Source organism: Carassius auratus, chromosome 30 (genome assembly GCF_003368295.1).
Source record: "Carassius auratus strain Wakin chromosome 30, ASM336829v1, whole genome shotgun sequence".
In the NCBI taxonomy this organism is placed as follows: Eukaryota; Metazoa; Chordata; class Actinopteri; order Cypriniformes; family Cyprinidae; genus Carassius; species Carassius auratus.
This window is the reverse complement of record NC_039272.1, coordinates 12,019,752-12,091,840: the sequence shown is the minus strand read 5'-3', so window position 1 is coordinate 12,091,840 and position 72,089 is coordinate 12,019,752. Positions and strand designations below refer to the sequence as shown.

At 36.9% G+C, this 72,089-nt stretch overlaps 2 protein-coding genes across 3 annotated transcripts; one reads left to right on the top strand and one right to left on the bottom strand.

Moving 5' to 3' along the window:
• Positions 1-28,280: 28,280 nt before the first annotated feature.
• On the top strand, positions 28,281-36,292 carry LOC113049230 (hyaluronan and proteoglycan link protein 1-like). Its single transcript, XM_026211391.1, has 4 exons — positions 28,281-28,544; positions 33,448-33,777; positions 34,530-34,832; positions 34,921-36,292. Exons 1-4 carry the CDS (start codon positions 28,481-28,483, stop codon positions 35,208-35,210), a joined length of 987 nt encoding a protein of 328 aa, XP_026067176.1. The 5' UTR covers positions 28,281-28,480; the 3' UTR covers positions 35,211-36,292.
• A 1,209-nt stretch (positions 36,293-37,501) lies between these two features.
• On the bottom strand, positions 37,502-69,039 carry LOC113049228 (versican core protein-like). 2 transcript variants are annotated; one of them, XM_026211389.1, is made up of 15 exons: positions 68,840-69,039; positions 67,433-67,504; positions 66,378-66,749; positions 65,422-65,596; positions 65,041-65,168; positions 63,055-63,348; positions 59,327-60,583; positions 46,164-56,498; positions 45,927-46,040; positions 45,356-45,469; positions 43,396-43,554; positions 42,981-43,063; positions 40,562-40,706; positions 40,080-40,262; positions 37,502-39,066 (listed from the first exon to the last, which is right to left on the bottom strand). In XM_026211389.1, the coding sequence occupies exons 2-15, from the start codon at positions 67,494-67,496 to the stop codon at positions 38,924-38,926; spliced, it is 13,566 nt and encodes a 4,521-aa protein (XP_026067174.1). In that variant the 5' UTR covers positions 67,497-67,504; positions 68,840-69,039; the 3' UTR covers positions 37,502-38,923. The 2 variants fall into 2 exon arrangements, with proteins under 2 accessions (XP_026067174.1, XP_026067175.1); XM_026211390.1 differs by lacking the exon at positions 68,840-69,039 and adding an exon at positions 68,190-68,376.
• Between the last annotated feature and the right edge of the window lie 3,050 nt (positions 69,040-72,089).

The window sequence follows — 72,089 nt, the reverse complement described above, 5'->3', positions numbered from 1 at the left end:
ACCAGAAGAGCCCTGATGCTCAGCCTGCAAAGCCAGTGCAGCCTCAGAAGAAGACAGAACCTTGGCTGAAACAGCATCCCCGGCGAAACACTTCCCCTTTCCGAACCGCCAGGGTCCCTGCCCATGAGTTGTGCTGGACCTGGGGAGCCATACCAGGAATATCGAGATGGGTTTTAGAAATAATGTGACGAGACTACTCACTGCAGTTTGCTCACAGACCGCCCCGCTTAAGAGGCGTTAATCAAACTTTTGTACCGGACAACGAAGCTATTGTTCTCCACCAAGAGGTGCAAACACTGTTTGCAAAAGATGCTGTGGAAATAGTGCATCCAGTGAACAGTGAGTCAGGCTTTTTCAGCCGCTATTTCCTCGTCCCAAAGAGATGGTGGGCTCAGACCCATTCTAGAGCTCAGACATCTGAACAGCTCGCTTATGCACTGGTCATTCAAGATGATGACGGTCAAGAGGATTATCGTGCATATTTGCAAAGAGGATTGGTTTTTGACCATGGATTTGCTTACTTTCACATCCACATAGCCCCCTGTCACAGACCATTTTTAAGATTTGTGTTTGAAGGAGTGGCCTATCATCATGCAGTCCTTCCATTTGGACTGTCCCTGGCCCCACACATTTTTACGAAATACATAGACGCAGCTCTTTCCCCTTTCTAACCAGATTATAACAGGAACGGACTGCTTACAAAAAATATTTAGTCATTTAGAGTGCCTCGGGTTGGTCATCAACCCATGCAAGAGCCATCTTGCTGGATCGATCCCTGACGATTCATCGATTGATGGCTTCCCTCAAACCGGGGACAACACACTCTCTGAGGATTTTTCAGAGGTTTCTTGGCCTTACCTAGTTTTCACTGAGGAGCCATGCCAGTGACCTGGCTGTTGAGTGGTGGTAGCAGCAATGGCACGTAATGTATCCTTTACCTCCTTCAGTGAATAAAGGTTACATACGTAAGCAAGACTTTCCCTTTCAGTTGGTCACTCTCAATGTCTCGTTGGTGACCAATGAATTGGGATTCCCTACCAAAGTGCCATGGATGCTGCTCCTTCGTGTGCCCTGTTCAAGCCACCTGCGCCCCTTTTTGGTGTAGGCTGGGGCTTGCAACAAGAAGACCATTCAGCTTTGTCATAGCACTACCCACGCAGTGAGACTTGATAACAATGGGAAATTGTACACATTCCACTTGAAATGGGAACACTGCGGAAGCCTGGAAGTGAAACTGGAAGTGATTGTAACCCTCTTGGAAATGGCAGAAATCTGAAGTCTGACTGAGGCTATTCCGTGGACTTTACAAATATGGGGTCGACTTAGTTCTCACATATAGAGCCCAGCCTTCTACCAGTTCTGGAGGATTCATAGAGTGAAGGGGATGGAGGAGTTCGACAGGGTCTACAGTACAGACACTCTGGAGTAGTTTTAGCAAGCCGACACTAACTGGGGTCTCACAGTGCCACTACCCATCTGAGGTGAGAACTCAGAAGGATACCTGCTGTCAGGTTAGTTTGCACCAATCCTGGGTTTTAGGCAACACATACTGTAAGTGGTTTGGCTTTTGCGGCATTCATTGCCATAGTAACTTACACTTCATGGCTAACCTGCTCCGGGGCAGGTTATGTTCTGGGTTAGAGATCTCAAACTGAAGTTGGACCAATCAGATGTGAGAGAAGTGACACATGTCTGTCACAAAGTCACTCCAGTTTATCTTCCTCCAAATAAAAGGTCACTAATGCTAAAACCAAAAACAGAAGTCTGGCTTTAATGATAATTACTAGTCATTTTGTGATTTATACAATTATTGTCATTCATATTATTATTTATATTATTATTTATCTTTTACACACAAGCAGTTTTGGTTTAACAGTTATTTTAAATTGTTTATTTTAAATAAATATGAATATGCATATATACATATAATGTAATATAAATAAGCTTTAAAAAAAAAAATCTGACCTTTGCATGTTCGAGTCACTATCTCTATATATTTTCAAATTTATAATCTAACTTAACAGGTTTCACTTGTGACTGCACTGATAGAGCAAGATAATTTATTTTATTTGTCCTCCTTCATTTTTCATATGACGTTTAAATTAGTCATATTCTTCAATCTCTTAACCTTTAGTAAAACCTTTAGTTTTGAATCTCACTGGGTCTCTCTCGAGAAGTAAATCAAACATGCTGTGTGTTGCAAGGCTTGTAATTGGCTGTTCGCTAGTGATGTCACACATTCATGTGCACGCGCTCCACAAACTCAGGATCAAAGCCTGAGTTGACAAAGAAAGTTGATGATCAGCATCATGGTACCAACAAAGCCAGATTGGAGAGGTTTGGTTTTGTCAACTCAAAACTAATCCTGTAACTCTGAATTTGTTCAGCTACCATCATGGTACAGGCCCCAGGTTTTTACAACATGGATTTATTTGTACATGCAAACTGCTTATTACAAGTCCAAAGCACACACCAACAGTCAGAGCAACTTATCAGTTGCTTAGCTTACAGTAAACTGTCCTTTTGAAGAGCTGGTGTAGCATGAACAGAACAGCTTCAACCGCTTGTGTTCATAGCAGTGGGTGTTTTAGAGTGGATGTGTTTAAAACTTTTTAACACACTTCCACTCAAACGCTAGTTGCTGAACCAGGCCAAAAAAAAAAAAATTAAACACCACAGAGCTAAAGGAAACATTGTTTTTAGTTTAAGAAACACTGATAAGCATGGTCATATTTCAAGTACCAACAATACATACACAAAAATCTACTTTATTTGGGATTGACTGATAAACAGTTTTCTAATTAAGAAACTAAAGGCTCTTGATTTGAGGGTTCAATCATCAGTTGAACCGCAGAGCTGATCTGCAAAGCTGTAGTTTCCATGAGGCCAGTTTATTTATTATATATATAATAATGGCTTTATCAACCATGTTCTCATTGACAAGAAAGTCCAAACTAAACATGCTTCAAGGAGATTGAATTAAAACTTGTTTACTCATATTCTTTGAAATTTATGATTACATTTTCTCCTTTAATGATAGATATATACAAAGTATTAGTGGTGCTCTCGGGAGGAAGATGACTACTACATTACACAACAATAATAATTCTTTCAGTAGAGCTTTGGCGCTTTAGTTGGTGTTTAATGGTTGTGGATCAAGTGATCATGGAAAACTGCGAGTATCATTGGTGGAGTCTGGAAAAGTCATACCATCTTCAATACACAGTGAATGTGACATGTGACATACCTAATCATACAAGCACTGTTTTGCACCACCCAGCATGCATCTCTGAGAAGGAGAGAGCAATTCCAGTGGCTGTTCTGCGAGATTTGCACACTATGATCAAAAAGGAATGGTTGAATGTGTTTCACTTAAAATTCTTTCCCACTCTTTCCCCAGTCCATCTAGAGGTATAGTCAATTGTCCTCTTCAAAGAATGGGCCTTCAAACTGTAATGGGTACATCGTAGGCCAATAAACTGACCGCTCTGTGAATGCTAGATGTCTTGGTGGCTGTTCATGACTCATCCCTTTAAACATTTAGATGAAGTTCTGGTATTATTAGAGCCAGTGATCAATCAGTTTCCTTTCTGAGAACAAACCCTCATGCTCCAATGGACCCCAACCCCCACTTTACATAGTTATCAGAAAACACAAATGTGGGCTTTCAGAGTGAAGCTATTCTTAGATGCACTCTTGTCTTTTCAGCTTCTAATGTTGATTGAGACGTCCCAATGGAGAAGAGCTCTAGCACATCTGCAGAGTATGTTTCAAGTATCACATATTTTTACTTTCATCTTCCCTTTTTCAAACACCAAGTCAATGAGAGCAATTAGGGTAATATTCTTAAGCATTAAACACATTTGAATTAAATAATCTAATTAATGAAGCAATTACTCGTGGACTAATTTTGAGTGTCGGTTCATGGAAGTATTTATGGACAGAAAAGACAGCACTTTTTCATTGCTAACCTAAATGTGACCCTAAACCTTGCTTTATTACCCAGGGAGGAACAGAATTAGAGATGTGTATCCTAAATTATGACTCAAAAGGGCACATGAACAATCTTCCCAAGGGAGAACTTCACACTAGGTCAATAGCCATAGATTAGCTGCTGACAACTATAGTTTTTTTGGGGAAAGAAAAACAAGTAAGATTTTGAAAAGATAGAAAGACAATAATAAATTTGAATACTCAGTCCTGTGCAAATTCTAGTAAAGTGACAGCTATTTAAAATTGTATGTGAATGTACTGGCATTTTCATAATTTATACATGTATAATGCCCACTACCCATATATTAATCTTGCACAAACTGGATAGAGTTTATTTTATTATTATTATTATTATTATTATTATTATTATTATTATTATTATTATTATTATTATTATTATTATCATCATTCAAATGAATTGGGTCATTCCATTTCAAGTGATCCAAACATAATAAATTGCTCGACCATTTTTCTTAAGGGGACAGCTGAAATTAAACCATGTAAATAAAAACTGGTGATTAAAAAAAAAAAAAAAGAAAAGAAAAAAAACATACAGGTAATCACAAAATTAATATCTTAATATGAAACTTCTTGTAGAGACCAGTATTGTTAACTCTGGAAAGGTTTATTTTATTTATTTATTAACTTTCTGATCACTGATTGGGGAGATTTAAATGGAACACGTTTTAATGTTAGATTAGTTTGTTGTTGGTTTTGTACTTGATTACATTGCATTTATAGCATTGACAAACATAACATGACAAAGTTAAGAACAAGGTCATTGGGAAAGCCTGTTAAAACCATTTTTGATTAATTTATTGACTTTGCATTAATTGGCACTCAAGATTAATTGCATGTTGGTCTGTGTATTACAATTCTATGTATATTTTGTTGTTTATATTACTTTGGGTATAATACTTTGTTTATGACCTAGTGCTTCATATTTCTGAAATTAATTACTTTATTTATTTTACTGGTGTTAGGTGATCTTTGTGTCTTCCCCTGTGTATGTGTAGTGGACTAGTACTTTTTGTATATAAGTTCCCCAGGTGTGTCGTTTGGGGAGGTTTTGTTTGATAAGTTTGGTTCTGTTCAGTTGACCTTATCTGTTTTAGGCATAGACCTGACTTTATTTTCATTCAGTTTTAAGTTATTTACTTTGTAACTTTGTTTGGCATTTAATAAATTATTTTCTTCTTTTGAAGAACCTGCATTATTTGCCCTTGACTGCTTGGTCCCTAACAGACTGAATACAACTTTATTAGTCCATTTTACTTAATCTGTAGGCTATAACATTTATTTTCTCTCGACATATATACCTGTGTGAGTGTCTTTCTATTTTTAAACACAAAAGAAGCTATTTTGCAAGAATGTGGAAAACCAAATGCAATGAAAGTTAATAACTACGGTCCATTACGTGGCTACCCACATACTTCAAAATAGCTTTTTTTTTTGTTGTTATTTGCAGATGGATGGAACTTATACAGGGCTGAAACAACATGAGGGCGAGTAAATGATGACATTTTCATTTTAGTTTAGTGTTTATACATTAGATGGTCAATGGATGGACAGAGTTTGTGATGAATGAATTTATGCAAGAATATTATTGCTACTTACAGGGTTGTGCTGTGATAAAACAAAGAGCAGCACCATGATGAGACAAGTGCTCCCCATGTGTCTATGTTTATGACTAGATAATTCTGCTGGGAGATGATGACATCTTCACCAACTGTTGGTGTTGCACTAAAGGATCATCTTTTCTGCAATGGGGAAAATAACTAAAGGGTGAGAGGGCTTAGTGACACTAAGACTGGATGGTGTGGCCAACTGATAAATGATTCATGGCGTAAAGTACAGCTGGATGGGATTCACTAACAATAAGTGGAGGGATGTGAGCATACTGGATGTGTCTCAAAACCTAGTTAACTCCCTAAAAAGATGTGCTGTACATGGACAAAAAACTGTGCATATGGAACAATTCCATTGAGAGTGTAGTACAGCATGACTGTTTCCAAGCCTCTGCTGTTTGTTGGATTCGGATGCACGGGGCTTACTGTTTAATTGAGTAAATCCATGTCAATTTTCCAAAGCTCAAACGGATACATTTGGAAAATGTGAGAATGCAGTGGGGGTTTAATACTTTTGAGAGAAAAGTTTTATGGAAATATGGTGCTTATAAATTGTGCTGACAATAGTGTGACATCTTGTTTAAAGACACAAACATATGATGCAGTATGTGATAATAAAAAAAAAAAAAAAAAATAAGTATGTAAAAGAGTTCTAGACTATTAGAGAGTGGTTAATTTGGTCAAGGAATTAATTTACTACATGTTTATAGGCCGATTCAAAAGCCCATCTATTACTGTATACTTGTTATTCTGTAAGAAAGAATGTCTGAATAGTTTGGGATTTATGAAATTTTTGTTCAGACATTTTGATTTTGTTTTTGTTTGTGAATTTAAAACAAACATACTTAGTGCACCAATGCTTATGTAATTGTTACTGAAAATGTTGACTCTGACTGTCCACAGTGTATCTAAACGCACACAAACACACACACACACACACACACACACACACACACATACTCTCTCTCTCTCTCTCTCTCTCTCTCTCTCTCGCTTAAGTGATTCCAAATGTCTCTCTGACAAACAATGAGGCACTTTTTTTTATTTATTTATTTTTTATTTTTCTGTGCTTGTATCCCAAAACCAGAATTTGCTGAATTTGGTTCAGTCTCATGTAGAAAAATCTGATGTCTGGCATACATTTAGCTAGTTTCCTCCACTGAGTTTCTTAACTTGTTTTATTCTGTATCAAAAGCTGAAAGTGTAAAGTAATTGCCATTGTGAAGACACAAAAATGCTGTAAAAACATTTCAGTTCTGAGACAGACTTTCAGACTTTCAATTTATAGTTGTGGGCATAGTTTAGAATCAAATGTCATAATTGTCAAAATGGCAGATTCTCAGTTAGGGCTAGGTAATAAAGGTTAGGTAATAAATTCTTATGATTAAGTTACATGTGTCTATCTGTTACGTTTCTCTTATAGACTGTATAATTTATACACAAACTCTTTATTGGTTGATTTGTTCTTTATAAAAATAAATAAATAAACCAATGCAATACGTTTTTTTTTTATTGCACAGTTACATGATGTGTGGGTTTTAATTCTGATTTTATATTCAGTTTAATCATGCTGGTGTGCTCAAAATTGTGAATATGAATGGGAATATATTTCAGATATATTATACTCTTAATTTCTAGGGGTACCAGCTTGGACATCTTCGGCTTGGACAAGCAGCGTGGTCTTCTGAGTAAGTCTCCTACCATTAGGTCTCAGTGTAACACTGCAACTTCAGGACCTGTGGGTCCTTCTCTTGGGTTTGTACTCTTCTGAGTACATGCTTCGCTACATGCTCCCTATCCAAATCTGGCCATGTGAAAACTATTAATCTCTCACCTTGTGATGTCTTCTAAGATTTTAATCGTTCCTTGACCTTCATGCATGTTCTCTGAGCAGATCTCTATAAAATCCATACTATGGTAAGTGCACACGCAAAGCTTCTTTCTAAAATCCACTTGGTAGTAATTGTCCTATATGTGTCCAGTATAGTAAGGGTTACATGTTATTAGCTTTGTTCCTTTCCTTTGAGTTTATTCAAGTGTGCTATTAGTATACTTCTTTTAAACTGTTAAAATGTGAAAGTATGCTTTTAGTTTACTTTTTATGTAGTTCTCAGAAATGGGTTTTATGCACTCTTCAGAAATATGCTTAAAATTATGTTTAAGTATACTTGACTTACACTTACAAAAATTCCAAAATATATCTGAGCTAAATATAGTTCAAATAAAAGAAAACTTATGAGTATACTTGCAGTATAAAACTACTAAACTAGTAGTTTACTGAGACTATACTTTAAAGCGTACAAAGTATTTAATTAGTAAACTATCGGTATACATATAAGTTCCTTTTTAGTATAATTGCAGTAAAAACTACAAACACAGAGGTAAACTAGTTCTGTACTCAAAGTTTGCTACTGTTAAACTTAAAAGTATACTTTTATATACTAGAAAGTGGGCCAATTTAGTCCTAAGGAGTATTGAAACCGTACATTTTCTACTAGAGTATACTACTAGAACATTGATATTGGTATACTTGCTACATAAAGTATACTTAGAAATATACTTGAAGTATACTACTTTTTGTTAAGGGAGGTGTGCAGGCTGAACATTTTGTGCACTTTCTAAAATCCAAATAGTGGTAAGTGTGCATGCTGAGCACTTTGCACACTTTCTGAAATCCTGTATGGTAAGGATTACGTGTTATTAGCATTGTTCCCCTTCACTGAGTTTGCTTAGACCCCTGTACTCGCCTTGGGATCCACTTAACTACTGTGTCTCTGTTGACACACTTTTGAAGCATCGCTCCCCTCACCATTGAGGGTTATTGTGAGTATGGTGCTTTCTTCAAGTGTTTGAATTGTCTCCCCGTTTGAAGAGTTGGATTCCTCACTCCATGTGCTGTTCTTGTGGTAGTGTTTAGCAGTCACCTATGAGCACACTACTCCTTTTCTGAATTCTGAGTTCTCCTTTCACATGAGAGTTGAGTTCTCGGTTTTCCCAGAGCACGTGGAACTGGCAACATCAGGCGAACGAGGCCCTTCCTCTGCCTCCCTGAGTTTTTGGTTAAGCTTGCAGTACGCTTACCCTTCTGATTTATAATGAATATGTGCAAGGTCGAGCCCCCTCTTGAATGAGAGCTGGGTGTGTTGCTCCCTCAGCTAGGTAACTTACTGCTAGCCATTCCAGCATTTTACCATAGATCAAGCTGATTACTTCTCAAACATTTTGTTCTGTTGAGGTACCATATCCTTCTATGGGATGCTATTTCAGAGTTAGAGACTTAGCATGATTCTAGGCTCTGGGTCATATCCCCTTAAAAGAATCTACTCCTGACTATGGCTATGGTAGAGTTGGTACTTAGTGCTTGCAGTGTTTTTTTTTTTTTTTTTCTGGAATGCACTCCCCTCAGCATGGTGGCGTGGGTATACAATTCCCCATAGCGACCCCTATAGGACGCAGTTCGAAGTTCACCTAAAAGGGATTGTCATATAAGACACTGTGTCCCCGGAAACTTCAGACGTAGAAGTGGATGGCGTGTTCTCAAGGCACCTATTTACACTGTTAGTTGTGCCAGTAGTGACATCATAGGTTGTTTCTGGCCAATGTTATTGTCATTTTTAAATATATGCTTTGGACACCGGTCACACAGAAGGTGTTCACCACAGAGACACCTAGAGGCCACAGTGTCTCATTCCCTACTCAGGGAACCATGATTACATAAGTAACCTGAGACAATCCCTTTCAAGGGAACTTTGAACTGTGTCCTATATGTATCACCATGGGGAACAGTATACCCAAGATTTTTTTTAATACTCTTATGCCATTTATCTGTTTTGCAAACAGGGTTTGAGGTGTATCATCTAGAGAAAAAAATCACAAAGCTTTATACACTTGGACACCAGGGACCTCATTTATAAAGCGTGCGCACACTGATATTTGATCTTAGAGTGTGCGTACGCAAAAATCCTTGGCAACACTCATATTTGTAAAAACTGTATTTGACGTGGAAAAGTGCTTAGCGTCATTTCAGGGTCTGAGCAGATGTATTCACTTTAACTTTACGCACTGATTACTGCAGGTTTTTGGAAATGTTCTTGCAGCTCGCTGTTCTAAATTAAATAATTTGGATTGTGATTGGTGATCTTTTACATGTTAATTGCATTAATTAGGAGTCCATTCATTTTCCTGCAAGTTCATGATCATTTGCGATTCATAGATTTCACTTCTGAAAGAGACGCGTACGTGCGTTTTCTGTACATAAATTAATTTAATTAATCATCCATATGCATTTGAAAGATGATCGTAAGATCAATTTTAAGATGGTTTCCTCACAACATTTTATAAATGAGGTCCCTGGACCATTGTCAGTGCTGAAATTTAAATTGTGCTGAAATTATGGTGGTGGGGAGTAAGAAAATCCACAGGGCTGTGCCACTGAGATCAAAGATGTTGACATTTACCACCAACACAACATCCACTCATTTTGCAATTGTGGTATTTTTCTACTTTTCCAGTCTGCTTTGTTTGCAATGATATTGAAATGAATCACATAATATATGCCTTGACTGGAGGTCTCGCACTCTGACAAGTGCTCTTTTCAGCTTGGTGTTTATAAAATCAGAAAATCATTACTTTATGTCTTTTACCTTTTTGAATGAAAACTATCGTCTGCAAGTCATCTTAAGTTTCACTGAAGAAATTGCTTCTTTTGCAACAGAAGGTTTAGATGTGGGGGACTTGATTGCCCAGGAGGCTTTGAACCCATTTTAAGAATAATCATAAATATAGTGGCTGATATCCAACCATTATGGAAATCTGAGATAATGGTATGGTTTTCTGGCCAACCTCTCTGAGGTCTCTTTGTTTGGATCAGAGCAGCAGTAGAGGGATGTCTAGACACTACTGCAATGATGTTGAGGTGCATGTATTTGCATTGTGTTTCCATAATAGGATTGGGCAAAGATCACTGTCTCCAATTCATATTTTAAATTTTGAATTAAAAAGTCAGAATGATCTGTATTCTGTCAGTATGACTGACTTTTTTTATGTGGAACATGTGAAGATATTAAGATTGTTGGTAATTAAACCATTTTGGCTTGCATTGTATAAACAAAAAAAGGACATTTCTCAAAAAAAATGCATTTGTCATCTTTAATGAAAAAGTATCATCTTATTGATAACAAAATGTTTACCTTTAAACTGGGCACATCCACCAGGATGTTGAATTGGAATGACAGGAAGAAGAAAAACCTGAATTGCAACTGCAGTGGAATTACATAACAGTAGAACGGCATAAGCTCAATAGATTTGTGAGACAAATAAAATTTTAACATTTAATGTTTACCTCCCTTAAATGAATCTTATAAGTGTGACTTGCAATTTCTATCTCAATCAAAATTTCATTCTCATTCAGTTAGTCATTCTTTTTTTTAATATACAGCAACTGAGCTGGAATACAAAATTCAGAGATTAATCCTTTTGATCTATTTAAAAATTATATATATTATCTTTTGCTGGAAATCAGAAATATACTATTTGGTTTTTATCATTGTGATGGGTGATTAATTTGGAATTTGGCCTTTGTTTTGTTTTCTCTTCTATTTATATTTCAGTGAAACAGGAAGCAATGGCTGGATTATTTTTATGTTCATAATCACACTGGCGTGCTCAAAATTGTGAATATGAATGGCAATATATTTCAGATATATTATACTCATTAGAATTTCTAGGTGTACCAGTTATTGTGCCCAACATGTATTTGAAAAAAAAAAAAAAAAAAAAAAAAAAAAAACCTTTTTCATAATGATATTTCCCCTGATTTTAAATTATTGTTCTCCAAAAATAAAATTAGTTTTGTGTGATCTTTATATATATATATATATATATATATATATATATATATATATATATATATATATATATATATATATATATATATATATATATATATATATATATATAAAAGATCAAAAGGATTAACAATGCACATTTATTTTCAGTACAGCAAGGGTGGGAGATATAGTCTAAAATCATATCACAATATTTCAAGAATCTTTGCAATATTAATATTTATGATGAAACACAACAACAAAAAGATAAAATATGGAACAATGTTTTATTGGTGATTGCAACTGGCAGGCAGCAGCATTCAGGGCCATAGCTGGTGTTTGTGGGGCCCTAGTGCAGTTGTACCAGTGGGCCCTGATTGAAATATACATTATACTGCATATATGTTAAATTATATGAGTAGCCAATATGTATATATTTACAAATATATAATTTCATATATGAAAATATATTCAAATAAATATTTACCTTGAATTTTGTTCATATATTGCTAATATATATTCCCATAAAAATGTAACTATATATATATACTGAAAATTCTTTAATATATTGGCCTTTCATATATAATAAAATATGTTTTCTTTACATAAGGGTTAAGACAGTTTCAAATCACATTATGCTCTGTAGGTCTTTATGTCAACATGCACTGGATTTCTTGTCGTATTGCCTTTAAATTTTCCCCATAGACTAGCAAGGATCTGTAAAACATGTCAGGGTTTCTGTTTTGTCTTACTGAAAGAGACCCTCAGCATGTTGATACACAAAGAGGGCTTTAGTGGATTTTCCTTCCTCTCTCTTAACCCCATTAAATTTCCCCATCCTTCTCCCCCTTTCTCTTTTTTTCTTCCTGACAGTATTTTATCAGTAACTTTTTAATAGTGTAGCCGTATATTTTTTCTAAATTATTATTATTCATAGTTTTTACTTCACTAATTTCCTTGTGGCCTGCTGGTGGGAAAACAGACAATGGTTGAAAGACAAGCGACTCTCCAGTAGCCAATGAGTTTTATTAGCTTGCTGGGAGGGGTAAAATAGACTATGGCCAAAGTGAACAACTCAGGTTTGGCAAAGTAGAAATTAAGCATTTCAGTATGCACAACCTGCTTAGATCTGTTTGCCTCACATGAAATGGAGTGCGTTGTATATATGGGACACGTGAGTAATAGGTTTCATGAAGTAACCCTGTCATAGAGCCCCCCCCCCACCCCCCAACAGCCGACTGGAGCAGCTGGCCTGCCTCATTATACAAGACTGATGAAAGGGCATTCATATAAAGGCACCCGGGCTCCAAAGACGACCCCCTCACGGCCTCTCCTTGTTTCCCACTGCCCTCCCTCCTCACTGTACATGTGGAAATGATTTGCACGTCGCCATCCAGGACTCCTGGTTAGATGGGAACGGGACATGGAGAAGGGAGGCAGCTGTGGGCTGTTGTACTGGCAGCACAATCAGGCAGTCAGGCCAGAGCTGATTTAAAACAGCTTCCTCATAACATGCGTTTGTCCCTCAGCTGCTTGACAAAGAGAGGCAAAGAGCAGGAAGGACAGTCAGCATTGAAGGGTGCAATGTAAGACTAGCGGAAGGAAGCGTATCGTGTCATAAATCAAAATTGAGGCCTTGGGATTTCATTGCTTGCTGATGGACAACATTTAAGGTCAAAGATATATATTATTAGTCTGAAACAATGCGTCTTTTACTAGTATGCTAATATGCACAGTCTGAGTGCAAAAGTTAGGTATCAACACAAATGCCAAAGAAATTCTGAGGCAAACAACCGGCATAGTGTTTTAAGGGACTATATGGTAATAATTAATCAAATTTGATGGTTTTTAAAGGCACACATCAAAAACTACTCATCACCATGGCATTGTACTTTATAATAAAAAGGAAATGTCCTTGCACCTCTTGGCAGTGGTGTCTTCAACTGCATCCAGACGGAATTTGACAGCTTTGGTGTGTCCCACAACACCGACTCCTGGACCTAGCGTTGTTGTAGGGTGGTCTATTCCCCTATGGTGCTCTTCTGAATCTCTTGAAGATTTTGGGGTGGTCTCAGGGTAGTGCTTCATTTCTTGTATGGAGCTTTGTGGCCTAGTGGGGATGATGAAAGAATGAGGAGTCTAATCGTTTATTGTGTAAACTGAACTTTTTTGTTTAGAGGTTGTCAAACCTTTGTTTTTCTAGAAGGGTGCAGTGAAAGCAGTTTGGCTTCTTGCAGTCAGTAGTATATTTAAAAGGATGGGGGATATGTTAACCTCTAGAACAGTAGCCTCTTTTTGGTGGTACATCCTCCTGAACCCATCCAAATATACATGAGGGCCCTCAGCTCTTTTGTAGATGCCATTGAGATGCCAGGAAAAGGTCTAATGCATATCTTTCACTTGCCAGAAAAAGGTCCGGTCTGGCTATAAAATTGTAATGAGCTGAGGCAAGCGTAGAACTGCCATTATGGGTATGGTTTTAATCGTTTCTAAGATTTTGTCAAACCCCAACACACGCACAAAAACAAAAAAACATTGGAAACAGTTGTTTGTCTTTGCAGTGGTTTTTAAGCTTGAAAAGGAGCTTGGTCATACTCACTGAGACCTTTGCCTAAAGCTTTCTGTATGTGTTGGGTGTAACGCATTACAAGTAACCCGAGTTACGTAATCAGATTTCTTTAAAGTAAAGTAGTAAAGTAACGCATTACTTTTTATTTTACAAGAAAAAAATATGTATACTTTTTCTAAGTAAGTAACGTCAGTTACCTTTTCTCCCATTTATTTATTATTTAATGAGTAAGATGATGACATAGTTCTAGAATAAACGTGAACGTGCATTAAGTCATCTCACTAACAAAAAAAGAAAAACAAATGAAAATCAGATTTAGTTTTTTTCAAAATTAATAACAGCAATTAAAAGCAACTCAGAATATGACTCAAAGCTGCAATAATTAAATATGTTTAATAATAAAAATATGCTTTATGTATTTATTTCATCCCATTTTATTAACCAATTTGCTGCTGACATTTGATGATCCAATTCAACCATACTAATAAGCAAAAATGTCACAAGATAAACTAATATTTGTTATTTTATTGCTGACTAGTGTTGAACTTTCTTCTTCTGTGTTCTACTGTACAGATTTTAATTTACATTTCCTTCTGTCTGAGGCTTTTTGGTGCAAAAGGGCTTTTACATTTGTCAAAAGTATAACTTTTTATATTAAAAGCAAACAAGCAAGTCCAGCCCAGATTTTAAAAGTAACGCAAAAGTTAAGTAATGCATTACTTTCAATAAAAAGTAACTACCGTATTATCCGGACTATAAGTCACACTTTTTTTCATAGTTTGGTTGGTAGTGCGACTTATAGTCAGTTGCGACTTATTTATCAAAATTAATTTGACATGAACCAAGAGAAATGAACTAAGAGAAATGAACCAAGAGAAAAAATTACCGTCTACAGCTGCGAGACGGCTGCGAAACCTCTCGTGGCTGTAGACGATAATGTTTTCTCTTGGTTCTTGGTTCTAAATAAATGCGACTTATAGTCCAGTGAGACTATCAGTGGCGATTTCTTTAAGACTGCAAGGGAAGCTCGGCTTCCCTTATAATGTCACAAAATTAATGGTCAAATATGTACTATTGTATTAACATTTTATTGACAAAAAATGCGTTAGAAAACGTTCATCTCAAAGACGAGTTCGTTCAGAATCAGTTACATATAGCAGGTCGGCTGACTCGATTTCCTTCTCATACATTCCCGCAGCGTCACAGTGCATTTCCCTATTGAAGCCCAGCGTCCATTGACTTCAGTGGGGCTGCTTTGAACATTTTTTTTTCAGCGCTTCGAAACTAGACGGTCATTGGATAAACGCTGCAATTATGTCCCGCCCACGGACGCTCAGCGTCTCTGGGGTGAGTGGGGAGTGGGCTGGCCCGGACTCCGAGCTTCTGCGTGATGATTGGAGGGTCCTGTCGAAAGACTGCATCTCCTTTTGACTGACAGCGATTCTGTACTATAAGGAATCACTGAAGCTATTCGCGCTCAGTCCCATCGCGGATTTCTCAAGTTCAGTCGAAATAAAAACTGCTGCAACCTATTTCTTTGATATTTGCTTGGCGAAATTGCTTGACTTTCATCATACATTTCACACAATTATACACCACATTCCTTGTTTCAGTTTTACAGAGTTTAATATTTTTTTTAGATCATTCATTCATTCCTTCATTCATTCCTTCATTCATTCATTCATTCATTCATTCAGATAACATCTTGGAGCAGATTCCTCGATGTTTTTCAAATTTGGAAAGCATGCTCTTCTTAGAATTAGTCAATCCAGGGAAATTTGATGACATGAGACATGTATTTTCAGAGGATGCCTTCCAAAGTGTCCTGAAAAGTTATGGCCATTACTTTGATTCAGGAAGACTGAGGTCAGAACTTCAAGTCCTGTATTCAGATCAGGACTTGCAGGGTAACAGGGGAAAGCTGTGTGATTACTTGGTTTTCCTTAAAGACATGGAGTTGGACAGTGCAATGCAATAAATTTATACAAACCCAATTCCAAAAAAGTTGGGACACTGTAAAAACTGTGAGTAAAAAAGGAATGGAATAATTTACAAATCTCATAAACTTATATTTTATAGAATATAGATAACATATCAAATGTTGAAAGTGAGACATTTTGAAATGTCATGCCAAATATCGGCTCACTTTGGATTTCATGAGAGCTACTCATTTCCAAAAAAGTTGGGACAGGTAGCAATAAGAGGCCGGAAAACTTAAATGTACATATAAAGAACAGCTGGAGGACCAATTTGCAACTTAGTAGGTGAATGGACAACATGACTGGGTATAAAAATATCCTCTCAGAGTGGCAGTCTCTCTCAGAAGTGATGCGGCAAAAAATTGTTGAGCAATATAAGAAAGAAGTTTCTCAGAGAAAAATTGCAAAGAGTTTGAATTTATCATCATCTACAGTGTATAATATCATCCAAAGATTCAGAGAATCTGGAACAATCTCTGTGAGTCAAGGTCGGAAAACCATACTGGATACCCGTGTTCTTCGGGCCCTTATACGGCACTGCATCACATACAGGAATGTTACTGTAATGGAAATCACAACATAGCAGAGGTGGGACAAAGTCATTGTTATGCAAGTCACAAGATTCAAGTCTTTGCCCTCGAGTCCCGAGTCAAGTCGAGTCAAAGATGAGGCACGTCCCGAGTTGAGTCAAAAGTCAAAGCCAACAAGTCGAGTCCGAAGTCCTGCCATTTTAGTTTTGAGTTATTTCAAGTCCTCTTACCACAGAAATAAAATTGATACAACACATGTATGTCTGTAAGATTTGTATTTATTTAAACCTCATTTATACAATGAAATTAATAAAATACAGTAAAAAATTGAAAATTTTAATTTTCACAAAAAATGCTTATATTTCAACAGCATATTGCCCTAGAACAATGCCTGTTTTTGTCTCATGTGTGTTGGAGAGACTGAGATATACTTTTGTGTTTATCCGTCTAGCACCCCACCTGCCGAAATTAGATGCATGTTTCACTGTTAATGTTATTATTATATAATGAGTCCAAAAATAACATTGCATTCAGTAAGAGAGAAAAGGAATGAAAACATAACCGGCATATTATTTGTTTTGTATGGCTTTTTACCCTTATTTTCTAAAAAGAAGACTATTTTGTGAATGCTGATCATGGACTCATTGGATACTATGAAAAATAATGTTTAATAAACAGAAATGAATCTGCCGGTGAGGCGGAGCTACAAATGCATGTCAGTTTACAGATCCGTGGAAACGGATTTCGAAAGCGTGCGCACGGATTATGAATTTGTGGGTACGGATTCAAAAACCGAGGGTACGGTTTACAAAATCTGAGCGCACGGGATTGGGAATTCGTGGACACGGTTTGTTAATCCGTGGGTACAATTTGTTAAACCGAGGGAACAGTTTATGAATTTGTGAGTACGGTTTATAAACTGAGGGGACGGATTGCAAAACCGTCGCCACGGATTGATTTTTTTTCTCCTACAGGTGACGTGCGGGGCTCCGTAATACGGAGAGCAGCGCAGCCGTGTGAACTTTTTTTCCCCCCAGGTTTTCATGGGAAGTAGCAAGTTTTCTTGAGTCAAAAGGCGCAAGTCCAAGTGAAATCACGAGTCATTGATGTTAAAGTCCAAGTCGAGTTGCAAGTCTTTGTACATTTTGTCGAGTCGAGTCTGAAGTCATCAAATTCATGACTCGAGTCTGACTCGAGTCCAAGTCACATGACTCGAGTCCACACCTCTGCAACATAGGCTCAGGAATACTTCCCGAAAACATTGTGGGTGAACACAATTCACCGTGCCATTCGTCGTTGCCGGCTAAAACTCTATTGGTCAAAAAAGAAGCCATATCTAAACATGATCCAGAAGCACAGGCCTTTTCTCTGGGCCAAGGCTCATTTAAAATGGACGGTGGCAAAATGGAAAACTTTTCTGTGGTCAAACGAATCAAAATGTATAGTCCTTTTTAGAAAACTGGGATGCCATGTCATCCGGTCTAAAGAGGACAAGGACAAACCAAATTGTTATCAGCGCTCAGTTCAGAAGCCTGCATCTCTGATGGTGTGTGGTTGCATGAGTGCGTGTGACATGGGCAGCTTACACATCTGGAAAGGCAGCATCAATGCTGAAAGGTATATCCAAGTTCTAGAACAACATATACTCCCATCCAGACGTCGTCTCTTTCAGAGAAGACCTTGCATTTTCCAACTTGACAATGCCAGTCCACATACTGCATCAATTACAACATCATGGCTGTGTAGAAGAAGGATCCATGTACTGAAATGGCCAGCCTGCAGTCCAGATCTTTCACCCATAGAAAACATTTGGCGCATCATAAAGAGGAAGATGCGACAAAGAAGACCTAAGACAGTTGAGCAACTAGAAGCCTGTATTAGACAAGAGTGGGACAATATTCCTATTCCTAAACTTGAGTATCTTGTCTCCTCAGTCCCCAGACGTTTGCAGACTGTTATAAAAAGAAGAGGGGATGCCACACAGTGGTAAACATGGCCTTGTCCCAACTTTTTGGAGATGTGTTGATGACATGAAATTTAAAATCAACTTATTTTTCCCTTAAAATTATAAATTTTCTCAGTTTAAACATTTGATATGTCATCTATGTCATATTCTGAATAAAATATTGAAATTTGAAACTTCCACATCATTGCATTCTGTTTTTATTCAAGATTTGTACTGTGTCCCAACTTTTTTGGAATCAGGTTTATATGTATATTAATCCTCTGAAGCCAAATGATTGCAGACCCAAAATTGATTGTTGTCTCTATCACTATAATGCTCTAACCACAAACATATTGGGAAAAAAGAATTGTTACATCAACATTGTTTGTGAAATACTGTTGACTCTCATGTGTCTCGTGAGTCATGACTGTCTCATCTCAAGCTAAAGTTTGAATTTATCCTTAAAATGATATATAACTGCATTAATGGAGTGAGCTAATTTTCAGCGATTAAAATTGTATAGATTTAGAATACTTGGAATGGAACACAATTTGTTTGTAATAATTTTATACTTTTTTGGTCAGTTTTTGCAATATACTGTATACATTTTACTGTGCAATATTTTCCATTTATTTGCCTGTTATTGTATTTTATAATTGTTCGGTTTAGGGTAGGGGTTAGGTGCTCACAGATCAGTGAAGGCACTTTTGTTTTTGTTTATAAGAACAAACTGGATAAACTTCTGGGCCATAGATTTTCTAACATTTAAAATAGTCTGTGATTTTTGAAGGTTTGTGTTCTAAATTTCTTCTATTGTTATGACACTGCACAAGTGCACACATATATATGTGTGTCTCTTTTTTTTCATGCAAACAAACCTAATGTTTTTGTTGTTATTTTCAGATGTTTCACATTTGTCCACTGCTTTCAGTTAAATCTCATCTAAATGACACAACAGTAATATGAAACAAAAGAGAACAATGGGCAGCCTGGATTTCATTAACAGGTTTGGATTTTTAGCTGAGGAAACAGGTGGTGGTGCAGACCACCACCCATGTCTTTGGCAGACATTGGAGTTGGGGTCAGTATATAAACAGATTGTTTGAAATGTTAAAACTGCATTTATGCAAAACAATCATGTGTCACTGTAAACGCGGCTGGGGCTCATGGGTCCTGGATCATCCATTAGGTCCACCCAATTTCCCATTCATCCACTGTCTTCTTCATTCAACATAGCATTAGCCAAACAGAACAGTGACTCCTTTCTTCAGAACAGTTGATATCTCCCGAGTCTTTGCTCTGAGTCCAAACTAGCCAACCTTGCTAATAACTCGAGAGGACACTCCTAAACCTGACATCCCAGGTCATCATTTATATCTCAACCAACGCAATTGGCTGTATTTACCTTTTCTGGTTGTGAGAGCTTCATCTTGTGTGAAACCGCAATCTAAATCAGTTACCAGACTTTTATTCCTGTTCTCCTTGGCACCTACGTCAGCATTGTCTTTTTCATCATGTTCTTTATTTCAGACATGAGGGAACCAAGTCTGTTGTCAGTTAGTCATCATCTTGTGCTTTGTGAGCTCTTGGCACCATACCAGCAGCTGTTCTCATGGATTTATGGGCCATTTTTCATCATTTTAAGGAGATCCAGAAGAGTAGTGTTGACTGCCCTTATGAAACAAAAGTATATTGCAGTATATTGGAAAATATAATGTAATATATTAGGCATATATTTTTATATATGAGATTTAATATTTATTTTTTTCCAATATATTGCAAAATATTGAAAGCGGCAATCATTTGTATATTTTGCAATATATTATATAATATATGTATAATTAATAAATGATTCAATGTATTCAAATATATAATATATTAGAAAATAAAAATAATATATTACAATATATCACAATATATTTTAAGAAATATATATATATTAAATATATATTTTCCTTTCGTAAGGGTGTAATATATACCATTATCTGTGCCCTTCTGTTTGAACTGTTTTAGAGGGGTCAGAAAATGAAACAGAACATGATGAACATATTTCATACACTTATAAATGAAAAGTGAAAAAAAAAAGATTTGTAGTCTAAATTTGTCATCAAAACAGCCGCCCTCAGGAAAAGTCAAACAAAGGTGTAAATCAGCTTTGAGTCTTCTGACAAGTCACAACCCTGCTGATTTTCACTAATTTCAAATCTTTAAAAAAAAATTGTAGATTTGCATTTCCCGTATAACTTTTCACTAAGATTATGACTTGCATTAATATAAATTGATGTAGGCACAGCATCACAAACTATGTTTCCATCCAAAGATGCAGACCAGAAACTTTTTTTTTTTTTTTGCACATTTAGAAATGTATTTGGAAAATGTGTGTCCATAGTTTGTCTTTTTACCAAATACAAACTGTATCATAAGCAACTTTGATCATTTTATGCAAATTTTGGGGAAAAACTATTTTCCCATTGTGAGTTCTCCATCCAGCATTTTATGCTGTAAAAAATATTATAACATATGTGAGTAGTAATTCAAATACAGGTGGGAAAGTGTGTACATTTTAATTTTTTTTTATTTATTTTTTTTTTTTTTTTGATTGTTCTTGACAAATTTATTTTCACATAATGTGAAGATATTTTTCACTTATGCTAGACTTATTCATTTGTTGATTTTTTTTTTTTTTTTTTTTTTTTTTTTTTTTGCATTTTATACTATACAGTATAAAATGTTTGGAGGTTCAATGGAAGGGTGGTACTTGTACAATGGTTTTAAGCTTTGATGCTTTTTTATGAACATTAAGATCTCTCTGTGGCAGCTAGTGGATCAGTGTACTGAAACAGTCGGCAAAGAAAATGCAGAAAGCAATATGTAGGCATTACTCATTTTAAGTAAGTCCTCAGGCTGGTCAGGAAATGTGCCCCAGTTTCTCTTAGATGTGACAAGCAATGGGAACACAGCCATTGTGGAGTGGAGAACACCACATCCAACCTGTAATATACACTACACTCTTTAAAAAACAGTCATCCTCAAGGAGGAGAGTTTCCCAGATTCAGTAACTGACTGCATGGGGAATAGGATTTTCAAGTACGCATGCAGGTGTAGTGGCAGTCGAATACTGGGAGGCACTTCCATCACTGCTCATCAGTCTACTTTAATAGTAGGGTTTAAAGGCATATGTTTGAAGTATAATTTCCTGTATCCAAAGCCTTGAACTCAATGTGCTGTTGCTTAAATAGTCAAGCTGTTCAACTACTATAAAAGAGTGTCACTCTTTCATAATGTTGGAGTTCTACTCTTCTTCTTCCAAAATCTAGCTTGACCCATCTGTTTTTCATTCAGGCTAACGCTATATTGATGTCAACAACTCTTTTTGTGACTGTTGCACCAAAACCACAAAGAACACAAATTAGTGACTATACACCACAGAGATGTGCAAGAACAGACAACTGCCACAGCATGTTTCCGAACAGTTATGTACTCTTCAATTACACTGTCTATTCCACTGGTCTCTTTCTACAGCATAAGCCTGGCATTGATCTCATTATTTAAATTACATCAAACTCTGCATGCCAGCGTTTACTCTCAACACCAACACTTACATAACTACAACAAATATGGTCAATAAAGCCATGCCCAGAAATCCAGTGTTATGCGTATGCTGTCAGTGCAGGCTTAAGTCACTTAGTAAGAACTGGCAGAGAGTGCTGCAAATAGCAGAATGCCAAATTCTGAGCATTACATGGTTGCATGATTTAAAGGTATAAAAATGTTGTACGAGGCATGAGAGCATATTCTACACCTTAACAGTTTTTTAGAGCCAGTCATGGAGAGAAAAAAGAAAATAAAAAAATTGAAGCCTGCTCTCTGTCATGGGCTCCTGGAGCCTAGATGGAGAGCCGGGTTGGAGAGAGGAGGGAAAAACTGTGAAACTGATTATATTCTGATGAATTCATATTGCTTTAAAACATTAAAAATACATCATATATTTTGTACCCATGTCGTCTTCTCATATATTTTGGACCCAAAATCACTTGATAAACCATTCTGGGGGTCCACCAATTATCATTTACCTTATTTGTATCATATTTGATACTAAATTATCAACAACACATGACTAGTGATACGCATGTAACACACACACACACTCACACATAAAATCATGTTTAAATGTGAGCATTAACTATGATACAACAGGCTTTTAAGAAATGTTCAGTTGTAATCTCTCAGTCTTCATTGTATTGCATTACATTATTTTGCCCATTACATTAAAGGCATAGTACATCCAAAGTGAAAATTCTCTTATTAATTACTCCCCTTCATTTCATTCCAAACCCATAAGACCTTTAAGAACCATAAGAACTCAAATGAAGATATTTTTATGAAATCTGAGAGCTTTCTGAATGACCCTCCATAGACAACAACACAAATATAACATCCAGGGCCCAGAAACGCAGTAAGAAGATGTAAAAAAATAAACCATGTGACATCAGTGGTTCAATCTTAATTTTATTAATGCTACAGCAATAATCTGTGTGTGCAAAGAAAACAAAAAGAATTACTTTATTGAACAGTTTATTCTCTTCCATACCAGTCCTAAGTAATAAGACTAAAAACCTACCTACATTTTTGTTCCGAAGTTGTAAGAAGGTTGTACAGGGTTTGAATTACATGAAGGTGAATAATTAATTAAAAGAATTTTCATTTTTGGGAGAACCTACCCTTTACAAACTACAAGCTTTGATCAATGAGCATTTAAATGTATATCTTACTGAGCCATATTATTGGAAGACAAAATCACAACTGATATTTATATATATTTTATGAAAGTAGTCTTCTTTAAAGAAATTTAAATGTGCGTGTGTATATATATATAGTGGAGTGAAAGTGAAGTGACGTGACATTCAGCCAAGTATTTGGAGAAAGATTTATTTATTTATTTTCCTCTTACCAAAGAGCTTTGTACTTGATTGCAAAATGCAACTGTTTAATAACCCCATATGCCCCAGTGGTTTTACAGCTGAAGGGTCAGATTTCCATTATTTAACCAAACTGTATCTAGGCCACCCTTTTGATGGTTTTGGGCTCAAACAGTGACAAGTATCTGGAAGCAATGAAGGCCCACAATGCCATCATCACCTTATATGCCAAACATTGATCACAGATGGTATTACCACAAAATTGTGCCAAACATGTCAAAGCACAACAAATGAAATGCATACGGGGACTCAATGAATCCGCATTGACATCACATGAGATACTCCCTTCATCTCATCTGATCTGATGATCTTTATATGCTGACATTAGCAGTGCATCATCCCACACTCCCACAATTAGTCAGCACCTTCTGCGCTGTTCTCCTGCTTCTCTAGAGGGCTTTTACTGATGATACAATCCACTTTATGAGCCATTTTAACAGTAATCAGTCTTTATATCTCATTATTTGTGTTTTGAAGTCACAGGAAAATCTGGAGCAATGAAAATCATACTAGGGCCTTTGTCTCCCATGCGCCAGTGAAGCCCTTTGAGGTGTGTGCGCACGTCACACAACTTACCCATGAGAGCAGCGCTTGTGTTTCTAATTATTGTTTCAACCATGACGTATGGGTAACACATGAGCTCACGTTTCAAGGGTCACCGGTCACAACTTCACGTAGCTGTTGAAAGGACATTTAGTGCTGCAGGAAAACATCAACTCCAGCATCTTATTTCATTCATAAGCCAATTGAAGTCACATATGAACACTATTCTTAAAAGTTTTTTTTTTTTTTTTTTTAATTCCACAAGACTTGAATGTTATCAAACCTGGTATTGCAGTGTTTTACATAAGCAGTCTCTTGTTTGCCCATGTTTTAGTTGCATTGGCTGTGCTCCTAAAGCCATTATGGCAGGTGACCAGAAAACAGCATGACAGTGATGGGAACTATACCATCCTGCCAAATGCAGCAAGCACAGAGCGTTTGTATGATATGGAAACTGCTGGCCAGCTGTTTATGTGCTCAGAAACTCAGACACTTGGCTCTAAAATGGTGCAAGTTTGGGGAATGGTACTAGGTGGGGCAGAGGAGATTTATCTCATTGCTTTTTAATACACAGTACAACTGTATCTACACATACATTTAGTTATGCTTCCTTGCATGCTTACTCACTCACTGAGTCAGAAACATATTCACGTATGAGTCATTTAATAACTGTACTTGTGCAGTAGGAACCCTATATGTTATGTGGGAAAGCTACATGATTTTCCTCCACTGTCTGAACTGTCAGAACCTTTTCAGAAGGTATTGGTCGTGCTGTTTCATCTGTAGCTCATCTTACCTCTGGTGTTCATCAAGGCTCTATTTTGGCTCCCATCTTGTTTTTAATGTACATGCTTCCACTAGGTAAAAATTTAGGAAGCATGGTGTGTCCATTTATTTTTATGCTGATGACATCCAAATTTATTTAACAAAATGAAAGAATTGTTCAGAAACATTGCTTGCATGCTTAGCTGATGTAAGATCTTGGATGTCCAAAAAAAAAAAAAAAAAGTGTTTAAGTAAGGGAAAGATGGAAGCAATTGTCTTTAGACCCTTTGTGGGTAAAGGAAAACCGATTTGTAACTGTGGTCATTTAAACTCTTATATCAAACCAACGGTGAACAATTTGGGAGTTATTTATGATTCCTCCCATTAATTTGATCAACATATTAACTCAGTAGTTAAGTCATGTTTTTTCCATCTTAAACTTCTGTCGAAAGTTAGATCTTTTCTATCTTTTAAAGATAGTGAAATATTTATACATGCTTTTCTTTTATCACGTTTGTACTATTTTAACTCCTTGTATTTTGGACTATCAAATCCTCCATGTCACAACTTCAAATGCCACAGCCAGATTTTTAACAGGTGTTCGTAAACGAGAACACATTACTCCAAAACGGGTTGCCAATGCATTTCAGAGTTAAATTTAAAATGTGATGTTTGTTTTCAAGTCTTTAAATGGTCTGGCACCTTCCTATTTGTCAGATCTTGTAAATGTAAATAGGTCTGCTAGACAGTATAACTCTGTCGTATCCAAGATCAAGACTGAAGTTATAAGGTGACCGTGCATTTGCGGTTGGAGGTCCTAGGTTATGGAACAGGCTTCCCTTATCAGTGAGATCTGCATCTTCTATGTATGATTTTAAATCTAAATTACAGTGTCATCTTTTTATTCTTGCATTTAATACATTATAATTCTTGGTCTCATTTATACTTATGTATTAGTGTATAATATTTTTTTTTTTTTTTTTTTTTTTTTTTTATTTGTTTGCATGTTTATTTACCTCTCCTCTTTTGTACAGCACTGTGGTCAATTCATGTTGTGTTTATTTGTGCTTTATAAGTAAATAAAAAATAAAAAAAAATGTTCTGAATTCTATGATAGTTCTGTGTGATGAATAGATTGATTTTTATTTTATTTTAAGAAAAAAAAAAGAGGGAGTAAAAATGATAGCCCTGGCCTATAACTGCCATTGTGTGGAAAAGAACATCTTATACATTCTGCTATTGATTTTTCATTTTATGTTTCACGAAAGAAAGAAAGAAAGTCAAATGAGCATGAGTAATTCATTTTTTGGGTGAACTTTTCCTTCGGCGTGAGGTGAGTAGCATGCATCATCTATTAAACACTGGCAGGCTTGTTTGGTAGGTGTTGCTGTAAAAGCTTGTGTTTTTATTATGGTGCCATCACTAGGCAGAATTAGGAGAATTTCAAAAGTAAAAAAATAAAAAAAAATTAAAACTGTGATTCTGATTAAACCAGAATTAACTGTTTCACTAGTTCACGCTTACATATAATTAGTTGAGGTATGGTATGCGTATTTGGCGTGCTGCCCGGGGAAGGGCTCCGAGCTCGGGAATTGCCCGAACCTAGAGTACCCCCCCTTCCCCGTATATTGTAAAGTGAACTTGAAGTGAGGAGATGGGGTGGAGGAGGGATGCTGATAAACCGTCAATGGATAGAGGTAAGTCAGCGATATTTATACTGTGGGATTGATTACTTGATTGTGGTCCACCTGTGATGATTAGGCTAAGTATCTGACGCGCTCCTCCCGAATCTTCATTGATAATTACATATAGTTGTATGCAACATAAATGCTCCACTATGGCTTATAGCCACATACTGTGCAGTACAACCAGCCATAGTTGTAACTCCCTAACTTAACTTTCATAATGAATAAAGCTGAAGGATTTAGGCCAGGATTAAGCTATATTATTTATCTTTAATAGAGATAACAAATTGGTCATATATCATGATTTCCTTCGTTCATTGACTTTAACATGACTTTTAAAGATCTATGCAGTATATTTTAAAATTGTTGTTCTCATTTGCCATTGTACATTAGTCAGTCATACATTTGAGCAGTGAATTTTACAACAAAAACCTGTTTTCTTTGACTTAATAACTCAAAACAGCATTTTTAACCAAATCACCTTAACCAGTAAAGAGCAAGCAAACAAACAGCCCACACTAGTTTTTATAACCACAATTATTATTTCATCAGATTGGTTCTTTTGTTTTTAAGCATTTGGAACAAAATAATAAGCAACTCGTCACATCATCTGGCGTAGTCAAACAATAGTAAGTGTTTAAGGCCCACATTATTACCATTCAGAACATAAGTGAAAATGAAAATATTTATGAACCATAAATGAAAATGAGTCATCCACGCTAAGGTGAGATTTCCAGTACGTCATGCTCCAATCCAGAGGCGCTTCCTCATTTTCCACAGTTTCTGTGTAAATCAGTCACTGCGATGGTACTAGCATAATGGCCCATGTCTTCTGTGTGCTTTTTTTCAGGGTGGGGAACATATGACTCGATGGACCTTTAGTAAGTATCACGAGGCCGTGTGGGGATGGAACATATACCTTAGACTCACCTACAGTCTATAAATCACAGCTGCAATAACTGTGACAGGGCTAAAAACATCATCTGCATTGAACAGATAACTCCCTTTCACCATCACTCCATTGGGACCACTAAGAAAAGTTTGTTTGTTGGATTTCTTGGTTGATCATTAATCTGCCTAGCAGGCTTTGATTTAAAACATCAACGCAGCAGGCATAAGCAAATGCAAAATCAATCAGCAAAGTCACATTGCACTAGACATGTATTACAAGAAGGTGAAGAGGTGTAATTATGCATTTGGAGAGCATATGAATGGTGATCAGTGTTTTTGATTAATCTATTCTTAGTGGAGAGTCCATTGTTTCCAGTGAGACATTATCACTATTTGACAGATTTGTTTTGAAGTGCCAAGACTAGTGTCTAAACTGTATTTAAATCAACATATTGTGTCACACAGTCCTTTGTTAGGCAATATATATATATATATATATATATATATATATATATGTGTGTGTGTGTGTGTGTGTGTGTGTGTGTGTGTGTGTGTGTGTGTGTGTGTGTGTGTGTGTATAAATATATATATATATATATATATATATATATATATATATATATATATATATATATATATATATATATATATATATATATATATATATATATATATATATATAATATTCAAAGCTTCCTTTTCTGAATTTAAAGGCATTTTTCAGTAATTACTGCTGACCATAATGCAGCTAGCACAAATGGCACGTTTTTAATCTGCACGTCTCCCCTTTATTCTAAATGAAGAACCACACATGGCAGAAAGGGAAGCTGTTCTTAAATGAGGGTGTCCTCACACACACACAAATGTAGGGTGATGGGCTTCATCTCTCTTAAAAGGGAGGGGGAGTGGCCAAAATTGGCCAAGGCTTCAATATAAGCCTTTTGTATGGACCTTTGAGGAGCCCAATCTTTCTTGTGGCACAACTACCAACACCTCCACCTCTTCATCGACAACAAGAGGAAGAAAGTATTTTACCATACCCCTTCCAGATTCATTACCTGACTTCTTTTTTTTTTTTCTTTCCCCCCGTTTTGTTCTTTTGCTTTTTCTAGTCAAAGGGCCTTAAGGCAAAGAACAAAAAAGACAAGATGATCGCTCTGTTTTCCTTGACACTGGTGGTGTTTGCAAGCAGTCTACAAGTCGAAGCACAAGGTAAGAACTGCTTCTGATCCCCTCGTGCATGAATGAATAAATGAATGAATGAATGACTGAATTAATGAAATTATGGTTCAGCATGCACATGTCTGCATCTGTGCACATGAACGCGTGCTAGATAAATGTAAAGCTGAAAATCTACACAGCATATATTTGTAAAAAATGTTTATTATTTATTTTTTATTAAACAATCAGATGCTAATAAGAATGAGGAATAAGATCCCCAATGGATGAACATAATTTCTTCTATGTTATTACTATAACCGGATTTTAAGACAATATTTCACTATTCATCTCTAAAAGACTCCTCCCACTATACAAATGCACACACACAGCCACAAAGATTCAGCTCACCACAGACTATAAGCTCTAAACCATGTGCTGCAGGTAATTTAGCAGTTGTTTAACAGTTGTTGACAGATAGTGGGGAATGTGAGTCATTACCAAACTGACTGTGAAAAGTGGCTTTGCTGATCACATCTGAGTGCAGATCTAATACCTTCCTTTGAGGATAAATGCAAGATTGGCTTCTAATGGCCAGTGATGTCATGAGCATATTGGTAGTCATGGAGACATGGTGGACCTTTATATTGTCAGTACGCAGCTGTATAGGTGATGCCAAATCCTCAGAATTTACACTGATGCTACTGAATGTATGTATTTGACAGGAGCTACAGCAAGATTAACAGCTTCTGAAAATGTAAAGAGTCCCTTGCTGAATGCAGTCATTTTGCTTCTGATGTAGTGGCCTGTAAAGTGATAGGTTTGCATGTATTAGGCTGGGCTGGGGCTAACGGAGAAGAGGTGGGACTGGAGGAAGGAGTGAAGGTTTTGTATGGTTTTGGGCTCTTAGTGACTGCTCAAGATGGGCCTGATTCACAGAGGCTCTGTTCAAGACGTAATGCAGCCATTAGTCAGACATAGTGATTGTGTGTGATGGGTGAGAGAAAAGGGAAGATAGTGAAAGAGGGATAAAAAACGGACTAAATGCATATAAAGAGAGACAAGTAAGATGATTATAGGAGCCCCATTCAGTTGTGTGCAATAATTCATGCTCATAGCTCATACTTTTCTGAAAAGTGTAGGAAGTGAAGTTTAGCCATCAAGACTGTCCAAATGTGAGGGAATGATTCCATATGATACTTTTATACACAGATGCAAAATCAGGGTGTTTTCATGCATATAGTGTTGTGTACCTCACACAACATAATTTGTATTTTAAAGGACTCCTCCAACCCCATTGTTTATGCAGCAGATGTGTTCAAGATGCCAGTGGATCCCAAATACTTACATTTATTAAATGGCCATGTTGATTAAATGATTATAATGTAAATGTATAGCACCCTCTCTTTTTAGCTTTCAGTTTACAAATGTCTCTAATGACTGGGTTACATAACCTTATTGTGTGTGTGTGTGTGTGTGTGTGTGTGTGTGTGTGTGTGTGTGTGTGTGTGTGTGTGTGTGTGTGTGTGTGCGTGTGTGTGTGTGTGTGTGTGTTTAATTTCTTACAAAAATGTACCATTTTCTCTAAATTATTATTAAAAATATATATTTATTATTGTTATTTTAAAAAATATATATTATTATAAAATATATATATATATATATTATTACTACATTAGTTCTTAAAAGTTCTTAGGGTAGGAAAGAGGCACTTTTAAATATTTCAACTACCCAAGCACTTACATTTTGATGTTCAAGAGTAAACACTTTCCTTGTGTTTACTTGCATGGAGATTTACTTGACAGGTGGGATTTGGGTATATGGATAACATTATCAGTTAGTGGGTTTGGGATTATATTTGAGAGTTGTGCAAAATTGGTACAATGATTTGCATGTATTCTACCAACAAAGAGATGTGTGGAGACCAAATCTGAAAATCCTATTATAAAAAAGAAAGTTGTACTTAATCAATTGTTTTTATTTATTTTTTTTCTGAGAGATTTTACATCTGTTCTTTCTGGTTCCAGCTTGTCTCTTTGGCACACTGTCTCCAAAGTGAGAGTTTAATAGGAAGAATGTGTGAGAGAGAGTGCATGACTCACGATGAAGTGTAAAACAGGATCAGATGTGTGGTGTTAATAATTGAAAGGATTGTAGGGCTCAGTTTTAATTACATCAACAACAACAGCAACAACAAAAGAGGATTATCTCGAATTATTTGGTCATAATGTGAATGATGTGTTGTATAATTAAAGGTGGAAACAGTACAGTTTAACTTGGCTTCTGATCCATGAAACATTCAGATGTTTGTACCATGTGTATTCATTCTGAGCACATCTTGGGCATGTTACTATATGTGGAAAGGCTCCAGCTCAGCTGAGTAAAGAGTAATAGTGGACTAAGTTAAGGTAAGTGGTTTGAAGCATAAGGGAGAAAGTCTTGAGTGCCTGCTAATGAGTCCCATGTTTGTTTCAGACATGTGGGAAAGGTTTTTCTGCAGATACATTGCATCTGAATGTTAAGGTTAGTTGTAAAACATGTTGGTCAGAAGCACAAAACCCTAAGGCTAAAAAAACTGCTCTGCGGAAGACACAGGCTGGAAGACAATGTGGCTGAAGAAACTGTGCATAAACTTGTACCTAAAATGTACTTTTCAAATCAAGAACTCATATCAGAGAATACTTGAAAATCATTAGATTAATATGCATGGTATTATAGGATTCATTGAAAGTTGTTGTTTGGTAACAGTTTACAAGAAGTTTCAATACATTAACATTAATGCATTAGATATCATGAGCCAAGACACCATGAACATTTTACTTTATATATTTAGAGTAGTTACATTTTTTGAATGTTTTCAAAGAAGTTTCTTATGCTCACCAAGGCTGCATTTTTAATTAAAAAAATACAGTAAAAACTGTACAAAATAAAGTAAAAATAATAATAATAATAAGATCACAGTTTTAAATAAGTGTTGTCTATTTTAATTATATTTCAAATGTAATTCATTCACGGGATGGAAAAGTCATCAGCAGTAATGACTCAGGTCTCCAGTGTCACATGATTGTTCAAATCACTGTATTGATTTTTTGATGAAGAAACATTTATTATTATTATTATCACAGTTGAAAACCTCTGTGCTCCGGAAACAATGATATATTTTTTGATTAATAGAAAGTTAAAAAGAGCAGGATTTAATGAATAACCGTTCAAACCGTTGCAGTCTATCAGTCGTATGATGTAAGTGGGTTGAAATCACAGCTTTGGGAGTCCAAAAACATACACAAATTAAAAACTGCGGCTTGTGATGATACATTTATGTGTAAAGAGACAAACCATTGGTCTGTGCAAGAAACTGAACAGTATTTATATAGTTTTTTACCTCTAATTTTCACTGCAATGTCCGAACTGCAGCTCTTCTTGACAACATGCGCCTGACGCATCTTCTTCTTCTTTTTGCTTAGCCAGCTATCCAGTGCATTGTGATTGGCTGAATACCTTAAGCGTGTGATGGAACTGTTAAACCCCTTACCATACTTTGATGCCATGTTCTGGTGCGACGAGAAAAAACCAATACAACCCATTATAAATGACGCATCTGTAGCATCCAGTGGGCACATAGTTGATTATAATGACTTATACTGTCTTTTTACACTTTGCATTGCATCATGCTGCGTAAACATCATCAGAGAAATGACAAACAACAAGCTCTACTCTACACTGCTCAGAACTCATGTTTGAATCATAAGTGGCAAATCTTTTAAATATGAAAACGTACTTACAGACTGTGAGTCAGCATTATTTGGCAGAACACTGGCTTTTTTAGGCTACTCTCCCTGGAAACAGTCCTCATCCTCTGTAAAATGTGTTGCACACATACAAATATTTGGTTTGAACTGTTCTGGAACAGTGTTGTAAAAACAACGTAACCATTGATTTCTAGTTGTGTCTTCTTTTAGAAAACCAAACAAAGTAGTTTTGCTTTCACAATGAAACACATGGTACTTTCATGACATAGTGGCGGCAGCAGCAGCAACAATACTACAGTGAGAATAAAAGTTACGCCTTTTTTCTTTGCATGTAAATATTGGTTAATGTTATACAAATCTTCCCACACAGTGACGTAGACGTGGGGGCATGTTTAAACTAGGCAGTTTAATGGGGCATGGACGAGTCTCAACTTTGGGTTTGAGACTTTAGTCTTTGCAACTTTAGCGATCTTATCTATTTACGAGCAGCTTGTAACACTCCAAAGAGAAAGGAAAACTTGAAATCACATCACATGACCCCTTTAAGGTAAAACTCTTTTTTAACATTATATACTGTATGTTTTTACTGTCACCTTTGATTCATTTATTGTGTCCTTGCTGTACAAAATCATTAATTTCTTTAAAAGAAAATGGTTGAATAATTTGGCAAAATGCATCTGTAGACAGTTTAAACCACTGGGAAAATGAGACTCCATGGTGCATTAAGCTAAATCTAATAATGCCTGCTGTGCAATTGATACAGTACTTTGATGGAGACGTGTAGCCTGCCAGGAGAACTCTTGGGGGCGGGTTTAGTTTCCTTGGTATCCATCAAATATTCCATCAAGAGCTGTGATGGACTGGGGTCTCCAAGACTCAGACAGAGATCAGGAAACCTCTTAAGGAGCTTAATCAGACAAATTTTCCCCTAACCACAAACAGACATAGCAGCTACTACAAGAGATATAGTCACAGCAACTGTGAGCAAAAAGTTTAGCTTTAAGGAGGGAACATTTGTCTTGACGTAAAATGGGAAAATGGTGTCTGTGGTTCTTCTGCAAGCACATCATCTGATTCCAGTAAATCATAATTGCATAAATGCTTTTCTTTCTTTTGTGGCTACTGTAGTCTTCTTCACACTCAAAAGACAAAATATATGGATTGATCAAAAACAATTGCTATAGACATCCCATTTTGTTTAATTTCAGGTTGGGGATCAAGGATTAAGGTCTACGCCAACAAAGGTGACAATATCACCCTGCCCTGCGGACTGGAAGGTCAGTCTACTATGTTTGGAAACAGAATCAAGTGGACCAAACTTGACGATGACTCTACAGAAACTGATGTGCTCATCTCCATGGGGCTCCACAAGAGAACCTACGGAAATTTCCAGGACCGCGTTTACCTGTTGGAGATGGATGACAATGATGCAACTTTAGTTATTACAAACCTAGATATGAACGACTATGGCACATACAAGTGTGAGATCATCAACGGCATGAACGACAATACTGTTGAAGTGGACCTTGAATTGCGAGGTAACTTTACTATACTTCCTGGTTTAATGCATTATTTCATGATATCAAGCAAGTTGTCATTGTACCTGTAACATTTATATTTAGCATGCTCTTTTCATCCAAAGTCACTTACCAAAGCCAACAGTAGATATTTTCCATACCTTTCTACTTTTTGACATATACAGTATGTATGCACTGGCTGTAATATGAAACAAATGGACATTGATGTATGAACTTATTTCATTCACTTTTTACAGTTCAGAAGCCACATTTAAACTGTTCATTCCAATAAATAGTCTTCACCATTAGCACTTTAAATATGAAGACACTTTTTTTCAACACTTGTTTTTGCCACTCATCATTTTCTCACTCTTCAGTAATATCCTGTAATATGTGCTCTTGGCCAAGACCATAACTTCAGAGAAACAAAAGGGGTTCTTTACACAGAAAAGTGAGGTGCATGAGCATAATGAAACAGGCTGGCAGAACTAGCCATTGTTAACCTTGGAACAATGGAGTCTAAGATTGAAAAGCCTAAGACCTGCAAGTAATTGTCTCTCTCTTTTATTTTTCTTACTTTTTTTCTGTCTAACACCGTACCACAAAAATCTCTTCAGCAAAGCAGGGAGGCTCTTAGAAAACTAAAACCTAGGGTTTTACTAATATCTTTCTTATTTGTTCAGTGGGGTGGTCCTAAAATATCTTCATCAGATCAGTCTGATGTTAAACTGAGTTGAACTTTTCTTTAGGGAAAGATTAACTTTCTGTTACAGGGGTTGTTTTCCCATACTCCCCTCGTCTGGGTCGGTACAACCTCAACTTCCAAGATGCAGAGGCCGCGTGTTTGGAGCAGGACGCTGTGGTCGCCTCCTTCGAGCAGCTCTATAGGGAATGGAGAAATGGGATGGATTGGTGCAATGCTGGCTGGCTCAATGACGGAACCGTGCAGTATCCCATCACCAAACCCAGAGAGCCCTGTGGAGGCGCAAGGACCTCAGCTGGACTGAGAACCTACGGCCGACAGAACAAGTCCAACAGCCGCTTTGATGTGTTCTGCTTCACAGCCAGCCTTAGAGGTGAGTTAAACCATTCAATTCTAGTATAAAACTTTGCATAATGTTTGTCTGTGTCCACAATCCTGAAACTCTTTGGTTCCAATGACAGGACGCTTTTACTACTTGATCCAGCCCAAGAGGCTGAACTTTGATGATGCTGTTGACGCGTGTAAGAGAGACGGAGCTGAGATCGCAAAGGTGGGCCATATATACGCTGCCTGGAAGCTGCAGGGATACGACCATTGTGATGCTGGTTGGCTGGCCGACGGTAGCGTTCGTTACCCTATCTCCAGGCCCAGGAAGAACTGCAGTCCCACGGAGGCTGCGGTTCGCTTCGTTGGCTTCCCAGACAAAAAGCAGAAATTGTACGGAGTCTACTGCTACAAACCTGAGCCATAAAACGCTTCATGACACATAACCAAAGAGCAGCAATACACAGATTTCCACAATCAAACTTATGAATGACTTTTTGCATGAACTAGCCATAACTGTGACAATTATAGAAGGTATACTGTAAAAACCAATTACATACTGCAGCATTCTGAATATTAATGTAAACTGTTATTCTACCTATCATGTACAATTTATATAGATTTGTACACAATATGTATGAACAAAGAAGCAACGAGAATAACTCCAATTGCATTCATGAAGGAATTTTTAGCTGGAAGGAAAGTTAAAGTCGCATCATTTTGATCAAAACCCATTTTAAATGTACGTTTGTCAAAGATCTCCATTCTGATATTGCAATTAAATATTAAAATATTATTGAATAGTATAAATTTGACAGAAAGTTTTTTAAACTTGCCCAAACTGAAATAAAAAATGGACCTGACACCCTTTCTTTTCCTATAAACTTGTGTGATCTTACTCAAATTCTAAGTTTCTTTAAAACTATGTATTTTCTGTATTTCATGTGTTGCTTTATCATCCGATCCTCTGAACTGTGATCTCATATTATCTGTTTGGAATATCAAATGAATGTGTTTGGCCCTCAGTTTTAAAATGCTTATTAACAACTATATGAATACACTTTATGTTCATCCATTGTTTCATTGTAACATTCGTTCCCTTAAATGTGTATTTTGTCTTTTTCTTGTGTTTCTCCCTGCACATATTTTCACAAGTATTTCATCACAGACAGAGACAGAATTTGACAAACTGCTAATGATGCATTGAACTTTGTTAAAAAGCAGAGAACGGCAAACAGAATTTACACTCAGAGATTCTTTGAGGACCAGTTGTATATTCAACGTTTCAAGACTATCTTAAGCCTAACTGCTTAAGATACGAATAAGTCTCGAATGATATCAAATATTCTCCACTTATAACTTTGCTTCGAACTGAAGAAGCCACAGTGCACATACGTGACATGTTGCTTGAATCTGTAATTTTTTCCTTTTTTTTTTTTCTTTTTGAAAAATCTGAAATGCATTGTATGAATCAGATTTTAAATGAAAAATAAAACCCATAAAAATGAATTGGCTTTTGTTTCATTCTCATTTAAACTGTTATTTTTTTACAATGCCTATAACCATGGATTTTTAAGGTCCAGATGCTGATGTTTGTTGCAGTATTAATGCCAGCTTGGCTTGGTGTGTGTGTGTGTGTGTGTGTGTGTGTGTGTGTGTGTGTGTGTGTGTGTGTGTGTGTGTGTGTGTGTGTGTGTGTGCGTTTGCGTGTGTGTGTTTGCGTGTGCGCTTGTGAGACTTTTTATTAAATTATTTAGAATAGCGCTATCTATCTCGACTTTTGATCTATGAGAAACTTTGGAAACATTTGCAGGAAAAACTTGCTACAATTATACAATGTTCTGTGAGTAATGCAGACCTTTTTAACTTTAATTAATTCAAGTTGTTTAAAAATAAATAATTTCTGCAATTGAAAATAGCAACGTGTTTTCGAATACTTGAAATGAGAAAACCGTCAGTATTAACTACCAGTGACACAGCGGTACCAGCGGGGAAATACATTCATATCAAATTAAATATGGCAATGTGACTACAAAAACACAAGGCACGTCAAAAGTCTGTCTCTGTTTGTCCTGCAACATAACTGCGTAATATACTTACAAAACTATAATCAACAAAGGTATGCAGCTTGACAAGAGATCACATGTTGTACACAAAGTGCAATCTAAATGTCGTAACAACAGTAAACAAAATATCAAACTATATTCAACCAATTACACTTATATCTCAAGGTCATAGTGGATGTATGATTAATTCAAACAGGTGGCCTATAAGCTACCTCATCATAGTTTCTTGCTGCCAGTCTAAGTTTTCATTTTAAACTCTTATTTGTGTAAGTATTCTTTTGTTGTTGTTGTTTTTAATGGTATTAATGTGTAAGTGAATTTCAGATTTACAAACCATAATTCAGTGACTATATCTGGTAGAATTATTCAGGCATCAAGTGTCATTAAGTTAGTGAACCAATACCATCTGGTGGTCAACATTAGGCACTGCTGATGATACTATAGTTACACTAAACACAGTTTGCTTAATCCTGTTACTGTGCATTTTATTATATTGTTAAATAGATTAATGTTATATTAGATATTAAATTTGTCAATATAAAAATATTTCAAATTACACCCATAGTATTAACTACTCTCTCTCTACCATTAAGCCCTTCCAATTGACCAAAATTCACTTCATATCAGAACACAAAAAGACCAGGAATGCAAGTAGAATATAATAGACTTTGTTTACACAGAAGGCATAAAAAACATTCCTTACAATTTTTTTTCCATGTCACAAACATTCCAAACAATCACATTTGACAATAAACAAGTTATACTATAAATATAAAAAGGTATGTGCACTTTTGAGAGGGGAACAAAAATAAAAATAAAATAAAAAAAAAAACACAAGAAGTAAACACACAAAAGAAAAGATCTTAAAGAAAAAATGCTTGGGAATAAACAAAAGGATGACCAGTTCAACAAACATTTCCTATTACTGTATGAATCCTCTTCTTTTGGTCCATTGATACACCGGGAATGTCTTAATGAAATCCAAAATTCTGAGTTCCTAATGTCATCTATTAGTCACATCACTGCCAGCTATGGATACACTGTGCTCTACACTAATATACTGAACTCCATCAATGTACAGTTTGGCCAAGTGAAGTCCTCAGTGTGTTCTATCTCGCAACAACAATGAAAAAACAAGGAGCTGCGCAAGAAATAAATTAGAGGCATCTTGTTAAAAAGGCACTCGCTCAAGTCTTTTAGGCATCTCACAAAGTACATTCTCTTTAAAGTAGTGTTAAACTGTCTGAGAAAAAGATAATGAAAATGTTGATGAAAATGATGTGAAGTAAATTATTTTTGGTTTATACATAACTGACGGCGGAATTAAATGTGTGTGAAACAGATTTGCATTGTTAACACTTGAAGGAAACATCAAAGAGAGTAATATAAATAATCTCCAATCTACATGGCTTTTCAATAGTAAATAGCTTAAAGTCAATGTATTAAAAATATTAAAACACATTGTGTTGACTTTAAGATATCAAAACCATCCACTGCATTGGATGGAGTTTTTAAATGATATTATTGGCCTTTTTGTACCACAACAAACACTGACTCCATGAAAGCCATTGCTCACACTTTCTATATAAATATATATTTTCTTCACATTCTTTTGTATGATTTCTCATTTGTTCAGTAAACAGCAGGATGTCTGCATACACCTGTGGTTCTTGTAAATTTGAAGAAAGATTGAAAGAATCATATGGCAAAGTGTGTATCAAAATGTACCATTATGTTTAGAAGCTAAAATAGGTTGCATTAATATAGCTCACTTACATCTGGATTGTGAGTTAAAATTTATGAAAGCACTGTGTATTCCCAAAAAGAAGCAGAACAGATGGAGGGCAGGTCAGATAACTCTGTGTTTTCAGAGGCCAGCTGAATGTGTCCTTTATGTAGTTCTTAAAAACCATCTCTCTTAAAAAGATAAAAAGCCACTCTTTCATTCCAGTGATATTCCACTCTTTTCTGGTCCTTTTAAGAATCTTTTCTTTTATAATCTTTTCTTTCAGCCAGCAGGCAGATCCGTCATATGCTATCAAAATACATTAAAAGGCTTGGGTTAAAACAGCAACTATTGTTGTGTCCGATTGGGTTTTACACCATGGTGATGGTGTCGTCGGGGTACATCAACAGAATGTTCTGCCAATCTCTTCTGATGACTGCGAAAAACTCGGTATGTCTCATACCTTGCGTAGGACCTTTGGAAGTTGGAGGCTGAAAAGGAAATACAAGTATATTAAATTAAATTAAACTTTAATGTAAAACATAAATCATATGCACACTATTGTTTTAAAGTTTAGGATTCAGTAAGTTTATTTTCCAACAAAAAACCATTAAGCAGCTCAAAAGTTTTTAACATTGATGATAATACGCATCTTGAGCACCAAATCAACATATTAGAAGACAGGAAAACACAACATTCAAAAATATGTTAAATCAGAAAACATTTATTTTAAAGGTGTAGTTCACCAAAACATGAACATTAGATGTCTATCTGCTTACCTGTTTATCTTGATTTACAGATGGAGGCAAAAGAAAATAAATAAATTAATAAAAAATAAAAAAAATAAAAAAGCCTCTCTGACTCTTACGGAGCGATTTAGCCTTATATTTTTTCCTGCGTGTCATGTGCGGGGCTCCGTAGACTCTTTATGGCGGATCGCAGACTCATGAGTGCATTACTGCCACCTATCTCTCAATTGGACAATTGACACTCCTAATTGAGATTGTAGATAGAGTGTCAATGGTCCATTTTAGAGATGGGTGGCGGCAATGCACTTATAAATCTGCAATCTGCCATAAAGCAGAAGAAGAAGCCTCACGCGCCTGCTGCTGTGAAGCGCGTTCACGAGAGCTCTAACAGTTCAGACATTGCGTGAATCAGAGGAAAATATATATCTATATATAAATAATGTTCAGTTTTGTGTTTTACACATCAATGTATCGTCAGGAGCCGCATGGTTTAATTTGAATTTGTCTATGCATGTTTTTTTTTTTTTTTTACTCTCACAGATTCTGTTACCATTTGCCTTGCACTGTACGATTGAGAGACTGCAACGACTGAAGCTAATAATCATTATTTGTGTTCTACTGAAGAAACAAAGTTACCTACATCTTGGAGTGCAAGTATAAACTCAAACCCGAGTATACCATTTTTTCATTCAAGCTCTATAGGGATGGTTGTTGTAAAAAAGTGTTGTTGTGATAGATTTTCACAAAATACTTACGACTCATGCAGGAAATCCTGGGCAGATCCCACGAGCCGTCTCCTCTGCAGTGAATGGTGGGAACGTGTCTCTGGATGAAGCCGTCCATGCACTGGTACCTGATCAGGGAGTTGATCTCATAGCGTGGGCGCAGCTGGCCAAATGTGCGGGCGTTAAGGACAACAGGAGGCTGACTGCAGGACACTGGTGAAAACAACACATAATAGAGTAGCCATCAGTAATGGAGCACTGAATCTTTAATGTTATTTTAAAACTTTAGCTGTTTTAAACAATTGCAGACAAATCCCCCCCCCCCCAAAATGCTCTTTATCTTTCTATAAACAACTGAATATATATAGAGTACAGCAGTCATCCAAATTTTCACAGATTCCCTATTATACATTTTTATTTAAATACCACTGATGGAATTTAGACTGAAAACAAATGTCTCTGATGACTCTGAATGACTGAAAATGCCCCTCATCCAGGTGCTAAAAGCTCACCTGTGCCTTTCTTGCAAGTGAAGGTGAGGTGGTAGTTGCAGGGAACATCATTCCACTGGCCGTCCTCATGCCAGATAATAACCACACAATCCTCCCCTGAGGAAAAGAAACTGTCTGGCTGGTTCGGTCTCCAGTTTTCATATTGCTGCAGAAGAGGAATATAGTTAGAGATGAAAAAGTTAATGTGAGAGACAATTATACAATAGAAATACATTTCCGATGTATTATAATAATTATATTATGATACACTTTGAGTTATGACAATGTCTTTTTGGAGTGGTTAAAAGAACACACCTGCACAACTTAAAATACAACCTGTCTCAAAACAGGAATACACTGCTCGTGCTGTATATATTTTTTTACATCTATATGTACAAATTCTTATTTTTTCAGTATACGGCAGGATCCATGCATACACCTGTGGTTCTTGAATATTTATATATACAGTACAATAACTGAATATTATAGTTCATCTATATTCGGATCCACATTTTCCCTAAAAATCCTTTACCTAATTTGGTGTTCCAGGTTGAAAATGATAACTAAAAATGCTTGTAAATATGTTATATTATTAATAAATCTTGTATTATTTTTTTTTTTTGTTTGTTTGTTTTGTCAACTTACTTTATTTCAGTTAGCACATTAATTTCTTTTTGGACCTTGCAACTTGGTTTTTGAGTGAAATAGCATTATTAGTGGATAATTTAGGCAATATTCACTCAAAAACCAAGGTGCATACAACTCAGATTAACGAAGCCTATGGTAACTCAAAGAAAGAAAATTGATAAGAAGTTTAAATCCACGATTTGGTAATAATTTAGCATAACAAGAAATTTAAAGCAATTTTAGGCCAGTCATTTTTGACTAGAGGGGGGGGGGGTCCTTTCTAGGTCGAAATGACAGAATTATGGCATAAGGGGTTTAATAAAAAAATAATAATATTTGTGATATACAGTGTGAAAACAATCAAAAGCTTTCAAGCAGAGAATTACTCTTTGTATGGAGGACATAAGAAAGGCAATACAATTATAATGACACAGACACTCTCCAGTAGGGGGCGCTAAGTATACACATCACCACTAAACTGCAATAAGCAGATGCAGTGGTGTAATGCAGTGGTTCCCAGCCACATTCCTGGAGTCCCCCCAACACTGCAGGTTTTCCATGTCTCCTGAATCAAACACACCTGATTCAGATCATCAGCTCATGAGTAGAGACTCCAAGACCTGAATCAGGTGTGTCGGGCAAAGGAGAGATGCAAAATGTGCAGTGTTGGGGGGCTTCCAGAAACAAGGTATAATGCATTTGGAAGATAGTAGTGATAGCTGTAGTTATAGTAATACATCTATATTCAACCATCATGGACAAACTGTATTCACTGTATTTTCTAACCCTTCATACACCATATGATGCAAGTATGATGTCACCCGTCAGCTCTCTCAGCGGTGTATGAATGCACTGAGAAGAGAGTAGCAATTGAAAAGACCAACCTATAAAAAAAGTAACTAATAAAACTTACATAGACAAACACTTTACAGTGAGCTTGAGCTGATATATTGAGACAGATTTAAAGTGTTTTAAGGGTACTATTCCAGATGTGTTTATTCCGCAAGTACACAACAGATTCTGCAGAGATTCAATTGTACAGTATATTGTTTTAACATAACAATAATATGAATTTAAGTGTATATTGGCTTATCTACTTTTATTTTTTATATATTTTTTTATAATAAATTAAATCTGTGGAGTTTGGACATACGTAAATTACCAAACATAATCTCTTAATGTAGTAACTCTTCTGTATACAGAATACAATAAGAGAGCTTGTAAACTCCAGAGGACGTTTATAGCCCCTCACTAATGTCAGCTGGACTGAACTGTCACACACTCACATGTGAGGTCTGGACTGTATCTAGTGCAGTCTGTTCCAGGTGCAGCTCATCCTTCACACCTCCAATACCTGTCCACACCTGGAAGCTTCCTCCCCCCTTTTTATTTTGATCCTCCAGCCCTGAGAGGACTTCCACAGATGAAAACTCCTATCTCCTGCCCTCCAGGGATTTTTGGCCTTTCCCACAAAATGCTGCCGTTATCTTTGAAGTGAGAGCCCAGTCAGGACTAAACAACTGTAATTAGCCATTTTCCTGTTCAATGGAGGAACACCTCTAGAACCAGGGAGATGGTTGCATATATCTCCTGTTTTACTATTTTCTCCACATTAACAAAATATTTGTAAAAACGACCTCTTGTTATTTAAATAGCTTTTAAAAGAACAAAAAATCAGCAAGCATCATGGATGATTCGTGGAAGCTTTATAAATAAACATTATAAAGATTTCATCTACATTGTCCACTAATAACTGTGTTATCAATACCATCTTTCTAAAACAGAATAAGAACATTTTGAAGACTGTTATTACCACAACACTACCATCCGTCCACCGGAAATCATTCTCAAACATCTTATCATTCAGACCGATCCACTGGTAGTCATGGCCAAGGCCTACGAGAGGAGAGAGAAACAAAAGTCATTTCACCAGCCATATTAGGAACTCTTTGTCAGAGGTTAAAAATAAAGGCATTTTTGTTCTTATACATCACACTTCCTGCATCTGTGTGAAAAACTAAGCTTTCTTTAAACTCTAAAGTCCTCTTTGGCTAAAGATTCCTGAGCCAGTGGACTATTCCATAACTCTGATCACTTTTGTAGTGAGAAGTAAAAAGAAACAGCATCCTTCCACATAAATAACTGTTAGTTTGCATTTGATTATATGCAATTGATTAGAGCTGATGATATAAGATAGAATGACCATAACTTGGTTCATGTATACTCACGGGTGATGTACTGCTGCTCCTCATGGGACAGGACACTAGCAAGGTGCGCCCCCTGGAGACGACATTCACGCTCTGCTGTGTCCCAGTTACGCCGATGGGGAAAGAATTTGTAGCAATGACCCTGGAACTTGTGCCAGCCATAGCTGCATGTTTCAGTGTCTGTAAAAAAAATCATGTGTGAGTTTTTGTTGGTGCATTACACATAAACTTGACGTGTAGACACTGAGACTGAGATAATCCTGTTGCTGGAAGTGTAAAAAAGGTGCTTGGTATTGTCTACTGTCAATTTATTTTTATTAGTCCTTTGCCTTTGGGCTTATACTGTGAGGCTGTTATCAGTAAAATAAATCAAACCTTTCTTTTTTTCTTTCAGTGGCGCTCTTTTCAAATGAAAATCATTTCTCACTCAGACCGGACCTGAGGGAATATAACTCCCTTTCATTCTCTTTTAAAATTACATGTCAGTTAAACAAGATCAATTAGAGCAAGAGCTACACCCTTGTGTCTATCATATCAGGAAGCCTATTCATTTTTGCATAAGAATGTCTACAGTGCTATGGTGAAAGATTGGGTGCTTTGCTCTGAGGCATTGTTTAAGAAAGAGACATTGGAGCAAAGCAGACCTGTAAAACAGCCACTAACCACTTGGAACAACTCATCGTTTTAAAGTAAGCATATTATGAACCCAGCAATTTATTAGTCTTCTTGACAAATGATTTTAAAGTTCACAGATGAGCATTTGATACTATGATAATATTACATCTGCAAATAAAGTGTGTCCTATCAGTCGCAGTAAGAATGTTTATGTGCACTGTTATAATCAAACTGAAGCCGGTTTTTGAGCTACAGTCTCTGCTGGTAAAACTTAGTCAGACTCACATGATATTTTAGAAAGACAAATTATTGTTTTAGTTCAGCTGAAAGCAAACTTTTAAAGTGCTTGTAAACGCACTCACTGACTGTTTGTGGATCAACCCAGGACTGCTCTACATCAAGCTGAGAGCTTTGAATCCTTGTTTGAAATCACTGTGATTATAGAAGACTTGCCCTGACAGAACCAATTGGTGGTGGTGAGGGTCTCTCTAAACTTTCTGCAATTAACATGAAGGAGGGGAAAATGTCAGGTACTAATGTGTTAATATGTCATAAAATAATAAACTATACCTAAGAATAAAACTCTCATTCATTTATAATTATACATTAATCATCAGTAATATCAGTTCAAATGCATGTGGAAATGCATGAAGCAATGTTGGCTTGTGATTTTGGCTTATCATTTAGGATAGATTGCATTTAGCAGCACTTTCTGCATTTATGCTTTCTCTGTAAACAGCTATGTCTGAGACTAAGCCACTTCCACTAACAATCTGAATCACTGTTGAATCACTGAGCAGTAACAGGAGGCAGTTTCTGTGCAGGAGACTTCTTTGTGTCTGTGATGTTGAGTCTGTAATGTTGAGTTGGCTTTCATTTGTTTTAATTGTGGCAAAAGCCAGATGCAAGTTAAACTCAAGATACTTCACTCTTAAAATGTTATTGTAAACAAATACTTTGAAGGGGATAAAACTCTCAAGAAAGTAACCTAACTCATGTAAAGTTTAAATCAATATCTACAGAGTAATTAGATAAAGAGTGATGATCTTAACAGCTGTGCTTGAATTAGAAACGTTAAAAAATGTTTCATCTTAAGTAGTGGAAAGTACACCCTAATTATGTCTGTCTGCTAGCATAGAAAAGTTCTGGAACAAACCCAGTTTATTACATCAAGTAAAAATCTATTATCTATCAGAATCTACCAAATCATGAGTCACATTTACCAAACTCATATCTGCCAAGAATGTCTGACTATTTTTACAAATGATGAAATCATTTGAAAGGCTTATCTCCACGGCAGTCTCTGTGGCTACAGTAGATTCACAAGTTACTAAAAATGAAGTGATTATGTTAAATATTATCTTACCTTGTTCACACAGTGCTCCTGCATAACTTGGAAGACATACACAGGTGAATGAGTTAAGGCCATCAATACATGTTCCTCCATTACGACAAGGGTTTGTGTGACATTCATCAGTGTCTATAAAAATAAATTAAAATAAGATATTTGTTATTATAATTGTTATTATAATTAATAATTACTTAATGCACATGTACTCATGTGCATTAGAATAAGTTGGAGTTAATGATAATTTAAAGGGGCACAATAGAAGACTTTGTTGTGTTTAAAAAACAAACAAAATCCAAATTATTGATCAAGAAATGAAAATGAGTGTAAGACAGGGTAAGACAAAAAAGTACATAATAATAATTTATTTATTACATAATTTCCATAAATAGAGTAAAGAAGGTCCAGTACTATAGTGACAGACATGCTACTTCATGGCTAAAACTATCCAATTCATTCAAACAGAGAAGCAGTGTGAAAAGATGCAAAATATGTAACTTGTCATTTATGTTTTGCCACAGATGGCAATACTGGGCCAAAGTTCTGTAGTGCACCTTTAATAAATGAATGAAACACTGATACAGCATACCTATTTCACACTGGTCACCACTGTATCCAGGTGGACAGCTGCAGATCTGAGCACCGCCTATTTTTACACAAGAACCGCCATTTAAGCAAACATCAGCAGAACAGGAGTGAACATCTGCAGTAAGAGAGAGAGGGGGTGGGGGGGTATAGCCATGTTATAAAAATAATGGTATAGGTATAGAAAGTACAGTATATGCATTCTGTTAATTTGTTTTTTAAAACAGTGTTTACATCCTACCTGGAATATCAATTGTCTGTCCGATCATTGTGTATGGAAGGTCTGCTGTACTATGTGTTATGCTTTCAATCTGTGCACTTGGAGGTGGGCTTCTAACCAAAGCGGCCTCAGAAACATCTTTAAGGGAGGAAAATGGTGTAGCAATCTCCCTCTGGGTGGTAGGTACTAACGATGTCATCTGATCTTCATTTTGAATTGGAATCTCAGTATTAAGAGTTACAGCTTCCTCAATCTGACCAGTTGCCTCTTGTTTCCTTGAGGCAGTTTCCTTGCTAACAATCTTTATATCAGAATCAGGTGTCATAAGTAAAGGTGAGGTTGTAGCAGTAGACAGAATTACTGCCTGAACCTCATCAGATGATGGAATAATAACTTCTAGTCTTGTTGTGGTGTGATACTTATTGGATGATATGGTGTTTACCTCCCCAGATGTGCTTCTCTCTGAACTACTTGTTCCACTGTTTGGTGAGCTGGTGACTGAAGCATCACTCTCATTTCTTGAGACACGCTCAAAAGTAGGTTCACTCTCAATGTCTGGTTGCATGGTAGTCTCAAAGCTTATTTCAGTTTCAAGCTGAGAGGTGGTCTCAGTATTCAAAACTTCTGCTTGCATTTTTCCATCAACACTTGTTGCACTGTCCTCAATGCCAGTTTCCATTTTTGATTCTGAGGTGGTTTCGAAGCTAGTTTCAACTTTAAGCTGTGAGGTTGTCTCAAAACCAGTCTCAACATCAGGCTGTGGGTTGGTCTCAAAACCAGTCTCAACATCAGGCTGTGAGGTGGTCTCAACACTAGTCTTAACATCAGGCTGTGAAGTGGGGAAACTCTTTTTGATGTCATCAATGCTAGTCACCTCTTCTGAGCTAACGTCTAAGTCAGTCAAACTGTCAAAGTTTGTTGTGTTGATTAAATCTGGTATGGAATATACTGTCATGTAAGGTTCAGTTTTTGTATCATAATCGATTATTTCATCTGTCTCTTTCTCAGAGGAAAGTGGAGCTCCTGTTTTGTCGCCCAATCCTGGTATGGATGTAGATGAAGGAGATCCCACTAATGTTACTGTGTCTGTAGTCATATTAAACTTTAATGCAGATATAAGATGTGTGGGAATGGTTGTTGATGGAGATGGCACATCTTCTGTGTTGGGCTTATGTGTCCCTGTCATCTCAGAAAAAGCTTTGTGATATGGTTCCACATCATTTGCTGTAATTGATTCAGGCAAAGAGGCTGTTGCAAAATGAATCACAATATCACTCTTCAGAGATGATGACAACAAATCATATTTAGATACTAAAGGAGGGTCTGTTAAATGAGACAGTCCTGTACCCATTTCAATTGTTTGATCACCTGAGCCATAATCTGTTGAAGAAAAGAATGCACTTGTGGTTTCCTCTGAAATACCAGATCTAGTTGATACATCTGTGCTTGTTAAATCACTTCCCTGAATTACCTTATCAGTAGAGGGACTACTGAGTTTAATGTTATCGGCACTTGTCATGTACAATGTTTCCTCTGTGTCAGCTGTTAAGTCATTATTATCAGATGCTGCAGTTTTTGTGTGTGCACTTGTAGTCGTTTTGCCGGGTTCAGTCATGCTAGCACTTGATGCAGTATGGAAAGATGCAGTACTCGTTACATCCAATACTGGAGAAACTGTCTGTTCAGAGATTGTGATATCACCTGTGCGTTGTGAAGAAACACTTTGTCCATAACTTGATGGGGCAGATGTTACATCATCTCCAGTATGTGTTGATACATATTCAGAAGAGTGCTCTTCAGCTGAAAACATTTCTATGACTCTATCTGTGGACACTTGAGATGTCATGGGGGTTAAAGTGGATGTTTCCAGAATACAATCATCCGTAGACAACGTGTCTCCTGAGTGTCTCATTGTAAATTCTGTGGATTCTGTCTGACCATCTTGTGTGTGTTCAGGTACATCAGCATCAGTAGCCTCATGAGATTGTGTTGTTTGCATGTCCTCTTCTAAATATCTTGAACTGCTTAGCAGGATGTCTGTAGTTGACTGGGTTTGTAGGGTTTGCAGAACTGGTAACCTGTCTGTTGTGGTTCCAAATGACACACGTAAATGAGGTAACTCAGTGCCATCCATTCCAGATCCTTCTGGCTCCTCTCTCATAAAGTTTGAGGGTTGTGCCGTCATGACAATTGGGGTTACTCCAGCTGCTTCTTCTGTAACAATTGTAGGGGCGAAGGGAGAAGACTGCTCTAAAACAGACAAAGTATCTGCGTCAATAATTATGTCATCCTTAGTGAAATCTTCTCGTTTGATGCTATCATCTCTTATACTCCCTGTAACAGCTGAAAGTAGCGTATCTTCATCTTCCTCCTCCTCTGTGAATATTAAGACTGGACTTGTTGGAGTGACTTGCTGATGAGCACTGTCCTTAGACAAGACCAATGGAGTATTGGTGGACACAGGATCTTGAGGTGTCACGAAAGAAGGCAATTTAGTGTGGCCTGTTATCATACCAGATGGTGTTCCAGGAGTTGTAGAGCTATTGGCTGCTATATCTGAGACAAAAACACCAGAATGTTCCTGCTCTGTCTGTGCTGTCACTGAGACCATTGTGAAATCTTCAGCATTTGTGCTTGAGAATGTGTTTTCCTGTGAAACAATTCTGACTGTACTGTACTGTCCACTGTTGACTGAGCTAAAGGGTGTCATGCTAATTGTTGTTTCTGTCATCTTTGAGCTTGATAGCAAAGGTGAAGATGTCACAAGTGTTGAATCATCACCTGATCCATCATCTTCTGCTCCATCCCCCTCAGTTGAGTCTTCCCCACTGCCATCCTTTGAAAGTGAAGTTGCAAGCATTACAGTTGACTGGGTAGAGGTCAGTAATGAGGAAGATGGGGATAAAGTTGACTGTATGAAAACTGTACTGCTAGTGACAGATGCAACACTTGAGAAACCTGTTTTCTGTTCCGTCTCTTCAACTTCTGCCTCATCAGTTCTTACAGTTAGGTCCTCATATGCCTTAGTTGTTGGTGTTTTGTATATCTCAGCAGTAGGATCTCCTGGTGAGGTAAATTCCTTGTCATCCTCTGTGGTTGATAATTTGAACCCATTTAAGTCGGTTTCTGGAGTGTTTGGCTGGAACATACTCTTTTGTGTATCAGAAACTGATAAAGCCTCATATGTGCTTGACATTATTACAGCAGATGTTGCAGCTTCAGTTATCTGTGGTTGTGTGATGGTAGTTGAAGTTGTTTTGTCCTCAGAGGGTATATCTTGTGGAGGAATTGACTCAAGAGTTCCTGTAGATATTTCACCACTAGAGCCATCATCTTCATCCACTTCACTTTCAGCTGTTATTTCACTACCTTCGGTAGATAACAATCTTACTGCTGTCCGGACAGTGCTAGACAACAACGTTGGTTTAGTTGTAAAGGATTTGGAATGGGAGGAACTTACAAAACTCCCTGGCTCTGATGTGTGGTTAGCCTCACTGATTTCTGCCTCATCAGTATAATTATCAGACATTTCCTCTGTTGGACTTACTCTGTCCTCTTCACCAGAACCTTCTAATTGAGCAGTTTCTTTGTCATCTTCTACAATAACAGAGCCTTCTCTGTTTACAAAGGCAGATGTGATAGGGCTCGACTGTTGCGTTATAGTGATGTCTTTGTCTATTTCTTTGAAGCCAGTGCTAGTCATAAGAACTGTAGGAGAACCAGTTTGAGTTTTGATGGCTGCTGATGAAATGTGCATAACAGGGGACACCCCTGATCCTTCATAATATGTTGTGTCATCCTCGTCATCAGATGAAATTGTTGTGTGAATGCTATGGCTTTTGCTAGAAGATGTAAACATTGTTTTTGTCCTGAGAGGAGCTGAAGTTGCTTCGTAACTGGCAGTGACTGCCGTTGTTTGGATAACTGAAGGTGTGGTCTGGTCATCTTCTTTTGCCTCTAAAGTGAGACTAGGTTTACCTGATCCAATTGCAGTATAAGTAATAATTGATTCTGTGGTGTGTTTAGTCAACTGTGATTCAGTTATAGCATGAGAAGGTATAGTACTAACAGGCTCTGTTGTTGTGTATCCTGAGCTAACTTCTTCTGTTGTACGGTGGGTGCTAGGTTCTTCTTTAAATTCAGTCATTGAAGAGGCAAACTCTTTTTGAGGTGTCATGACCTCCTGAAGTGTGACTGTTCTGATCATAGATGAGGGAACCATTGTGAACCTCTCTGGTGTCTGCTGACCAGAGCCTTCTACCTCTGTGTGTGTAAAAAATGAGCTTGGCTTTGGTTCTCGACTTACAGTTGTTGTAACATTTATTGTTGATGTAATGTTTTCTGATGGCTGCACTCCAGAAGCAAGAGCTGACTGTTCTGTTTGCATTTTGACAGATGTTTTCATTTTTTGTGCTGTAGTACTGATGATTTCATCATTTGATTTGGTTGTAATATTAAGTGATGAACTTGTTGTTGTGAACTCTTTAGTGAACATATGAGAGGGCTTAGCTGAACCTTCATATCCTGAAGATTGCAAAACTGAAGTAAAACTTGACAGTGAAACAAAATCTTTGGATGTTGTCCCCTTTGTTGGCAATGTGGTTGTAAGAGCAGCATCTGTTGAACTAGACTTTGAGACTGCTTCTGTTGTGTTATATGGTGTTTTGGTAAATTGTTCAGTTGATTTGTTTGAAACATAAAAAGGGTAAAGGGTGGTGATCTCTTTGCTTAATATTTCAGATGTCTCATCTCCTGAACCTTCAGGCTCTGTGGATTGTAAAATTATATCTTTGAGGTCTGAGGCCATTGTGACTGTGATTTCAGATAACATCTCGTCTACATGTCCAGTCTGAGCAGAGGAGAACAGAGTCTCTGAAGCATTAATGATTGTGGATTCAGATGGTTTTGCTGACAGATGTTTGTCCTCTACCAGAATATCTGTGGTTGCTATATGTGATGTAACTTCTTTACTTGTAGCTGTATCTCCTGTTGAGTCCCCAGTGCTCACTGATGAAAATATATGTGCAGCACTAGTTACAGTAGAGTCAAGAGAGGAAACAGTTTCTCTACTATGTGTTTCAGTTGTCAGATCTCTTGTGGCTTCAGCATCTGTTGAGGTGGAAACTGAGATTGTTTCTGTTGTGTTAGATGATGTGGTAACTTCATGGTCTGACTGGGTTGGAGTATAAAGTGAGGAACTTGACATTGTGAATTCTTTCCTAAACATATCAGAGGTCACATCTCCTGAAGCTTCAGAATCTGTAGATGGCAAACTTGAAGAAAAACTTGATGGTGACACCATATCTTTGGCAGTTGTCTTTTCAGAGATCACTGTAATAGTGCTTTTAGATAATTTCTCATCTAAATGTCCAGTCTGGGCAGAGGAGAACACAGTCTCTGAAACATTAATGATGGTGGATTCAGATGGTTTTGCTGACAGCTCTTTGTCCTCCATCATAGTAGCTGTGGTTGTTGCTATAGGTGATGTGACATCTTCACTTGTAACTGTTTGTCCTGTAGATTCCCTGGTGCTTAATGATGTAAATGTATGTATGGTATTAGTTACAGTAGAATAAAGAGAGGAAACAGGTTCTCTACTAGGCACATCAGGTGACTGACCTCTTGTAGCTTCAGTGTCTGTTGATCTGGACACTGAGATTGTTTCTGTCATATCAGATGATGTTTCTGTAAGTTCATGGTCTGATTTGGTTGCAGTATAAAGTGAAGAACTTGTGGTTGTGAACTCTTTGCTTAACACATCAGAGGTCTCATCTCCTGAAGCTTCAGACTCTGTAGATGGCAAACTTGATAAAAAACTTGTTGACAGTACATCTTTGGCAGTTGTCTTCTCCCAGATCACTGTTACATTGTTTTCAGATAATTTCTCATCTAAATGTCCAGTCTGAGCAGAAGAGAACAGAGTCTCTGAAAAATTAATGATTGTGGATTCAGATGGTTTTGCTGACAGATCTTTCTCCTCCATCATAGTAGCTGTAGTTGTTGCTGAATGAGATGTAACATCTTTACTTGTAACTGTTTCTCCTGTTGAGACCCTTGTGCTCAGTGATGAAAATGTATGTACAGCAGTATATACAGTAGAGTCAAGAGAGGAAACAGTTTCTCTACTATGTTTCTCAGTTGTCTGATCTTGTGTAGCTTTGGCATCTGTTGAGCTGGACACTGAGACTGTTTCTGTTGTGTCAGATGATGTTTTGGTAAGTTCATGATCTGATTTGGTTGAAGAATAAAGTGAAGAAGTTGTGGTTGTGAACTCTTTGCTAAACATATCAGATGTCTCATCTCCTGAAGCTTCAGACTCTGTAGATGGCAAATGTAAAGACAAATTGGATGTTAACAACACATCTTTTGCAGTTGTCTTCTCTGGAATGATTGTAACAGTGCTTTCAGATAATTTCTCATCTAAATGTCCAGTCTGAGCAGAAGAGAACAGTGTCTCTGAAACATTAATGATTGTGGATTCAAATGGTTTTGCTGACAGATATTTTTCCTCCATTGGAGTAACCGTGGTTGCTGCTGTATGAGACGCAACATCTTTACTTGTACTGGTTTCTCCCATAGAGTCCAAAGTGTTTGGTGATGAAATTATATCTACAGCACTAGATACAGTAAAGACAAGAGAGGAAACAGATCCTCTGCTATGTGTCTGAGTTGTCTGAGCTCTTGCAGCTTCTGTGTCTGTTGAGCTGGACAATGAGATTGTTTCTGTCATGTCAGTTGATGTTTCAGTAAATTCATGGTCTGATTTGGTTGGAGTATAAATTGAAGAAATTGTTGTTGTGAACTCTTTGCTAAACAAATCAGAGGTGTCATCTCCTGAAGCTTCAGACTCCATGGACATCAAGTTTGAGGAAAAACTAGATGGTGAAAGCACATCCTTGAGGGTTGTCTTTTCTGAGACTGTTGTAAAAGTGCTTTCAGATAACGCTTTGTCTAAATGTCCAGTGTGTGCAGAGTCGAACAGAGTCTGTGAAACATTAATAATGGTGGATCCAGATGGTTTTGCTGACAGATCTTTGTCCTCCATTATAGTAGCTGTGGTTGTTGATAAAGGTAATGTAACATCTTCACTTCTAACTGTTTCTCCCTTTGAGTCCCCAGTGCTCATGGATAAAAATTGACTAACAGCACTAGTTACAGTAGAGGCAAGAGAGGAAACATTTTCTCTACTATGTGTATCAGTTGTCTGATCTCTTGTAGCTTCAGCATCGGTTGAGCTGGACACTGAGATTGTTTCTGTTATGTCAGATGATGTTTTTGTAAGTTCATGGTCTGATTTGGTTGAAGAATAAAGTGAAGAACTTGTGGCTGTGAACTCTTTGCTAAACATATCATATGCATCATCTCCTGAAGCTTCAGACTCTGTAGATGGCAAACCTGAAGAAAAACTTTTTAACGGTGCATCTTTGGCAGTTGTCTTCTCTGAGATTACTGTAACAGTGCTTTCAGATAATTTCTGATCTAAATGTCCAGTCTGAGCAGAAGAGAACATAGTCTCTGAAACATTAATGATTGTGGATTCAGATGGTTTTGCTGACAGATCTCTCTCCTCCATTAAAGTAGCTGTGGTTGTTGCTGCATGAGATGTAACATCTTTACTTGTAACTGTTTCTCCTGTAGAATCTCCAGTGCTCACTGATGAAAATTTATGCACAGCACTAGTAACAGTAGAGGCGAGAGAGGAAACAGTTTCTCTACTATGTGTCTGAGTTGTCTGATCGCTTGTAGCTTCAGCATCGGTTGAGCTGGACACTGAGATTGTTTCTGTCCTGTCAGATGTTTTGGTAAGTTCATGGTCTGATTTGGTTGGACTATGAAGTGAAGAATTTGTCATTGTAAACGGATCAGATATCTCATCTCCTGAAGCTTCAGACTCTGTAGATGGAAAACTTAAAGAAAACCCGGATGGTGATGGTACATCTTTGACAGTTGTCTTTTCTAATATCATTGTAACACTGCTTTCAGATAATTTGTCATCAGACTGACCATAGGAGAACACAGTCTCTGAAACATTAATGGTTGTGGATTCAGATGGTTTTGCTGACAGATCTTTGTCCTCCATTATAGTAGTTGTGGTTGCTGCTGTATGTGAAGTAACATCTTGACTTGTGTCAGTCCGTGCTGTTGATTCCCCAGTGATCAATGACTCAAATGTAAGTACTATGCTAGCTGAAGTAGAGCCAACAGAGGAAATGGGTGTTCTACTATGTCCCTCAGTCGTCTGATCTCTTTTGACATCAGCATCTGTTGAACTGGACCCTGAGATAGTTTCTGTGGTTTTGCGGAGTTCTTTTTCTGATTTGGTTGTGCTGGACAATGAAGAACTTGCTGTTGTAAATTCTTTGCTAAACATGTCAGATGTCTCATCTCCTGAAGCTTCAGATTCTGTTGGTGGCATAAATGATGCAAAACTTAAAGGTGACATTTTATCTTTTACTGTTTTCATCTGTGAGGTAAATGTGGCACTGCTTTCAGATAATTTATCATCTAAATGTTCAGTCTGAGTGGAGAAGAACAGAGTCTTTGTAGCATCAATGGTCATGGCTGGGGTTGTTGCTATGTGAAATGCAATATCTTGGCTTGTGACTGTTCTCACTGTTGAGTGATCAGTTTTATCTGCTGTAGCCTCAGCATCTGTCAAGCTGGACACTGAAATTGTCTCTGTGGATTTGGTATCATCTAGATCTGATTTGGTTGCACTGTACAGTGAAGGACTTGTTGTGAACTTCTTGCTAAATATGTCAGAGGTCTCATCTCCCGAAGCTTCAGGTTCAGAAGATGCCAAAACTAATGTAAAATGTGTCGGTGACAGCACATCTTCAGTCTTTTTTGTAGTCATTCTGCTCGTTACAATGCTTTCAGATAATGTTTCATCTAAATGTCCGGTCTGAGCAGAGGAGAAAAGAGTATCTGTAACATTAATAATGGTGGACTCCACTCCAGATGGTTTTGCTGACAGATCTTTGACCTCCATCAGAGTAGCTGTGGTTGTTTCTGTATGTGATCTATCTTGACTTGTGTCAGTTCGTCCTGTTGAGTCCACAGTGCTCAATGATGTAAATGTACTGACAGTACTAGTTACAGTGGAATCAAGAGAGGAAACATGTTCTCTACTATATGACTCATTTGTCTGTTCTCCTGTAGCCTCGGCATCTGCTGAGCTGGACCCTGAGATTATTTCCGTGCTTTTAGTTGGAACTAGAGACCCAGTGCTCAATGATATAAATGTGTGTTCTGTGCTAGTTTCAATAGAATCAAGAGTGGAAACAGGTTGATTACTATGTCTCTCAGCTGTCTGATCTATTGTGATCTCAGCATCTGTTGAGCCGGACACTGAGATTTTTTTCGTGGTTTTGCTCAGTTCTCGGTCTGATTTAGTTATCGTAAACAATGCAGAACTTATTGTTGTGGTTCTAAACAAAGTCTCATCTCCTGAAGCCTCTGAAGGTGGTAAAACAGAAGAAAAATGTGATGGTGAAAGCTTATGCTTTGCTGTTGTCATTTCTAAATTATTTGTTGAAGGCCTCATTGATTCTGAAGTTGCCTCTTTCTGCATTTTAACAGTCACACTTGATGATGGTGTAAATGTAAATGTTATGTCCTTTTTTCTTGTTGCTGTTGTACTATGTACTTGAGTTGGTAATGTCAAATTAGATTCTTTAGTTGTCTGATTGCTTAAGCCTGATTTGTCTCTATCCAAATGGTCCATATGTGCAGCAGTAGGCACAAGGCCAGAATCAACTGTGTGTGTTGTCCTTTTGATTGAGTCATCTTTCTGAGTCGTCATTCCCATGACCTGTGTTGTAACAGCTGTATCTTTGACTTTGTCCTCTGTTACTGAGCCAGTACTATGCACTAAAGAAGATACAGTTCCTTCAGATACAAGTGTTTCATCTTCGCTAATTGCTATGGGAGATGATGGCGGAGTGGACTCTACTACTATTCCTCCTGGGCCAAAATTAATGTCTGGATGAAGGGTTGTGGAGTGCAAGGGTGACACTACTGAGGATCCTGAAACCAGTGATTCATGTGGTGTTCTGCCAGCCTCCACAAATAAACTATCAAAATTAAATGTTACTTCTTCTTGTTCACTTAAGTTGCGTACTCCAAGAGAATCACTTCCAAACGTATCTCCTCTTACTTCTTTTGCCACATCTTTAGGGTGAAGTGTCATCTCAAACTTGCCATTTATGAAGCTGACTGTTGGGGTCATGGTATCTTCACTTGCTACAACATTCTCCCCATCAACAGGAAGAAAATAATCAAGTATCTCAGGGATGACTACCAACTGGGGAGTGTGAGAATATGACTCTCCAAAAGGCATCAGATTTTGATTAACTGTTGAAAAAAGGAAAAACAAAAGCAAATAAAATTGAATTCATTGCCCCTATTCTGTCTGGATGCAATTGTACCAGGCTTGTCCAAAATTCAGAAATGAAGAATTGTGTTTCAATCAGTTCATTAACATCAGCTAAATTTTCAAATTTAGTTCAACTGAAGTTTACATTGAACTGAAATTCAACATAGGTCATTTATTATCTTCGATCGTTAACTTTTTTCAAACATTGACGTTTTCTTTCAACCAAGTCTTTAATGAACCAACATTCAGTTCTAGTTATACAGACATATGAATTGTCTTTGAATTTCAATTAATTTAAATTATACTTCATAACATTTAAACATGAATTGTAACTCAGTATCCTATTTAGAACTTAGCTTCAAATTCAGTTAAATTAAGGAACTGAACAAGAATTTGAAAGACATTCTCAGTTCATTTGTGACCCTGGACCACAAAACCAGCCTCAAGTCACTGGGGTATATTTTTAGCAATAGCCAAAAAAAAAAAAAAAAAAAAAAAACATTGCATGGGTCAAATTTAGATTTTTATGCCAAACATCATTAGGATATTAAGTAAAGATCATGTTCCATGAAGACATTTTGTAAATTTCCTACAATAAATATATAAAACAATTTTTTTAAATTAGTAATATGCATTGCTAAAAACTTCATTTGAACGACTTTAAACGTGAATTTCTCAATATTTAGATTTTTTTGCACCCTCAGATTCCAGATTTTCAAATAGTTGTATCTCAGCCAAATATTTATCAATTTCAAGAAACTAATCCTTATGACTGGTTTTGTGGTCCAGGGTCACATTTCTCAACGGTGCACAACCCTGTATTAAAGTGGAACAAAAGTGAACAAAAGTTAAAACAAGCTATTTTTTTTTTCTCTCAATGCATGTGTACATTACTGGGCTCATATAATTAAAGAGCAGAGACTGGATATTTTGTCTATATTAAAAGTCTTGTCAGTGAAGACAAAAAGAATTGGCAAATGTTACTACCTCAAAAGTAAACTACCTCAGTTTTATACTGAATTATTAAAACCAGCAACAACACAACTGGGCCTTTCACTGCATACATAATTACAGACTTCACAACAACTGATCCTCTCAACTAAATGTCCTTGTTGTGACTGTGTCATCAGAGACTACAGAAAAGACAGACATCTCGTTTCTTCATGATTGGCTGCCACATAATTAAAGCACTACATATCTATCAGATCTACCATTGCATATTAAAGCAACATTTGTCATATCAAGTAAACATCCCTCACAGCTACTGATATGTGTTTCAAAGACCAATATTTCTGAACTTGTGCAGATTAGTAGCTGATGTTGGGAACACCTGCAGGGACAAAGGTTAATGTCTATAGACACCTGGTTAAGCCAGCAGGAGTCTGGACAGAAAAAGAAAAAAAACCTCCTACTCTCGTTCTCATTCATTTGCCTATAGTCCAACTTTAGGACACAGGGGAATGGCCAAACCCAAAGTTCCCAGCATCATTTTATGCATCTGGTAAAAACAAGTTGGAGCGTGCTCAAAATGGAAAGCAGTGCAGAGGGCTGACGGTAGGCACAAATGTGCTTTTGTCCCCAAATCATTACCTCACTGGCCTTAGCAACCTGGGTAATGTCTTGAATTCATTAGTTTAATCATTTAATCACAATTTTTTGACATGAAATACGTATTATTTCATTTTTACATTTTTGGTCGTACACTTACTTCTTACAAACAACCAAAGTAGGCCAATATAAAAATGCAACACTTGCATTTTCTACACTACCATTTTCTCAGTCTTTATATACAGAGGAGACTCTGCTGTAGAGATGACATCAGCCATGCTGTAGTGTCCAGACATCAGAGCATTAACAGACCACTGTGTTTGCACTGTTAATGTTTCCAAAGATGTATTTTTACAAGCCTGGCGTCACTGACAAAAATCACTGGGAGAAAAGATGTGTTAGGGCATACCCTACTGAACAGCTATCTAAATTATATGGATACACATCTGTATTGAAACCATCTCTGCTAGATGCAAAAAAACCAGACCTTCCAGTTTGGTGTAGTGTAGGTAATGATTACTGCCTGGAGCTTCAAAATTACTCAGTAGTGAACACAATGTGGACCAGTTTGAATCATCAAGACAGCATCTTTCTTTCTAACAGAATTACAGTGTTAGAAAATCAGAGTTCGCCTGTCGCCATTTAAAAGGACTGCTAAAGGCAATACAAAGAAGGCTAAATCTCTGCTGTATGGTACTGTAGTAATTATTCATCCAAAATTTGACAAGGCTTTCAATACCTCCTGTAAAATCAGCAAATAGGGCAGGCAGTTTTGGTTTCAGGACATGAAAGCATTTTAGAACACAAAGGATTTTGAAAGTGACAAGGAAGTGACATTCTCAGAGAATGAAAGAAATGTGGATCTTGGGTACTACTAAATGCATTTAAATGTATATAAACATTATTTTCAGGACCCTGGACAGCAGTGTTCACACCTAGAATGAAAAGTATAACAATACCTACAACAACTAAGTTTTAATCTAAGCATTCTAATTCTGTGGGAAGTCCACACAACACAAAGTAACAACATCATTGAAATATACTTTCATAATTATTTTTTTTCCTACTGATGGATGACTAAAAGATGGACAACCAGTCTACCTGACTTCAAAGAGCTTGAGCATATAAAGTGGCAGCCAACATAACTGCAGTATAATAAACAGGATGCTATTGTCCAGTGACGCGTAGACTAATAAAGTTATTGTCATCTTTAAAGATGTTATTCTTGGTATGAACAGACCTTTAGCAGAAATCATACCTGATGAGTGATCAGAATCAGTGGTGGTGTCTGTGGCCTCTGTTAGTGTCTCCCTGGGGACCTCTGAAGGGGCTGAAGTAGCTTCTTCATGTAATGTTTCATGGTCAGTAAGTGACTGTGTCATCATCAATGCTCCTGCTGCAACTGTGGCTGAACTAGGTGAAGTCAAACCTGGTGACTTGGTAACACGGTCAGTCAGTTGAGCAGTTTTGCTTTCTGAATAGCTGACGAATGTCTGAGATGCATTTTGTGTTGATTTGGAGGTTCCCGAAGTTCCTGTAGATTCTTCAGTTATTAAGCTTTGCACAAAAAAAGTGGGTGTAACTGTAGAATCAGCGATGGTTACTTGACTAGAGGTCTCTGAATGTTGAGGTTCTGGGCTGGTGGATCTCTGTGTAGACAGAGGTGGGGGGTCCGCCATAACAACACCAACACCTGTCTCATCTTCATACTCAGAGAACAGAGTAGACTTAGCACTCTCAAGAAAAGTAGCCTCTGTTGCCAATGTAAAAGATGACTTTGTGGAAGTGTGTAATTCATCCTTGCCTTTACCAGCACTGGTCTCACTAGCTGTGTGAATCAAAATCTGTGCTGGCAATTTTGGTATTGACTCGCTAAGTGATGACGATTCAGTTTTGTTTCCAGATACATCTGTGTTTACTAATGTCATTACAGTGGCCTCTGATTCTAAAATGTTGTCTGTTGTAACCCCAACCACAATAGATTCCTCTGTTTTCCCGACTGCATACATCGGTTTTGTGCTTAGAGAATCTGAGAGTAAAATGTCAGGTAGAACAGTCTTCACTTCAATGATGCTCATGTCCTCTGTCTCCTCCATTGCTTCAACTGAGGCTGTGGGAACTGCCGTAGTAAGTTCTTCACGGATCACATCTCCACGAATGTTTGCTTCATCACCAGCCTTCTCAGTGCCAAAATCACTAATCTCAAAATCTGGAAGTTTTGTTGTTGGAACGCTTTCGTCAGATTCCGCAAAAGGTGTGATGATAGATTCTAGTCTGTCGGGGACGTGGCTCGTCTTTGGTGGTGCCATGCTTGTAGAAAACATAGAAGGGGCGTCTGTTGGAGAAAGGACATCATCAGAGGTGGCCTGTGACCCATGAGAGGGAATTGCCTCAGGAAAGTGAGTCTGGTATGTGGTGGTCTCTGTGCTGAAGAATGCAGTGGTGGGCTCCATAGTGGTACCACTCTGTACTGTGACATCCACCCAAGAGGACTGGTTGAATAAAAGCTTAGAACCTAGAGTAAAAGATGTATTAATTAATAGAAATCACAGTATTTTGTATTATAGAAAACAGAGTGCATTTAATCCAAACTGAAATATAGCACAAAATTAATAAGTAATCAGATTGCAACTTCTTGTTTACAGAAACATAAAAAACACTATTACTATAAGCAAAATTATAAAAGTCACTATTACTTTAGGTAAAAGGAAAAAGCTAAATAAAATTATATATGATATCCTATAGTTATATGCAATATATGTATATATAATACATCTAAGTACAAAACATGTTCGTTAAATAAATATAAAAGTACACTACTGTTGAAAACTTACTGTTGAAAGTTATTTTAAACTGCAATAATACTGCACAATGTTTCTGGTTTTACTCTGTTTCTGATCAAATGAATACAGCCTTGGTGAGAATAAGACACGTCAAAAACATTAAAATGTTTTATTCCCAAATGTTTGAACAGTGGTGTAATATCATTATTTACTTTTAAATAAGATTATTTAAGAATAATAGGAGTATTCAAATATTATGACATTTTATTTTTGTCTCATGGTTGTCTTGGTTTGAAATCCAGAATTAAATTTAGAAATTTGGACAAATACTTTTTGAGGCCACTGTATCTAATTTTTTATGTTTTTAAATACCGTGATCTCTAAATAAATCTCTGTTATGGGATCTTTCAATTTTCACACAAGCTTCCAACTGTCAGTCCATCTCTTGGGACATTATGCTTGATCGTATGATTATTATAATTATATTGGTTCCACAACTTAAAAATTGTATTGCAAATTTAAATGCATTCACACATGCAGCTTACATGACCTATAATGGCTTTTAATTACACTTTCTTCACCCAAGAAAAAAAAAATAGTCATCTTCAAATATAACAGGCCAACTGCCAAGGCTCCAGCTGTCCTCCATTATCTACAGGCTCTCTCTATTTAGTATGATGTCAGCCATGAGGTACTTTTTCCCTAAAGAAAAATGTCTGTCATCCATGTGATCCATTGTCTGATGGTTTGTAGGATGTTATAATGTACCACCCTTTTTATCCAGCTCTGTCACTATATCAAACAATCACAGTCATCACAGGTCAGACGAACATGAGAACCAAACCCACCACGGAAGACAAGATACTTGAACACACTCAATGCCGCATTGATCAGAGAGGCTTGACAGAGTTGAAACAGACCAAACAAACAACACGGTCATAGTGTTGAGGTTTAGGGTTAACCCCAGGTCCATTACTTATCACAGCAGTCAGTGGCTGTCATTCTGGGTGAGTGCCCTGCCTAGCATGGGGTAGGTTGTCTAAATTAGCCTCAGTTGAAAAGATAACCCCCCAGGTCAGGGATTAGCGAGGCCCACTGATTTTAGCTTTCTGGTAGTAGCGTTCTCCTTTATCCTCATGTCTTTTCAGATAAGCGCTGGTGCAAATGACAGGAAAGATGGAGAGTCTGACAGCGGAAAGAGACAGAAAAAGAAAAAGTAGCAGGTAACAGCTAAGTAGTTTTTTTAAGTATCTTTATTGATGTCTTTAAGCCTGTGCTGTGCTCCTAAGTTATGAAAAAGGTTATGTTACGCAACAAAAGACTTATAAAGAAACATTAAGGAAAGAAGGCAAAAAATATATGCATCATAGTGGTATGCATTAAGTAGACCTCTCTGAAAAATATGGATAGCTGATATTATAATTAAAATTTAAACACTTCAAACTAAAATCAGGCATGCTAAAAGTATAATTAGGAGTAACAACATTGTAATGTACAATAATAAATTTGGATTTTAACTTTTACATTTTAACAGTATTACTAAATAATTTGTGTTTTCAAGGATTAGTTGTAGGTGAGCTTTAGTAACAGCAAGACTAATTAGAATGTGAGATGTGAAATCAACACAATTAAATATCCAATATTGGCTGCTAAATTAAAACAAAACAAAAAAATTCTTAATATCAGCCGTTACCATTATGATATCAATAAGCAGTATAACCCCCAAGTTGCATAATATTGTTCTTATGAGGTCATCCAAGCTGATGGGAACATCAAGTCTTTCTGAAGTCTGAGTACCTACAACACCACAAGGCAAAGTCTGACAAGCATCTGTCATTTTACCAACAAAGTACTACAGTGGCAAAATGGACCAATGGATGTTTAAACCCTCCTGTTAACCAAGCCCTTAAATGGGCTGCAACCCAGAATGAAGAGTGAGGTCAGTGAATCACTGAAGAATGAGCAACTCTCATGTAAACTTTTCCATACCAGACGTCTCAACTTAAAAGAACAAAAAATGGTTCACTTTAACTTATATTCTGCTTTGATTTACTGCCCTTCAGAGGCCTTCACATTAAGTCTGGAGCTCATGTTTATGTGTTTAATGGGGTGAGGGCTCCATAATATGCATACTGAGAGAAATTACGTCAAAGCAGCTAGTAAAGTGCCATAAACAATAAAAAGCTCAGTGTAAAGATTTTACCTTTGAAACAGTACGCTCCTAGTCTTATATTGGGATCTGGGAAGCCTGTTTGGTTTTGGTAGCGGTACATGGTGCGTACACCCAGCAGACCACCACCACACTGACTTCTAGGTACGGAGACAGGATAGCGAGCGCTGCCATCAGACAACCATCCATAATCACAGCGGTCCAGACCCTGTCTCCAGGCAGCATGGAGTTGACCAGGTGAGGCCAGTTCTGCATTCATGCTTTCACACTCAGCCTTGGCCTCATCAAAGTTCATCTTACGTGGTGTGGGCGCAAAGAAAACATTACCTGAAGTAAAAAAAGCACACACACACAAGAAACATTTTTTATTATTATATATGAAATTAGCTGCATTTTGAGTTTGTCATAAAAACAGCTTGCATGTTAAGAGTATATCCATAATCATTTAACATTTAAAGTCTTTCTAGCAAGTATTTTCAAATTGCCGGTCAAAGAATCAAAACCCTCATATTGGCTCTGAGTGGAGAAGGGATACCCTAATACATATGACAAATGGTTTTCAGAAAAGAAAGAATTGTTTTCCCATTAGCAAACAATGTGATGAATCAAATGAAAATAAAAATGAGTTATTTTCACCCATCCTTGGGTGTAGCTGTCAAAAGCTAGAACTAAGGGTTTTATGACGTCAAAGTAATTTACAGCAGAACAATAAAGACATACCCCGATCTGCTTTCATGAGGGAATGAGACACAACATACAGCAGAGTGTTAATTTCACAAATCCATTTTCCATTTGTTTCTGAAGTTAGTTGTTTTTAATGCTTTTGTCACATCATTGAGCTGGACTTAGCAAATATTAAGAATAATAAGTAAACTTGTTTTTTTATATAATTCTTGTTATTTTTCTCCTTTGTATTCATCATCTTCTCCTATTGAAATTTTTGTTTTGAATGCGGAAACGCAGATTAATTGCACAGCTTAACCATCATAGAGTGATAGTGTATCATTTGCATGTGTTTTTAAGTCCTGTCAGTTTAACAGGGCTAATATAAGAACAAAGAGAGAGAGAGAGTGCGAGGAGGGCGAGAGAGCCCCGGCCACGCGCGTACGCTCACCTTCACCGTCTTCAAACAACACGAGTGCTGTCTTGCTGTCTCTCCCTCACGCATATTAATCAAAATCAATTGACACGATGGTGTCAAAGAAATAAACAAACAAACAAAAAACTATCCAGTGATAAAATGTTTTCTGTGTTGCCAAATTTTGTGCGATATCCTAAACTGCAGAGATAATTGCACGTCTGATTCGCGAACTAATGATTCATTTGAACCGATTCAATTTAATGAATGGTTTAAACAACTGACCTGTCCAACACTGAACTCACGAGACGTCTGAACTGGTGTATAAAAAAAATCTATAACACTTTACAATAATGTTCTATTTATTAAACTATTTAACTACATTATTTAACATTTACTATTACTAAACTGAACTTCTACAACATTGTTAATTTCAACATTTAGGCTATCCTAGCCTTCATAGTTGAAATCAAAAGTTGTACAGTATTTGTTAACATATTTAATGCACTGTGAAGTAAAATTACCAAACTATGAACAGCTGTGTTTTTATAAACTAAGATAAACAAATGTTAATAAATATAGTAACAAAAGTATTGGTATCGTGCAGCCCTAGTTAAAACTAAAATTGGAATTTAAAAGAAAAAGATTTACTTATTTTTTTTTTTTTTTAACTTGAACTTGTTTTTTGTGGCAGATACAATATTGAAAGCTTCCACTTCAATGTTCAATACATCATATGTTCACTGCCAAGTCGTTGATACTCATTTTTGGTCATAACCGCAGTTTAAAACCACATGAAGTATGTCTGCATAGAGCAAATATAATAGATAAAGTACTGCTCTTTCACATTACCACAGAACTGCTGGCCATGTCAACGTGTGTTTTTGTTTTTTTGTTTTTTAATGAGTTGTAAGAAATAACAAGAATAGTAAAATCTGTACCCTCAATCTTATCCACATAGCAGTACACGTCGAAGGTCTCTGTGAGCTTTCGTTTGCCATACGACCTGACACCAGGTTTTCCAGGCAGATTTCCAAAGCAGCCGGGCCTTGGTCTAGTGATTGGATATCTACGGATAGAAACAATCCACACAGACAGAAAAGTTTCTCATAACTAAAAAAGCAGTGCAAGTAGTACAGCCATTGCAGTTTCCTTTTTATATCAACATGTTGACATGTTGTTTTAAATGTATTATGGAGTTTGCCAGAAGAGGATATTGAAATACAGACTGACTGTGTGTGTGTGTGTGTGTGTGTGTGTGTGTGTGTGTGTGTGTGTGTGTGTGTGTGTGTGTGTGTGTGTGTGTGTGTGTTGCTTCTAACCTCACTGTTTGATCTGCAATCCAACCAGCATCACACTGATCAAACCCGTCCTCATGTGCAGCTCTCAGCTGTTCTGCTGTAGCAATGGTGGCTCCAATGTTGCTGCAGGTCTGCACAGCTTGTGCATAGTTCAGAATGTATCTGCTGACCTTTGACCTGTAGTGAAACACCACGCCTGTTCAAAAAGAACAAATAAAACAAACAAAAATGAACATGTCGTAACAAGGTCCATTCCATCCATTAACATATTCATTAAATGGGGGCATATTGTATTACTATCATTGTTGTCAGTGACCACAATAAATATGAAGCCTAATAGAAATCATTCTTGATGATGTCTGCAAGTTGCTTATAAACAAATTAATAAAGCAAGCAGTGTTGAGACATTTGTTTGAATGAGGGGACATTCCATCCAGCCCCATAACTGTCGCTTTGAAACAAATTCAAATTAAATGAGTAATGGATCTAATTAAAATGGCAGTGTGTCTTTGCTGAGAGCAGGGTGGTGCTCCAATTCTAGAGCCAAAGCAGTTCAGAGTTGACCCTTCCCATCCTTTCACGTTGTCTGAGCATAAATCAGCCCATACAAGATGTGTCCCGTCATCAGAGTATATCCAAGCAGTGGGAATACATTAAGAGAGGCAAAATTTATTGGAGCACATTTGACTTTTTACACTGTAAGTGTAATCTGAGAGATTCCAAAACAACCTTAAAATCCCTCAACAATTTAGATAATCTGTGCTTGCGGGTTTTCTCCCACAAACAGCTTCACTCAACAGACTGAACATTCATTTATCTATAATTTACTTGGGTTATGACTGTCATTGATCAATCAGTTTTAAGGATTTTATCATATTGGCAGCATATGTGCTTCATATATAACAATGGTGTCTCTAAAAAGACAAGACAAATTTGAGAGAATAAGAGACAGATAATGTGTTTAAATAAAATCTCACCCTCAACATTCAAACTGACTGTGTCTTGTGTGTCTTCAATCCCAAACATCACTTCACAGTGGTATGTTCCAGCATCACTGGCCCGGAGCTTCACCAAAGTCAGAGAAGCATCCCCAATGTCTTCTGGGTGACTCTGCACGGATACACGGCTTCTGTATCCCGAACCAATCCTAATGACGCCATTCTGAGTTACAAGAACAGTCGTCTCAACACCACCCTCAATTTTGGTCCATTTGATGCGTAGGTAATCTGTTCCTGAGGCATTTCTGTTTCTAGGTCCAACAGTGGGGATGATGGAGAAGGAACACGGAAGGGTCACTTTCCCAGACAACAAGCCGCTGACAGGACGCATCACCAATATCGTGCTAGAGACTGAGAGAATGAAAGGCATGAGACGTTATACACACAGCTGCATCCACCGCAAAGCACAGGAAATCATGCCTTACTGTGTTTATGATAATTGAGCTGAGAATTATTTTACTGCCTCTGTGAAGCCTACGGGTGAGCAAACCAGAAACTACTTTCCTGTAGAAGAGCATACCACCTTGAAGGGGGGACGTTGAAAGGATCATAACTGAGAAAATCATCATATACTCAGACCAACAATGTGAGAAATGCTTTGGACAGGAGGGATTACCCCTCAGGGTAGCACAACACCGTGTGAGAGCATGGCCTCTCAGAGTGAAGAAGTCAAGCCATCTGTTTGCACCAGACTACAAGATCATAATTAAAAGGTATAGGTGCCTGGAAGTAAACCATTAGAGGCAGCTGGGGGACAATAGTTTGTGGGAATGAGATATTACGGTCTTCTTCATTACAGTTTGAACGGTTTAGAAGAAGCATTGAAGTTAATTTTACAAATAAGCTGATTTTTGTTGTATGAAATGAAATCTGAAAAAGAGCACTGAACATGGATGTGTAGTTTATACTCATGCAAACACCAGTCTTAGAATAACAAATGTACACCCTTACATTCAGAAACTATCAAACATGTAAAGATGTATTACCAGACAACACTTTAATATAGATGCTGTTAAAATAAGTAAAAAGCTTACCAGGTTCAGTCGTTGTTTGGTATATGCAGATCAACCACAATATGTGTTTTATATTTAGCAACATCTTCCTGTCTAGGAGGTGAAAAGAAGAATCGATTTACTGATTTGACAAGTCACTTAAATCTATCTGGGTATGGAGCTGAATCACATTTGCTAGCTATTAAGTGTCACGTATGCTGAACGGATTTACTCATCTGACTGAGGTTATGTGTTGGTCATACAAAGCGTTTCCTCTCAGATGGTGGGTGGCGGAATTAAGTATTCAGTTGCTATAATCCCCTGTGGGGGGTGAAGTACAAATTGTTGCCACCGCCACACTACAGAACTCATGAGACTAACTGACCGTAGTATTACGTTTTCCATTTTTAATCCCATGCTTCATACAGTATAAGAAAAAAATCTGCTCCTTGACGTGTTATTTTAAGTTTTTGCCGCCTCAGTGTTTAAGGAAAACTGTGCAGTGGTGAAAACGTGCAGTGATGAGGTCATTACACATTTGACCACTACCGAAAACTCATAAAACCGAGTAATGACATAAATCATTGTGACAAAAATAGATGGAGCCAAACAGTATAAAAAATAAATAAATAAATAAATAAATAAATAAATAAATAAATAAATAAATAAATAATATATAAGTAGCCTACATGTTGTCAAAATAATCCTTACTAAGCTATCTACTCAAAAACGTTTTCAAAGAATCACTTTCATGCATGAACATTCTTATTATCATCCAAGAAGTCGTCTGAGATCTTACATCATCACTTTTCATTCACTCACGCGGTACAAATGTCCAATGTCCAAGTTTCACACTCTTCTCTCCTTTATTTCTTTTGGAAGTTCATCATCACTCTGTAATAGTTAGATCCCCCAGGCTACAGTTGATGTATAATAGTCAAGTATCATCTGTGAATGGATATTCAAAACTGTCTTGCCCTAGATGCCCTAAAACGGAGCTGGAACCTATTACAAGTCACGCCCAATGATGTAAACTCAGCATCAGAGATGTGGAGGATTGTTAACGAGTCTTTGGCACTACTTTATCAGTTTACTGGTTGTCTTTGGATAGTTCTACTTCTGTATTGAGTGAGGTCATGGGAACTTTTAATACTTCCATGTGACTCAGGTTAAAATATTGTTGAATATTAATTAGGCTACTCCATATAGTAAAAATACTATAAAATATCAGGACAACAGAAAATAAATTATGATAATAATAAGACGAAGAAGACTGAAAAACATTTGTTAAAACATAAAGTATTTAAAATATTTTTTTTTTCTGGTTTATTTAAATGTAATCATATCATGACGTTATAAATGCGTACAACTAATCACAGAATCTCTTTGACTAACGATAATGTCATAACATACAGACAACAGTACAAAATAATGAATGAAATACTATACCTTTCCTGAAAGTTATAACTCCAAACGAAAATAAATGTTTCTTAATCCCAGTTCACAGTGAGTCTACATGAAACCTTCATACGTGTCCTTGTATCAGAATGGAAAAAAAGGTGTTCTCCTTCTCCTCAATTTGTTCAGTCTCCCTGGACCGTGTGTTGCTTGCTGTTGTCCGGACACAGAATGTGAACGTTAACAGCACTTTCAAATCCATTTTACACCCTAAATAACTTCGTCAGGCATTTAGAGGAGGGGCTCACTGCCCACCCGAAAAAGTGAGTGGACACCAACTTGCAGTGGTGGCCCTAGGGCGGGGCTTGACGGGGCTAAAGCCCCTTGACTCGGCACAGCCCCCACCCTAATTTCCTATTGTTCAGGTTTTTTTTTTTTTTTTTTTTTTTTTTGTGGCACTTTCATTAATATTGAAAAATAAGCATTGAAAACATAAAAAGTAAATAAATAATAACTAATATGCATGGGGCGGGTCTACGTGGTGGCCAGAGGCGGCACAGTCCCCATCCCCAACCATCAACAGAGATTTGGCTGGCCACCCCAGGTGCCCCCCTACCAGATGTCTTGCGATTTAAGTAAATATCTAACTGCATCTGGCAGTGGCGGATCCTGGCATGTGTAGGCAGCTACCTAGGACCGCTTTCTTCTCTTTAGATTTAATTTTAGGCGGTTTCTATAGTGACCATAATGACAATATCGAGAGCGCATGTTACGCGATCCATGTAACGCGCGAGTACGAATCTCCAATCGCAAGTATGTAGTTTTCCTTCACTCACATAAAACTGGACGTGTGCTTTTAAATATGTTCTTTTATGAATTGGCTCTGCTCTCTCTCAGCTAGTACACGCTCAAACGTTCTCCTCGCATCACTGCTGAAGACCAGATTAGCTTCTTTTTTTTTTCTAATTCAGGTGAAGAGCTTTTCTCACTAAATGGAAGATATCTGATTATAGTCAGCCTTCTTGTTATTTATTTTATTAAGAATTATTTTAGTTAAGTGCTTAAATTGTAAATATGCATTTATTAAATTATTTGATTTAGTGCATTTGTATTTTGTATACAGTTTTACAATAAAGGGTATTAACCAGGCTCCAGAAATAATCACTGAGGGTGCTTCTAAAATTAGTGAGGGTGTTTTAGTCTTAATGCATATTTTTTTTACATATTTTGTCCCGTCTATTGCTTTGGATATCACTCTGTCAAACATTGCTACTTCGAGAGAATCAAAACAAAGTTCTACCTTTTTAAATGGATTGCCTAGAAACCATGAAAAGATAACTCATAATAACCACTAAAAAGGATGTCACTCATTGTCAGTGAATCTCACACTAGGCAAATAACATATTATATGGGGTGACCATATTTTCAAAATGATGACGGGGGGCGGGGCTTCGCCCAACAGTATAGCCTAACACTTGTTTTTTCTTTGTGTTTTTTTTAATATATATATATATATATATATATATATATATATATATATATATATATATATATATATATATATATATATATATATATTATAAATAAAACAAGAAGATAGAACAGAATTGAGAGTGCAAATGTTAGAGGATCAAGTTAAAAAAAAAAAAAAAAGGAGATAAAATTAGAAGTAGCATTAGAATAGACAGTGCTATAGATAGAGGGTCAAATGAGGATGAAAGAGATTTGTTTTCAGCCGTTTGTTGAAAATATTATGAATTCAGCTGCTTGGATTGAGTTAGGCAGGTCATTTCACCAGGAGGCAACAGTTAATGTAGAGGTCCATGAAAGTTTTATCATAGGTAGTATGGAAAATATGTCAATAAAAGCATTTCAGTCAAATGCAATTTATGCTATATTTCAAACCTTTAAAGGGGTCATATGATGCGATGTAAATTTTTCCTTTCTCTTTGTAGTGTTACAAGCTCTTGGTGCATAAAGAAGATCTAAACTCTCAAAACCAAAGAGATATTCTTTATCACAGTAAGGCTCATTCAAACACGCCCCCACATCTCTACATCACTATGTGGGAAGATCTGCAAAACGCAAAATTAAGAAGGCATACCTTTTACTCTCTCTTTTGCAAAATAAATGTAAACAGTTACTAAGAAAAAATGAGTAATTAAATTACAGTTACTTATGAAAATTTTAAGGATTACAAAGAGGATTACATTTGAATATTTACACATACCCATCCACATACAGCTTATTTCTTTTCCGCGTAGGGTTTCAAGGGCAGGTCAGTTTCATCTGTAAATATGCTTTGTAGTTTTGTCTTTGTTTACTTAATCAAGCAGCAGCAGCACATTGCTCACACTCACACAAAATATTGTATAAACAAGATCATTACTATTTATTGTAATGTTACAATAGTAATTTAGCAGACAAATATTCATATTTTTCATAGGTTTAGGGGAAGCTAGTGCATACAAAAACACAATCCTTAGGAAAATGAATGTAGCCTATGATATGGCACTGACCGTGGTTTAACCATGGAATTTGTAGTAAAAATAAATACAAGTGGTAATTAATTTGCCAAAAAACAAAAATGCACTTACAAAACATGGTAAAAGTCAAATAAAAATCTTCAGTATTAAAGTCATGAGAGGATGGATGGATAATGGAAGTGAAGGTGCAGTTCAGGAGAGAACTCTTAGTTATATTGCATGTCCCCAACCTAAGGATTTAAATCTTTTTCATGTCAGGTCCACAAAATAGCGTTGTCCATGTTTCAGAATGTGTTGTGGGTGTATGAGTGTGAGATTTCCAAGCCTAATTTCTTTTTCCCAGTCTGACCCTCGTGGAAATTAATGGCACAGACATGCGGTTTCATTTACTACACATCAGAATCAGAATCAGAATCAGAATGAGCTTTATTGCCAGGTATGTTTACACATACGAGGAATTTGTTTTCGTGACAGAAGCTCCGCAGTACAACAGAATGACAGCGACAGAACATAAAACACATAATAAAAGAATAAAAAATAAAAATATGTAGACAGTGAATGACAATATACAAATGACAATTGTAGGCAGGTATATTACAAAGTGAAGTTATGTATGTACATATATATTGTGTGCAAAATTTAAGTGTATACTAAGTATGTGTGTTAGATAAATAAAGTGTGTGTGTATATAAATATAAAGTGTAGTGTGTTCGCCATTATTGTCAGCTGTTCATAAGATGGATTGCCTGAGGGAAGAAACTGGTCCTGTGTCTGGTCGTTCTAGTGCTCAGTGCTCTGTAGCGTCGACCAGATGG

What these genes read in the sequence shown, in the direction of transcription:
- LOC113049228 (XM_026211389.1), bottom strand. Translation starts at nt 67,496, where the DNA reads ATGTTGCTAAATATAAAACACATATTGTGGTTGATCTGCATATACCAA. An exon ending in CTATGTGGATAAGATTGAGG is followed by an intron (nt 63,349 to 65,040) that starts GTACAGATTTTA and finishes TTTTTACTTCAG; the next exon opens with GTAATGTTTTCTTTGCGCCC. An exon ending in TGATTCTGATCACTCATCAG is followed by an intron (nt 56,499 to 59,326) that starts GTATGATTTCTG and finishes TTTTTTCAACAG; the next exon opens with TTAATCAAAATCTGATGCCT.
- LOC113049230 (XM_026211391.1), top strand. Translation starts at nt 28,481, where the DNA reads ATGATCGCTCTGTTTTCCTTGACACTGGTGGTGTTTGCAAGCAGTCTA. An exon ending in TCTACAAGTCGAAGCACAAG is followed by an intron (nt 28,545 to 33,447) that starts GTAAGAACTGCT and finishes GTTTAATTTCAG; the next exon opens with GTTGGGGATCAAGGATTAAG. An exon ending in CTTCACAGCCAGCCTTAGAG is followed by an intron (nt 34,833 to 34,920) that starts GTGAGTTAAACC and finishes TTCCAATGACAG; the next exon opens with GACGCTTTTACTACTTGATC.